Here is a 68,783-nt window from a genome sequence, read left to right as displayed (position 1 = left end):
TAGTCCTTAAGCTCATAATTTGAAAATTAACCATTTTAATCCTTCATACAAGATAGCTGAATTTCTTAGGGATAGCTGAATTTCTTAGGGACTCTTATAAACCCACTTAAATCATCATTTTTAATTTTACCATGAAATTTTACTATTTTGACAAATTAATCCCTAAATACAATTTCACCAAAAATCACTTAACAAAACATGTTTGTTTAACAACTAAAGTTAATAATCTATCAACTAACATCAAAACCTATTAAAAAGCAACCATGAAAAGTCCCTCAACCTTTAACACGTTTGCAAATTAACCCCCAGGCTAGCTAGACTAAGCTAAAACGAACTCAAAAACATAAAAATCATTAAAAACGAGACAATTTTAAATACCATGCATGAAGGAATTCAAAACTGAATCTCCCTCCACTTCAGTGGAAATTTTGATTCCAAAAATAAGAAAAGAAAGAAGATGATAGCTTGTTTAATATTTTGTTTACTTAATATTTTAACCTAATTATCAAATTACCAAATTAACCTTTTAAAACTATTAAAATTTCATTAAAACCTATCCATGCACATCCACTAGCATACAATTTGGTATATTTACCAACTACATCCTTCCATTTACCTTTCCATAGCCATTTAACCTTTTTAACTAATAGATACCAACTTTTACAACCTTTATGATTTAGTCCTTTTTACCTAATTAATCATTTAAACTTCAAAATTTCTTAACAAAATTTTAATACGACCTTAAAATAATCCCTTAGACATTAAATAAATATTAAAATAATAATTCACTCGTCGAAATTATGGTCCCGAAACCATAATTTCTGACACCACTGAAATTGAGTTGTTATAGGAGGTTGAAAGTAGTATTATTTTAAAGGAAAGTCATTGTAAGTCCATGCTCACCGCACCAATTGTTGATACAATGTACAACAAAAAAGGAGTGTGAGGAGAAGTAGGTGGTGATGCTAAGGAAGTCGGTTCAACTAAAAAGATGGAGAGTTGAAAAAGAACAAAAGGATAAGCTGATTGTTAGAAGAGAAGATAATTGCTCAAAGTAACTTTAAGGGCTCAAAGGGTCAATCTCTTCTTTTATCGTTAGAAGGGTATTTATAGGAGAGGTCCTCTTGTCCACTAGTGTGATGTGGAAAGTTGTTATGAAGGAGGTTATCGTCGTGCAATACGTGAAGGACGTGCATCATAACGCCCATTCTGTTATGCCTTTGATCATTATGAGGTTGTTATTTTCATGGGGCTAGATCTTTCGTCTCGCAATCCATGCGGCCTTAGGCGATCCGTTCGCTCCAAACTCGCCTAAGTCAGCCTTTACTCCCAAAAGTGAGGATTCCTTTAGGATTCCTCTAAGGCACCAATTTGTATAGCGGAAGCGATTGTCCCAAAAGAAGCTACAAAGAACAACAGAAAGCCAAAGAAAAAATGCACACAAAGTGTTTGAGTAAATGCTCAAAGAATTCTATTACTCTTAAGAATTCAACATACAATGGATGATTACAAATGAGGGGGAGGCTCTCTATTTATAGTTGAGCTCCCCCAAAACCAACGTTCAAGATACATTTACATCGACGGACGAGATTAACCATATCCCTTAATTTTAGGGATTTACAAGATATGTCATATCAAATCTAATCTAATCTTTACAAGATCTGATTCCTTCAATCTTCTAAGATTAGTTACCAAATTAGCCTAAGTTGCCATATCTTCATTATCGAGCCAACCAGGCTTCAATCTGATAAGCTTCTCCAACAGTTCTTTAAATCGAGCCAATTCTCATGGGCTAAATGTTCCCCATCTAATGGATAGACCTCCATCGGGCGTATCTTGTGCCATGGTCATGGGCTTTGCACTTTGGCCCGTGACATTATGCCCAAGTAGTTTCTTATTACCTTAAGGATGTGTTTACACTTGAGGAGCGTTCACACTCAAAAAGTGGATGCTTGTCTCATCTTAGAAGAACGGGAAGGTCCATCAAGCAGGTAGTCATGAACACAGAAGATTGGTACTTCTCTGGTCAAGACGGGTGGTCAAGTAGGGCGCTTTCTCAGGTGAAGTCAAAGAGAAGGTCAATGTCGTCTATCTTACTGACACGTGTATAGGTTGGAAAGAAGTATAACAATATTAAACGTGTGGTTCAAAACAACTATATTTAGCATAATTTATAACCTATATTGTTCAAAAAAAGGCCTTAAATAAGCTATTAAAAAACAATTCTTATATTTAGTACAATTCAATCATTTTTAACCAATAATTAGATATGTTAAACTGATTTTTAAATAATTTCATAACTACATCTGGTAAAAAATAATGCTTAATACTTGGACTGAGAGGGTGGGGTTACCGAAATTGAGACTAGATATTGGATAGAGAGGAACTGGAAAGTAGAAATAAGACAAGTACCAAGAACGACGAATATGATTGTTGATGCGATGACTAAATGGGTTAGACGTTGTGCGACTAGACTTCATGTTTTTGATAATCCGCCCCAAATGGGGCCATATGTTATGGCGCGTGACAAAGGGTAAAGAAATTGATTAATCTCTAAACCTCAACTTTCTATAATACAACTAAAATAAACATTGAAAAAATAATTACCAAAACTACATATATTAAAACAAATTTATGCATTACGAGAATTAAGAGAATAATGATGAATATACGAAAAAAATGGTATAATTTCTTTTCTAAAATAAATCATACACGTTGATTTATTTACAATAATATAAATTGATTAATTTTAGAAAAATTATTTTAAATTTTAAAAATTATTTATTTTTTAAAACAAATCACAATACAATTCCTTTTTAAAAGAAATAGCAAATCATATTTTCACAATAATATGTATGTTTTTATTTTTCATATTAAAATTGTAATAAGGTTCTAATTTCTAAATAATATTATATTATCCTCATGTCAATTTATCATTTTTAAAAATTATTTTGAACAATTTTATTATAGGTTCTAATTTAATTTTCTCTCGTCGAGGCGATACTTATAGCCCCTCTCGAACCCATAAATAGAATAATAATACGCTTCAGCGCACTCGAACCCACATATGCCAATCGAGCTAAGACTCAATCCAGTGGCAGAGCCAAGGGGGCTGGCAGTGTAACACCCCTTACCCGTATTCAAATCCAGAATAGGGTATGAGGCATTACTAGAACACTTACACATGTAAACGTATTAAACCGAGTTACAAAATTTCATTCAAATTTAAACTCTTCAAATTTTTAACATGCTTTTATAATTCTTTACAACATATCCTCAAAATATTATATTCATAACAAATAGGGCCTATGCGACCGATACTTACTCATGTAATTCAATGCTTCATTTCCATTTTATTCAATTCACAATCTTTCATGTTCACAATTAAATCAATTTCTCAATCCAATATATATATTTCAATACCACAATAATTCTTTTAATTCAAATCATATCACTAGAAACTTCCATTTAATTCATGTACGTTCAATATCGTTAAGTTCAATACTAATACGTATTCACCATTTAACTCATCGTTTATCGATTATACCATTCATTAACACATTTATAAAATTCATAGTATTACAATGAAAATATCACTTAAGCTTAAATAACAACATCAAATCAACTCATCATCCCTTTTTCGTCATTTTATTCTTCAAGTATGAACTTAGTATTTCATTTCCTTTCCACACCATTTCCTACGAATATCACACAAAACAATAACATATCATTCAACCATAGTCACAATCTAGTACATTTAAACATAATTCTTTTTGGAATTAACCACATGATAAACCATTTCAAGTAAGTTTACATAATTTAAACATTACCACCCTTTCCATGATCACAAGCATATTCTCATCTAGGCACTTACCATTTCAATGCATAACTTGTAAATTTAACGTGGCATAATTCAACCACCACTTGGCCAAAGCTTAAGCATGTACACTACACATGTTAGCCAAATAAACATATAGCGTAAGCATTATAAGTATGGTCGAGTTCAACATTTATTCATGTATCAAACTTACCAACATGAGTTAATCCATAAACCATTCATGGCCTTACTTCATACCAAATCATATACCAAATATACCACACTCACATACTATGAAACTTTATTTTCCCATATGAGCTTAAATCATGATCAATAATACGCAAATGTAAGCATCATTTCTATTTTAACGTTTATCGATTATAATCGAGCATATAACCAATTATACACAAATCATTCATATATATAATTAATTTTCCCCCTCCTCCTCTCCATTCCACATCCTTTATGTATAAAACATGCTTAAATAGCATTATACATAATTTCACTATTCACTTATATTTAAATTCAAAGCTGTCTATTTGAGTCAGAGTCACTAAATCATTTTTATCCAAAGCTACAGAGCTTCAAATTAAGATCCGTTAATTTTTCCAGAAACTAGACTCATATATCTTGTTACCATAAAATTTTCAGAATTTTTTACTTGGCCAATTAGTATATTTTATTCTTTAAAGTTTACCCTGTTACGCAGTCTGATAGTTCTGACCACTCTTCACTAAAAATGAATTATCTAATTGTACAGAATTCAAATGGTGTTATCGTTTGTTTCTCTTGCAAATAGACTCATTAATGATTCTAAGAATATAAATTATAACTCATAATTATTTTTTTATAATTTTTAACAATTTTCCAAATTTAAAATAGGGGATTCTGAAATCAATCCGCCCCTGTCTCACTAAAATTCAAATATCTCAAAATATATAACTCTTTTGCTTGCTCCGTTTCTTTTATGTAAAAATAGACTCACTAATATTTCATTTCATATCTTATTCACTCTCTAATTATATTTCCACCATTTTTTGTGATTTTTCAAATTCACATGATTGTTGTTGTCTAAAACTATTTTGTTGCTAATTCTACTTTTTCATAATTTCACTTTTTCACTTTCAATCACTATTCAATTCAAAATTCACTTTGCCATTTTCAAGTCAATATTCAATTCAATTCCACACATCCCTCATTCACATAGCACTATAACCATTTATTTTATAACACAATACAAGACTTCATCACTTCAGTCAATCTTTCGCAACTTATCACGTTCCAATCACATACTCATATCTCATTGAACATGTCTGTATAACAACAAATATTTGGGGTTTTTCACACAGTACTACCCATGTTACTTTTATCATTCGATACACGTAGTAGCCTTCACATAGTACTACACACGTGACCAAAGCTTTTCGATACACATAGTAGCCTTCACTTAGTACTACACATGTGACCATCATTTATCGATTCACGTAGTAGCCTTCACACAGTACTACACACGTGACCAAAGTACACATTGTAGCCTTCACTTAGTACTACACATGTGACCATCATTTATCGATTCACGTAGTAGCCTTCACACAGTACTACACACGTGACCAAAGCTTCTCGGTACACATTGTAGCCTTCACTTAGTACTACACATGTGACCATCATTTATCGATTCACGTAGTAGCCTTCACACAGTACTACACACGTGTTCATTGATACCTTATTCAAATCTTTACCATTCCAACAATTCCACAAAGATTCTTACTTTCCAATAATTTACAATTTCTCCATAGCACATTATAATATCAATCTTTCCACTCAACTCCATAACCAATTTAATAATTCGATTTAAATCACTTCAACCATTACTTGCAGTTGGTATATCCATAAACCAAGCTGATTTTAAACAAATCAACTATCAATTTCAAATTTCTAACTTTAATATAACTATTTCATATCCAACCCTTTCGCATATATTGTCACGAAATATAACAAAAATAATTATAAAAATGTATTAATTACATACAACTTACCTCGATACAAAATGTAAAGATTTTGGAATTTAATCCCCAATCTTCTCTTTTCCTCGATTAATGTTGACTTCTCGTCTTTCTTGATAATCGAGCTTGGAAGCTTGAAAACCCTAACCATGGCTTCTCCCATGCTAATGTCGGCCATGAGATTGAAGATGATGATTTTTGGCATATTTTGTCTTTTTAATACTTTTTAATTACCAAATTACCAAAATGCCCCTAACTTAAAAATTTCTTATTTCACTTATCTCATGTCCATTTTTGTCCACAATTTAACCAATGGTCTAATTACCATTTAAGGACCTCCAATTTAAAATTTCATAACAATTGGACACTTCTAACATGTAGAACTCAACTTTTGCACTTTTTACAATTTAGTCCTTTTGGCTAAATTGAGTGTCCAAACGTCGAAATTTTCGAACGAAATTTTCACAAAATTTTTCCGTGAAATTGTAGACCATAAAAATATAATAATTATATTTTTCCTCGTCGAATTTGTGGTCCCGAAACCACCGTTCCGACTAGGCCTAAAATCGGGCTGTTATAGGCAGGGCCCCGCCCCACCTTAAAATGGAAAATTTTACATTTATGCCCTTTATAATTTATAAATTTTTAAATTAGTAATGATAAAATTTCATTTTAGCCCCCAAAAATGATAAATTTTTGATTTAATCATTTAAAAATTATAAAGATATAGACTATTAAAATGGTGAAATTGCATTTTTACTATCGTACAATATACAATTTAATTCCGTCCCAAAAATTTTTTGACTCTATCACTGACTCAATCGATAATAATTTTAATTGTTAAATATAATAATCATGTGCATCACATGAATAAAAACACTAGTTTAATATAATTGAATGTAATATTATATGGTAAAGAAATAGGAAAATTTAGTAAGTATGAGCATGAGGAAAATGTTAAATTTATATAATATTGTTAACAAAAATTCTTTTACTTGTAAGCATTATATCAAAAGTTATTTAGAGTTTAAATTTATATAAAATATTAATAAAAATTTTATTTAATCAATATAAATAAAAGAAAAGTGTCTTTTTATATTATAGAATCTTAAACTCACGCATCCACATGTGCACTCATTTAAATTATCACATAAACAAGACCTAAAGATCAATATTACGACCTTAGGAATTTGATGAACACTCCCTTGACCAATAGATCAAATGTTGGATTCAAAGGAAGGTGTTATTTGACACATGTCCAAGGTTTTTTTTTTTTTCATTATAGGTATAAATGGTTAAATTTTAATTTTGATCTCTTTATTTTATTTATATTACTAAATAGTCAAAATTTAATTTTAGTCCCTATACTACGATCGAATTTAAGATTTAATCTTCGTACTTTATTTTTACATAATTTTGTACCTCAATGTTTATAATTTCATTAATTATTTATACAAAGAAAAGTCTCAAGCAATTTTGTCATCACACATGTCCTTTTCTTCTTTTTCTTTTCCCTATAAAATAAGGGTAAAATTTTAGTATTAATCTCTCTACTTTACTATACTATTTTTTTATTTTAATAAACATTTAATAAATAAATAAATTAAAAATTGAACCCACCGAAAGTGAGGAAAAAGTTCTAGTTATTATAATAATTAAGGATATAAAATATATAAATGATTTTAAATAAATTTTATTATTAATTTTATATTGAAAGTATTGAAATTTTTATTTATGAGTACTTTTTACAATAAAAAATATTAAGTTTCCACATTTAAAACTTTAACTATTTTATTTTTATTCATTGTTACAAACAAATGGTTGAACCTCAATAACTTTAATTATATGTGTAAGTTTTCCAACATTTAGAATATCATTTAGGTTTTTTACTTGATTTTTTTTTATTTATAAAACCACACTTCAATATCTTCTTAAGAATTATTTGTAATGATTGAGATTCTATTTTCCAACTTTATTTTCAGAATAAAAATTATGGGTTCATATATATTAATATTATATTTGCTGTTACATGTATTTTATTACTTGAATTTGATTTTCTCTGTATTTTAGATTTAAATATTAATTAACATATCCCCGGACTAAAACTAGTATATAATTAAATTACTAAAGACAGATCAATTGGATGAACCCCAACACCTTTTATTATTTTTCTTTTAAAGTACCTCTACCTCTATTTCTTATAAAAATAATTATTTAATTTAAAAAATTTATACTCTTGTTATAATAAAAGGATCTGCCTGCCTTGAGAAAAGAAAGTGAAAATACCTTATACATATTTTTATTATAGAGATCGAATCAAATTAATTTATTTATTATTAAATGAATCAATTTAATCCATATTCTATTAAAACTGATTTTCAACCTAATTAATATTTATTATTCCAAAATACCATTTACCATTTAACAAAATTATATTCTAAAACTTTTTATGATTTCGAAAATAAAATATTTTATTTAAAGTTGAATGTAAATAAAATAATAACTTTCATTTATTTTTAAATAATAAATGTTAATTTTCTTCTAATTTAATTATTTTAAATTACACATTTAATTTAATTCAATCTCTATAATAAAACACTTCACATATGTACATTTACCCAAAAACAAAAACCAGCTTATTGGTCCCTCTACATCTTTTATCTTTTTGGTACAATGTTTTAAGCATAAAAACTAGTACTCAATTTTTAGTAGATAGATATTTGCAAAATAATTAGGTAATAACACGAATACTTATTTAAAACTTCGCGGACATAATAATGATGATGATGATGATATACATATTTTAAACTTTGGGTATGTATGCACTTTGATTTAGAATAACAAAACTCGTTCCTATGTGGGACATTTTTTTGCATCCAACACTTAACATAGCAATAATAATTCCTTACCTACAACATGCAGCGAACAGCAACACATCAAACATATTATAACATATATTTTGTTCAAGTATCCCTTGTGCTGTTCCTCCTGCCCCACCACTTCTTTTTCACCCTGTCAAGTGCACCTTCTTCATTTCCAAGTTTATTTAACACCACTTTTGTTTCTCGTAGCCTTACTGCATAATCCTTCTTCCATGTTTCAAACATCTGCTTCAATCTTCTAAGTTCACGATCCGGATTCAGGCTTGCTTCGCCCTGCCCTGATTTCACTTCCACTAAGAACTTGGCATCATCACCGAAAACTTGACTCCTCTGCTCGAACTCCTCTGCCAGCCGACTTATAACACTCAAACCTGCACTCATTGGTCTCAACCCGTTGCTCTCCGGACCCTTATGGTTGCTTCCAGTATCCCAGCAATATTCTCTTTCATCACTTGTATTAACTGATGCATCTGAATTTCTCTCCGACTCGTCAACTGCTAGGCTTTTCTTTGCTATCGAGAGACTGGATTGTAGGGACCTCATTTGTTTCTGCCATACTTCTTCCATGGACTTCATTTTTACCTCATACTCAGACCAACGGCTTTCGTATTGTTGGAGCTGTTGATGGAGGATATCATTTTCCTCTTCCTTCTCCCTCAGAGCAGCCTCGGCTTTGAGAACTCGGCGCTGTACTTCAGAGAGAAATGATGACTTGACCAGCACCTCATCTGATTCATTTTCCTACATCAAAATCTATTATTACTTAAGGTGCCAAGTGCAAATACCACCAGTAAGAAGAATACTAAAAAATTAGTCTTTATAACAGTCAAAAGAAAGATTCAAAAACCAAAAAGCGATCACAGAACACACTGACCCCCAAACAGTTTCAGGAACAGTTTTTTATGTTCTTTTGCAATACAAACATATTTTCCAAGCAGTGTGACTATCGAACAAGTCTATATTGAACTAAGAAAAGTTGAGAAAAATGCAAGGAGACCAAAGAAGACAGGAGGATCTGCGAGAGTCAAGGCCAATTTTCAAAAGTGTTGGTGTTTAATATAATAATATCCCCAAGCTTCAGTAAATAAAATATGGAGAACCATCTTCAAAAAAAATATATGGATCAAAGATGCATTGTTACAAAAGAAAATTTAGCATCATTCCCCAGATAAAGTAAGGTATTTGATAAATCTTAGTAATAATGAATCACATGAAAACTCAAAACAAAGTAAAATTTGAGTTGAACACAATAAGTTGGTCAATGTACCTTAGAGCCCCCAGGTTTGACTAGTCCTATATCTTGAGAGCATCTTCTGACCAACCAGCCACGAATAACTACAGCATAGAGACGACATAATAGTGAAATTTTAAGTGACATGATTTTCAAACACGGACTTAATAGAAGAAAATGTCCAACTTAAACCTGCGTTGGCATATATCTTTCTAGTCTGGGCAGCCAAAACCTAATTTATCAAAATTCTCTTATGGAGGGCCATCAATTTCATACATATTAAATGCTTGCCAGCTATCCTTTTTAAATTTCCTGGAAATTACATAAGAAATGCACTTGGATGTATTTGAAAACCTTTAACATAAACTAATGGTTAAAACAGAGAAACATCTCTATCCTCAAACTGGCCATACCATGGCAGCCAGGAAACAAAAAGAGGCATTACATTGCTTTGCATGTTTGTACTTCAAATTCAAGGTGAGAAAATAACCTGATTGTATCACAATTGATGCATCGTTAATTTTCTTGAATGTTTTCTTCGCATTCCTGCCTGTAATCCACTTTTGTATAACAACAGCAGCTCTATGTCTCTGCAGTAAGACTGCAAATTCTTGCCTGGCTTTCTCTCCTCTGACAACTGTAGTGAGAGAAATAAAAAAATCACGTCTTGACAGTTTCTTATTTTGTATAATATAACTTAAAAGCAATAAAAATCAGAAAATGTGAATACATGACTGCAAGGTAGCAATCCCTCTTTGAAGCTCCTTGAAGTGGCGCCGAGCTTGATGCCCTCTGAAGCAGCTTTGAACACGTAAAATGCCATGAAGAGTATGATTCCTTGTATCCTCGAGAATCCCAATCTGCATCGATTATTAATCTTATATCAGTTCATCTTATCAAGAAAACACAATAAAACATACTGCGGGATATTTTACAATTGTGACAATCAAGAGATAGAACCTCAGTCTGCTCAGAATGTCCTTGTTTATATCAATCAAACTCAAGGTTATGAAGTAGATAGACATTCTTAAGCATTTCTATTTTGAGTTACAAGCATTGACATCAATGTTTTCAAAATTCACCTGGCTTTCAAATCTTCTGAGGCAAAGAGTTACAGCACCAAGGTATTGGGATTGAGTTTGACTCGAGTCAAATAACAATATCAGCATTATAAAGAGAATGTATTTATCTATTTAAGAAATCCATATTATTTTGTTCTATTTTTGTATAGACAATGCCAAAATGAAAGTATGCTTACAATAATCTTCTTTTACATAAATAGTTTCAACAAAGGACTCATGCCAAAGGGTAACTACTTAAACTTTTTAGTGCATAATCACAGTCAAGGACTATTTTCACCATATGCATTCTATTTAACCGGCTCAGCATTACTCAGCAGCCAAGGGAATCTAAAGCCACAAAGCCCACTCCCCCTTTTCCTAAAAAGAGCCCCATAAAAGAGGGGGAGCAAAAAGTGGGTAAACCACACAAGATGAACCAATCATGATCCTTTTACTGACCTGCCCAGTACGGAAAAACAATTTTGTGTAGCCAACTTGGTACATCTCTGGCAAAATGTTGAACTGATGAAGAATAGCAACTGAAACGCTAAGTGGATCTTGGGAGGCAACATTTTCCAATAGAAGAAAACCATACCTGAGGAAAGGTACAAAACAAACATTAACAGCTAAAAACCCAAAGAAAAAGTGAAAATGAATCAATCCTGAACAGTTATGGACAAACTCTTAAAAGTCAAAACGAGAAGAAAGAAAAGAGAAGGTAAATGCATCTCACTTCAACAAATATTAAATAATTTCCTCTTCGTTACCTTCTTGCAAACTTTTGGTGAGACATTCTGCTGGGAAAGCCAGACCGTGATATACGAACCACCTCTAGGACTCCACAACATCTCAGTTGCTGCAAAACAAGTCCTTGCTCATATGATCCAGGAGACTGTAAGTTATTGGGCTTTATACACCGTATGAAATGTGGAGTAGTGCTCTCTAGACGTTGCATTAGTTGGAAGAGTTGACTCTGCGTTATAGGGGGAAAAAAGTAACTATGATATCCAAAAGAGTACCATTCAAAAAGTAGCAGAGTTTATATTAACACTATGATTTCCATTCTAAGGACAGAAATCTAGTCTCTTTCATACTCCTTCAACCATATTCCATATTCACAAAAAGGCTGAACTACTTTTACAAGAAAGCCAAGCACATAAAAAAGTTGAATCAATAATTCAACGGAGACTATATTAAGTTCACAGAAAATAATATCAAAGGACACGGCATGAGAAATAGTGCTAACCTACTAGGATGGCAACCTCCACATGTATTGAATCTTAAGTACTTCACTAATCACTGGGATTGTCCATGGATGCACAATGGTTTCATGGCAAATCAAATCAAACCAAACCAAACCAAACCAACCACTATTGATGATTTTTAATAACATGCATAACTTTCTTCACTCTACACAGCAAGTGGACCTCATACAAATAATTAAACAGTCATCAAAAGCAAAAGAAGATCAGCCAATAAGCAATGAAAATAGTCTTTTCCATGAATCAGAAAAATAAGAGATTTATTTTAATTGAAAAGGTTGTAAATGCTGCACAGTAAAATGTGGTAACGATCTAAATATAGACCGGATCAACCAGATCCAGTTACATTGGAGATGGACCACCCATCCCAATTTGATCAGTAACAAATTCTGCTAAAAGCTAAAGAGTTTCATAAAATGCCAAGAAAAAGTGTTGAATTGATATGCAAATAAGAAAATAAAAAATATCTGTTTCCTTTATTAAATAGAAAGAATGAGAAGATACAAATTTTAACATGTACATACTTGTGCTTGTAATTCCATAGAAGCTTCTTTCACATATTCAAGCTTATTAATTATATGATAGATATACATTCTGAACCAAGGGTGCACTTGAAATTTGGAAAGGAATTAACCTTAAATTTTGTTGCAACACTTAGCTTCTGGGAATCTGCACCACCAGCTTTATGTAAAGGACCAACTACAGTCTTTTCAGATTGGTTAAGCATATTTGATGCAAATATCTGAGGAAGGTGGCACAAACAAAAGGACAGTAGTTGAATTGAATCCAGGTGTAGCAAGTCTCTGTTCTTCTCAAGAAATCCAGTTGTGTCATATGTAACCTGAGTTGGGGACCAGGAAGAAATGTCAAATGGTCACGTAGCAAGAATAAATAAAAACCGCAAGTGACACATCTTTCTTCCACCACCAATATTTATACAAAGAGGAAATGGAGAAGGAGAAACTAGATGCAAGCCCCTTTGAAACACAAAAGGAGGAACACTAGAATTAACAACCAATGAATTAGAAAGGTAAATACCTCTCCTGCAAAATGAGAGACAGTAAAAGCTTTTTCTCGCTCTCCCCTAAAACAAGGATTAGAATTCAGATGCTGCTTGAGCTTGTTGGCAAACGTGATGTCAGTGCCATTTGGAAAAGTGGATTCCTCATCTAACAGAGACAATAATCCCAAAGGTTTCTGCATATAACTTTTAAAAAAGATAAGATTTGAAGAAGCACAGTTCATAAATAGATGCTGCAAAGAATAAAAGATAAAAACAATAGAGGCAAGCATCAAAATTTCAGATCAACTATTGTTGTCATTCCCACAATTTCTACCTTCAACTCAATGAAAAAGATAGGGAAAGAAATATACATGCTTTTCATACTAGAAATGTAGAATGTACAATATGTTTATGTACATTCTTTGCTTTAGTACCATGTAATATGATAATTAGCATATCATGTGTACGACACAAGCAACTTTTGTTGAACCAAATAACAGGAGTGCAGGAAACATACCATGAAAGCTACTTTTTCATTTCAAAATTATAAGTTAACTTTTTCCCTTTTTATACAACCAAACTGAAGAGGTTATGAGACATGAAGAATAGCAAGATCAAAATGACACCAAAGCAGGCATGCTTTTGCGGGACCCTCAAGTAACAACATTTGCTTGAAAGTATGTTTCCTACACCAAGCACATACATGGAAAGCATACCGTTAAGCTGAAGCATTAAAAAAGAACTCCTTACCTTTTCAAAAAGATTAAGACAATCTTGGTTGTCATCAAAATCAACCTTTGCCCAGTCAATGCCATCTTGGATGTATTCCTAAAAGGGAGAAAAAGGATCAAAAATCATTGTAAAATTCACAGGTCTTCTTAGGATTAATTCAAATTACTTCTCAACCAACACTAACTGACCAAAGAAAAAGCAAATCAATGTATTATTATCTTTTATAAAAAGATTAATTCAAGAGTTAAAACTTTTCTTGAGCAAGGTTATCTTTCAGCATTCGTCATTAGTTCATGATGGAGAAAGTTTTTACATGCCCTCACTTCAACTGCATAACTTCAATCATCAATAATTATCTTGAATACTCAATGATTCATCACTACGCTAACTCTCCCAGCCAAAGAAAGTGAATAGATATTTTCCATTATAGATATCTATCAAGTTTCAGTCAGATTCTATAAATGCCATGACAATTCAAATCAATCAAACTCTTAATCCAATCATATGAAGCAGAAAGAAGGTACCTCCTGCTCCAACTTGAATAAATGACGATTAAAGTGCTGCTGCAATCTCTCATTTGCATAATTAATGCAGAACTGCTCAAAACTATTCCTCTGTATAAACATATGATGTTGAATGAATAACACAAGAAAATGTCAAATGTGAATTAGGGCCACACACACAGGGAGGGAGGGATAACAAAAAAAAATGTCAAATGTGAATTTGGACACACAGGGAGCCACACACACACAAGTGCGGCATAAGCGAAACATACACCAAACGATTCAAAGCCATAAATATCAAGAATGCTGATAGATCTGCCAGTTCGCCTCTTGCCAACAGCAAGTGATTTGTTAATTTGTTCTACCAGCCACTCAAACAAACATGCATAAATTGATTTTGCCAACGCATCTCTTGTGTCGATCGCCTGAAAAATGAAAAGAGTATATTTATTATGTCAGAAAGTCTTAAAATGAGAATATCAAGAAAAATGCTTCCAACAGTAACAGGTTAGACTATAGGAGTCGTCAGAGTAAGCAGTTTAGAGATTTAGTGAAGCTGAAGTGTCATGCATGAAACACACAGCAAAACGTAATAATAAGATAATTTAACTCATCCTGTTTGAACAAAAGAGAGTAAAACCTTGCAATTATAAATCCCATTTTCATTTAGATAAGCATAGACAACGCTGCAGCAGTCACATGAACCCAAAGATGTTGTATCATCAAATCTTCAGTCATGTGAACCCAAAATTGTTATATCATCAAATACTTTCATATTTAGTTCTCTAATTTGATTATTCAAAACGTGGCAGAGCAGTCATATACATATTTCCATAATCATGGAATCTTAAAGATTTCCTCCAGGTTAAGAGGAGAGATACGGATATCAGGTAGCATAAAACTAGAACAATGTTGAGATCAAAGCAACTCAAGCCTTCTTCCAACCAGCTTCAGTAAACGGGCAAACCTTCAAACATGACGTGGGAAAGCCATGAGGGAGAAAAATAAGTCCCAGGAATGTTAACCAAAGTTTCCACATAGAAAAAATTTTATCAAAAGAAACCATCTTTTACATGCTCTACCTTAAACCTAGATACCACACTTACACTTTTAAAGACCAACTAGACAGTACAATATTTGTGCAATGAAGGATTCTTACCTGTGATAGTGTTAGTTTTTGGATAATATTATCATGACCAACTCTCATTTTGCGAGTAGATAAAGCCAGATTCAGGTCCACAGTTTCACAGCCAATCAACTGAGCAACATTGATTAGACCTGAAGTAATAGTATAGTCTTCAGAGATCAGATAAGCTCAAGCAAAGCAGCAGAAGTAAAATAGTAAGAAGACCCTTTTCAAGCAAAACAAGTTACATATCATGCCAAGGAAGAAATTTAAGAAGGCATATCAGCAGCATTAAAAAGAAAGAAGAGTGCAACTGCCTAATACAAAGGAAAATAAATAAAAACTAAAAAACAAGAAGACCTAGTATAATGGAATCTTGGCTCTGGCACAAAGTATTCTCACCCATAAAAAATCTGCCAGTAAAATCACTAAAACAACAAACGGGTCTAACAAACAAACTAGCCTTTAATACCATTTTCTAGGCATCCAACCTAAAATTAATTGGCAATAAGTATAGATATATAACTTAAGTGTAAGGCCACAGAAAATTCTAAACTTAACCGATGGGGGAATGTTATGTGCACAATTGCAAAAGGTATGGGACTTGGAAGTATGGGATTCCTAGTGGAGTTTAATGGACTTAGGCTCTCCAACCTCTATAGCTGGCTTTTGGGGTGTGGTTCTCCAAGTCAATATCAGTTGGTATCAAAGCCAGTCATCATCTCTCTCTGTTGCAATCGTGCAACATGGGTGGTGATGTCAGTATTGCAGTGTTTGCCCAGGGCTAGATTAAGCTAACACAAACCCAGCCCGCATGGGCATTGGGACTGCAGAGCGTGGTGGACATTATGTGCACAATTGTAAGGTATGGGACGTGGACCTCACATAGAAAGTATGGGATTTCCTAGTGGGGTTTATATGGACCTAGGCTCTCCAACCTCAAAAGCTAGCTTTTGGGGTATGGTTCTCCAAAGATTCATATCAGGGTAGGACCACTTAATGGTGTTTAATTTGAATTTATCTTGAGCCTCCATTTCACTTTTTCCCTTTCCAAGAAGAGGAATTTGAAGGGGAAGGATACGGGAAAAGCTATATGGAAGAGTTTTCTAACATCTATGAAGGGTCACAAGGTATAAAACAACAATAATAGAACAGAAAAGCATGAGGGTAATCCTATTAGTAAGAATCTTTTCAAAGTGGTTTTTGGAAATTTCTCACTTTCATCTGCCACAGCTTCAACATGGTTTTCATTATCAATCATGTTGAATGAGATATTTCCCAGCCATAGTACTGCAGCAAGCATTGCAAAGACACTCTCTTGGTCTTCTTCACTAACATGGACAATATCCAAAGCTTCCTGAAATTAGACCATAAAACAGTATATACCATTTACTTTCTCATTTTAAATCATGTATTGTGGCAAATGACTATGAATGGAAGAGATATAATTAATGAGAAACAAGCAAGTACCTTAACAATGTGAAATTGTTCAGCATCATCCACCCAACTAATAGCATAGCAATTACTCTGATTTAAATATTTATACTCATTCACATCCTTCAAATTTAGCTTCTCTGTAGGCCCAAAATGAATGAACAAAGGCAAAAGGCATAATTGAATATTGCAAAAAGTTTAACACTATTCTTTAGAATAACATAATTAGGAGATTATTCCAAGAAATTAACAGCATAAAAGGGAAGGAAACAGAGTAAGCTATTCATCTCATGGATACTTTTCTACTACCATATTTGGGAGAGTCAAACTCAAAATATGTATTGAGGCATTCATTGTGGAAAACATTTGCTATTGATAGAAAAAATAATACTCTTAAGCTCAAAGATGAGAAGAATATGCAACCTAGCAAAAAAGACCACATTTGTATCCCTAGATGTTATTGAAACAAAGCATATTAGACCAAAGAGAAAATATACCTCGAAGAGTACGAGGAGCACCAGCACAAAGCTGATAAAAAATATGGTAAGACCTTTCTCCCTCCGCACATTGGACCACTCTAGACTGTTCATATAATAGATTAAATTATCAACTCATACATAGTAAAATAGAAGACCAAATGGCACAAAACAATGAAAAAAGGTGTTACAAGAACTACCTTCTCTAGTAAAACTGCCCATTTGGAGGAGAAAACATATTCAAACTTGATGTTAGTTACAAATTTTAAGAAGGAAAATTAAATATGCTCAAAGAAATGAATTTCAATACAGGACATCAGTAGCAAAAATGAGCTTACAAGTTTGAATCTTGGCCCCGGATATTTTTCCAGTTTCACTAAAATGGATTTCAATCAACTTTCCCTGAGAAATATACACCCAAATTATTCTTCTTAGAATGCCATCTCATCAAGGAAAAACTTTTTGAGAGGCAGGAGACTTACAAAGCGGCTTGAGTTGTCATTTCTTAATGTTTTTGCATTACCAAATGCTTCTAAGATAGGATTGGTCTTCAATATTTCATACTCTATTCCACTACCACCACCAAGAGCTGCCAAATATTGCATTGCTATCTTTGCTGTCTCAGTTTTCCCTGCTCCACTCTCACCACTAGAAAATGAAAATAGCAGAACAACCATTACACACATAGACACATGGGATGAAAACAAAACCAGCAGTTATAAATGCCCAAGATGCGCTTCATTGATTATAATCAGATATTTCATGATACAAATTATTACAAATGTAATATGAAGTGTTGAATTTTAAGACTACATTCCACACCACTTATTTTCCGAACTGCATCAAAGCAGCACCACCACAACTACTCAAAAGTCAACGTATGGATGCTAGTCAGAGAATAAAATATTACACATCCACAGAAAACCAATGATGTTCGAACCAGACCAGCCGGACGGACTGGGAACCAGCCAGGGTACCGGTCTAGAAAGGGGCTTTGAACCAGTTGACCCGGGAACCAGATTTTTATTTTTTATTTTTTGAATTTTTAATAATTTTTAATTGGACCGGTTGAACCGGTCAGACCCGTTGGACCAGCGAACCAGTGGTCTGACCGGTTCGACCACTGGTCCAGTTATAAAAAACATGCAGAGAAGTGTTTACTCAAAGATAAATAGGACTACTGAAAGTAGGAGAAATAAAGAGAATCTCTTAGAAAACTTACTAAAGAAGAAAAAGAGGAACCACCCAAAATTAAGATGGAATTGGTTAAATGAAACTGTAAAAAAAAATACTTTACTAATTTAGGAACAACCTTAGACATCCTACAAATAGGCACAAAGTTAGAGGTCATCCTTCAAAAACTCTACCCCCCTCCCCCCTTTTCATCTTCATTGTTGTGCATCCTAACTCAATAAAAGTAGAATCCATGTAAAATTACACTCAGAGAAGGAAAGTGAACAAATAGCAACCTTATGATGATAGACTGATTTACTTCATCTGCAGAAAAGAAAAAAAAGAAACATATTACAACCGCAAATTATTATAATATCAAAATTAATAAAAATAAAAACCAATATAACAACTTCAAGAAATTGAAAGTACCTTGTGTCATTTCTCGGATAGCTGTGTCTGCAATTGCATAGACATGTGGGCTCTCAATGGATTTATTCTTGTATGCTTCAATGTAGTTATTTCCATATAAAGGAACCTTTTTAAAAGGATTGATAGCAACCAAAACTGGTCCTGCCTTCGTCTAAAATGAATATGATTATAACAATAACAGCATTAGTGAACACCAAACTACAGTGCTGGTTCAAAATTAATAGAAATAAGTATAAGCTCTTACATATATCATATCTCGATTGTATCTATATTGGAGATCAAACAAGACTGATGGCTCGTTTAAATAACTAAGTTGCATGAGATCATCCACGCCATCAAGGATATCAGGATTTGCAGGTATCAAACTATCAGAATTTACCTTTAAAACCTACAATTGGAATGCAAGTAAATGAATCAAATGTCTACTTAATGCAAGAACTTATACTTCAAGATTTCTTATATTCCTTACTTTCCCATCAGGAAGAGAAATAACAGACTCTCTTCCTGCAGTTTTCACTATCCTTGCCAGCTCCCAATTCCCATTTGGAAGTTGAAACCAAGACAGAACCTTCTGAAATATCAAGATTACGTAATTCAGTAGTTGAACAAGAGGTTTACCATTAACATGACAAAGACTAGATCCTTCCAAAGCCTTAAACAGCTAACCTATTATCAAACCAAGAGCAACAAATTACCTTTTTTGTAGTGTAGGAAGTTATGTCACTCCACCTGTGCTCAATGTTAGATTTTGACACTGAAGGCAATGGTGCAGCTGCAGAGACCAAGTCCTCATCACCCACAGAAGGCCTGTCCTCAACGACCAAAGTGTTCCCACTATATGGTGAATCCTCATGTGCCTGATCAGCATCAGCAACACCATTTTCAACTCTCCCAACAACCTTTGCCCCCGAATCACCATTTTCAGGGGAGCTCAAGCTGGCTATGCCATTATTTCCAGAATTTACATCAGCAAATCTGATGGGATTGGGAGTCGGAGGACCCATGAACCTAAAATCAACCGGCAAAGATTTAGTAAACCGGTGGGAAGGAGGAACCCCAGTTTTCTTAGACATTTTCTCCTAAGTGTTTCACAATCATCAACCCTGAGATTTGAGCTTTAAGAGGATGTAATCATATAAAAGGGTGAGATCAAAAGGTACACTTTGTTTCAGATTTCACCAAAAGTTTCATCCAACTTTAACAAAAGACCCCACTTGAAGACTTATCCAGGCAATGCAAATGGCGGGGACCATTATTTAAGGTACAGACCCCAGTGCTCTTCAATCCTCGGTCGCCATTAACAAGCTCAAAGCATAAAGGTGGTTAACGGTTTACTATCACAGCTAGAATTTACTATACGTTACACGACAGCTTCCTATAAACCTTGAGCAATTTCAAATCACCAATCTAATATTAACTTAAGAATTTCTTTAAAATCTTAAATCAAACCTTCAAGCTTCATTTAATTTCATATTTTTTTCTTCATAAACGGACCTACCATTTGGCTACTTAAAAATAATAATGTGAATAATAAGGAAATAAATAATTAAAACTACTCATAGTAGCAGCAAAGAATTGTCATAAATTCGAAACTTTTCATCAATTTCTCAGTTTTCTCAGGAAACAGACAAGCATTGGCATGAGAATATATGTATAATATATATATGTATATATATGCCAAATCTAAGCCGAACCAAGCAAGCAATAAAATAGCAAATAAGAAAGAGAAAAAGAAAGTAGAAATATCAACATTCTTCACTTACCTCAAGAAAATTTTGTTAAAAAATTAACTACTTCGAAGCCTCAATGGATCTCAAAACCCTAGAAAAAGGTACGAGATTCCAAATAATTAAGTTACTAGGGAAGAAGCAGATGAAAATGCGGGCAAAAGCTAAGTATTCTCTTTTTAAGTTAAAGCCATAAAAGGAAGCTCAATGTATATACTCTTATCTATCAAAAGGGTAGAATGATGGTGTATCGTGTTTGGTTTCTAAGAAAGTACAGAGGGAAAGAGAAAATCAAATAGAAAAATCAAATGTGTCAGGAGAAGGATGCAGCTTTTTGCTTGTCTATCTCTTTTTTTCCCCTCTGATTTAAAGATTAAAATAAAATAATATCCTTTGGAATTATGGAATTTTTCTCTGTTTTCTTAAATTTAATTTACGTTTCCCTTAAAATTTTGAATTTTGGAGGTTTTTAATTCCACCGTATAAGTTATAAGCTGAAAAGACGATTTTGCCACTTTTATTTCCGAAATATTGGCGGCAGACAGTTTCAATTTCTCTGTTTTTTCCCCCTAATTGTTTCCATCTTCATGTCGACGACCATTGGCAAGACATGGTCCCAACTATTGAGAAGTTTTACGTGTTATCTATCATTAATTTTTTTAATTTATCCTAACTATTCGTTAATGATTCATAGGTCCCAAGGGAGCAAACAACAAGAGATACAATGGGATGTGCCAGGACGTTGGTCATAATAGGAGACAATTTGATCATACCCACCCAAATAACAATGTTGTAGAGAACAAACTCCTCCTTAAACAATCAAACCATGGGAATGAAGATAAAAGGGATTCAAGTCAAATCACTTTACTAAATGAAAGCTAACCTTTTTCTATTGAGAAGCAACATTAATAATGAATCACACCGACTTTTTTTACTAAAACAAAATGTTAGGTCTAAAAATACTAAAAAAGGGTAAATTTGTAATTTCAATATTTCTACAAACGGTTCCAAATGCTAAGAAAATGAAAGAAAAGCTTGGACACTTCAGTTTATAGTCGTTCAGTCCCAATTACCTACCTCTATTATATTAGCTTTCCACCACTAATGAATTCTCAATTCACTATCAAAATTAATATCTTTCAAGGAAAAGTATAACATTTACAACATCTTTTTCTTAAGGGTTAGATAAAACATTTCCCTATAGCTTTTATGGCTAAACTAGAACCTTTCTTAGTTTTTATGGCTCAATTAAACCCCTCCCAATTTAGAATTGATGATATGAAAGAGAGTAAACAAAGAAACCTCTAAAAGGTACGAGTTTACAAAAAATTAAGCTCTCGAAGAAATGAAATGAGAGCATAAAGGATATTTATAAGAGAAATGAAAGAATAAATATTTGAATACTTTTCTCTTGATCTTGATGCTTGGATCTCTCTCTCTCTCCTATTTTGAAGTCTTTTGAAGTGTATTTATATCAATGAATAAATTTGTGGACATTTATGATTGTTAAAGATGAATTCTAACCGTTGGAAACATTAATTTCGAGCTTAAAAATTGTCTTTGCAACATATGTCTTGAGACTTGGCAAGATGTCTTGAGATATGGCTGAAAAATAAACGTTATATAGTCATTGGTAGGCTATGTCTCGAGACATTTTGCCCAATATTTTATTTTGAGTTAAAACAGCATTTAAAAAATATTTGAATTTATTGAGACAAAATTTTGAAGTGACTGTGTGCTAATGGAAGTGGTCACTATGGTCGTCAGTCTTACTTGCCATATTTGAAAGTTTGTAATTTTTTAAACAAAATGTTTGAGTTAATAATTGTTGTTGATATTGTGGAAGTATTCAAATTCATCTATGAAAATCAATCCAGTTGGAAACCGCTCTTAAGGATCGAATCAAATGGGATCATTTATATTAAATCCCTTGAATTGTGGAGCATACGTCGAGATAGCCTTGAAGACATATCTTCAATAGTCCAATGTACATTGGTATTTATTAGTATATCATATCTTGCTATTTTAGTTGTTTAATAGGGTTGGGTTGTAATTGATATTTAGTATGTTAGTAAGTCTCGAAAACTCTTATATATTGATAGAACTTGTTAGGTTTTGTAACTAAGCCAAGAGAACACTTATTTGTTCATCAAGGAACGTTTTTGTGAGAGTACATTTGATAGAGTAAAACTAATTTGTTGTTTTGTTTTACAACTTAGAAGTGAGAGATCTAGTTTTTAGATAAAAAAATGAGGTTGACATATCTGATTGTGATAGAACTTAGATCACTTGTTGTATTGGGATTAAATATTGTGGATTATTATCACTAAGTTAGGCTTTGTGGACGTAAGAAAATCGAAATGCATAAACAATCTATTGTGTTGTTTTTCTTTATTTTATCGTAGTAGTAATTGAAGTGGCCACTACAGTCAAGCATTTCTATTCAAGTACTCTATTTTATAAGCGATTAAATAATTGTTCGATTTAACATATTGATGGTTCTTTAAATGAAAATGCTGACTAAAATATTAAAATTTTAAACATGGCAACTCGTATAGTGATCCATGTTAACAAGAAGTGGCATCTTTTATAATTTTAAAATTTTTATTTTCTAAATATTTTATAATTTGTAAATTATTTGTTGACGTGGCATATAAGATAAATAGTGATATGTCGGCATGAAATATACATTGACCGCCATTCGGGTTGGCATAAAAAATTAATGTGGTGGTCAACATTTTCATTAAAAATAACAAATTGACCCATTTTGAAAGGTTACTGATCAAATTTAGTTAAAAGAAAAATAAGAATCAAATTGACAAAAATATCGTTTTAGATATTGAAATTCTTAATCATTTGTTACTTTTATATTATTTTCTAATTAAATAAATATTGCTTAATACAAGTAATGTAAAATAAATTACATTGTTTTCAGACTCCAGAAAAAACATGCATTGTCAAATATTTTAATATTTGGAGAATATAAAATATTTATTTCTTAAAATAAAGTGAAATTTTAATGAAATCGATCGATGGATAACATGTGGAGTACCAAACATCATCATTTTCAATCTCATGGATGTATATGTTATTAAGGTTGCATAATAAATACATACACGTATGCACTTTTACTTTTATGACACATGCCAGTTAATTAAAATAACATAATTAAGATATTTATGCAACAGGTAATTCTTAAATAAATGAAGAAGATGTATACCGTATATAAAAGATTTGAGATTTATGACACCTACCCTTAATCCATTATTTTATTGAAGAAAATAAATATAAAGGAATGGGAGGAAATACAACTGAAGATAAAAATTAATCAAATTTTAATTTTAAAATATTTTTTATATATTTAGAGATTAGACATAAAAGATTACACAATAAATAATTTAACATCATGAATAATTAAATTTAAGACACATTTGATTTGTCATTAAAATTGTCTTGGAGGATCAATATTAGGTTATTTTGGATACTTCTAAATTATTGTTGATACAACGTATAACATAAGAGGAAAGTAAGGAAGAGTAAGTGGCGGTTTTGTGAGGTTGACTCAATTAACTAGGCGGTGAATCGAAAAAGAATAAGAGGACAAGTTGGTTATTGAAAGAGAGGACAATTGCTCAGAGTAACTTTAAGGGTTAGGAGATCAATCCCCTTTTCACTGTTGGGAAGGCATTTATAGGAGAGGTCCTTTTGTCCGTTAGCGTTGTTAAAGCAAATAGAAACTAACACAGAAAGAAATAAAAGATCAAGAAGAGAATTATTGTTTTTCATTGCTTTCAAAACTGATACGTGCATGCATTTATACAAGTGAAGTCTAACTGACGTAAGCAAAGTAACTGCTATTTAACTAGCACCAGCTTTTAACAAACTAGCTACTTTTTGCATGCAGTTACAACTGTATTACTCTTAACATTCCCCTAGTCAGTCGATTTCTGATTTTTAAGTTCATCAGGCGACAAGACCCTAAGAGCATATCGAAACGTAGAAAACATCTTAGGAGTAATTGGTTTAGTTAGAACATCTGCAATTTGTTGATCAGATGGCACAAAATTGACTTGTAAGTGACCTGCAAGGATTTTTTCCCTGACAAAATGGTGATCGATTTCAACATGCTTCATTCTAGCATGATGCGTGGGATTCTCAGCCACAGAGACTGCAGAGGAATTGTCGCACCACACAACTGGCACTTTGGATGGAAAAATGTCTATTTCAGCCAACAATTGTTGAAGCCATAAGAGCTCAGAAACGCAATTTGCGAGACTACGATATTCTGCTTCAGCAGAAGATCTTGACACAACTGGCTGCTTCTTTGAACACCAAGCAACAGGATTTGAGCCTAAGAACACAACATACCCGGAGGTTGATCGTCGATCCTCAATGGATGATGCCCAGTCTGCATCAGAGTAGCATACTAGTTCGAGTTGACTGGGTGTTAGAAACAAACCATGATCCATGGTACCAGCTAGGTATCTCAGAACCCGTTTTAGTGCTCTCCAATGAGCTTCTCTTGGAGCATTCATGAACTGGCTGAGTTTATTGACACTAAACGACAGATCCGGCCGTGTTATACACACATATTGTAGCATCCCTACAACACTTCTGTACAAGTGAACATCTGCCAATGGAGGACTATCAACTGAAGCGGCTAACTTTGGGTTGCTTACCATAGGTGTTGGTGTGGGGGTGGCCTCGACTAGCCCAGTTTTTTTAAGTAAGTCAACAATATACTTCTTCTGACTGAGTAGAATTCCCTGTTTAGTGTGCTGAATATCAATTCCCAGAAAGAAATTGAGCTCTCCCATATCCTTGAGAGCAAATTTGCTATGAAGGTGAAGTATGACATCTGCCATTTCTTGATCAGAACTACCTGTGAGAACAATGTCATCAACATAGACCATGAGCAGAAGTTTCTTTCCATCAGATTCACGAATAAACAAGGAGGAGTCAGCCTTGGATGCTTGAAAACCAAGCTGATCAACAATGTACTGTTTAAGAGTTTGGAACCATGCACGGGGTGCTTGTCGCAGACCATAGAGAGCTTTGTGCAACTTACAAACGAGCTTCGGACCCGAGGAATCACATACTTCAAAACCAGGGGGTTGCTCCATGTACAACTCTTTAGTCAGTTCTCCATTGAGAAAGGTATTATTAATGTCAACTTGCCTTAACGACCACCCATTTATAACAGCAAGAGCAAGAACCGTGCAAATAGTGGAGGCTCGAACCACCGGACTAAACGTGTCACGGAAATCAAATCCTGCATGTTGAGAGAAGCCTTTTGCTACCAGCCGAGCTTTGTATCTGTCCACTGATCCATCAGCCTTTTTCTTTATCTTAAACAGCCACTTGCATCCGACTGCCTTCCGATTACTTGGTAGTGAGCAGAGTGTTCAAGTGTTATTGCGAGTCAATGCTCAGAATTCATCACGAACAATTTGTTTGCCGGTCCGAGATGTCATTGCGAAGTGAATATCGAGGAACCTCTCTGAAGAGCATTGGACTGTACTCATAAAAACCTTTGGTTTGAAAGTTCCAACTTTGCTTCTGGTAACCATGGGATGTATGTTGAGGGAATTTGAATGAGAAGCTTGTAATGTTTGAGGTATAGGTGACATTGATGAGGTGGCTGACGTAGGGGTGATAGGTGTTAACGTATGAGGTGAAAGTGAATTCGGTGAAATAGTGGGGTTAGGTTGTTGTTGTACAGCTTGATGGTCAGACAAGGAAAGAGGTGATGTACGTGAGGGACTAGGTGGTGTAGGTTGATTATGAAAAGAAGTGGTGGTAGGTGGGGTAGCATGAGATATTTGTTTAAGAGGTAGGACCAGAAGTTTTGCACTAGACTGAGACACTGGGTTAGACGAGACAAGTGATGGAGAAAAAACTTTATATGGGAAAATGTGCTCATAAAATGTGACATGACGTGTTACATAGATTTTTCCAGTTGTGTCCTGGCATTTGTAGCCTTTATGCAATGATGAGTAACCTAGGAACACACAGGGTGAAGACCGAAACTGGAGTTTGACTTTGTTAAATGGTCTAAGATTTGGGAAGCACAGGCAACCAAAAATTCGAAGGAATGCATAGTCTGGCTTTGTTTTAAATAGCTTCTCATAAGGTGATATATTTCCCAAAGGCTGAGAGGGTAACCTGTTGATCGTGAAGATCATACGCAAAAAGCTTCATTCCAAAATTTTAAAGGCATGGTAGCATGAGCAAGCATGGATGCACTGTTTCAACCACCGTCGTGTTTGCGCTCAACAAGGCCATTCTGTGCAGAAGTGTATGGACAAGAGAGACGCTGGACAATCCCTTGCCGAGCTAGATAGGGCTTTAATGCCTGAAACTCTCCACCCCCATCCGTTTGTAAAACATGTAGCTTTGCTCCAAGAACTCGTTCAGCTTGACGATGGAACTGAGGAAAAACAGTAGCAACCTCTGACTTGCTCTTCAAGAAGTAAAGCCATGTATAACGAGAATAGGCATCAGTGAAGGCAACGTAGTAACGAAAACCATTAGAGACAATTGGAGCTGGCCCCCAAACATCAGCAACAATCAACTGTAAAGGAGAGCTGTATGTTGTAGTTGACTTGGAAAAAGGGAGTTTATGCTCTTTACCCAGATGACAAGCAACACACTCAACAAGCTTTTTATTATCAGTAAACTGAATATTACAATGTGAAAGAGCTTTTGTAAGAATAGCACGACAGGGGTGCCCTAGCCAAGAGTGCCAAACATTTAAAGGGAGCTTTTGCTAACTGTAAGACATTGAGCATGTTTTGAAGACAGTCCACTTTGAGGAAGTTTGTTGAGATGAAGTCTGTACAAGCCATGATGCACAGAACCCTTCAGGAGAACCTCTCTAGTCTGCAAATCACGGACCTGACACTGAGTGGGAAAAAACTCAAACATCACCCTGTTATCTTTAGCAAACTTTGACACAGATAAAAGATTTTTAGTAATACCAGGCACAAGCAACAAGGATCTCATATACAATGGTCGAGATCGAGTAATTAGTGATGACTGCCCTGTAGACAGAACATGAAGAGCAGAACCATTGCCAACAAATACTTTACCTGGTCCTTTGTGTGAGTCACTGTCACCAAGAGAAGTAATTGAATTTGTAAGATGATGTGTGGCACCTGAGTCTGGGTACCAGGAGTTATCAGCCACTGTTTCAGGAGTAGCTACATAAGCCTGAGATTGTGCTACGCCAGAGGAAGGCATGCTGACCTGTTGAGATGGGCTACCAACACACGGGTTAGGTCAGGTAGATGGAGAGGGAATTGGAAAACACCAACCTGGTGGAAACCACTGCATATTTTGTTGAGGAGGTGATGACCACGGTATTGTAGTGGGACTGGAGTTGACCATACAAACGTTTGCTTGAGGAGGAGGCCGATCATTACTACTTTTGTAAGTGGAGTCAAACCGATGGTAGCAGCGGTCGATTAGATGCCCAGGCTTTCCACATAGTTGACATTGAATCTTTGAGCCAGAGAAACGCCCTCGACCACGGCCCCGAGAACTAGTTGATGATTTGTAAGCAGGTACGGAACTATTGTCAACAATAGTTGTTTCTGAATTCTGATGAGACACCATGTTGGCTGAGCTAGAAACATCAGAGATCACAACCTGTTGCCGATTTTCAGTATCAAGAAGCATGGACGTGACTCCTTGAACTGTGTAAGGAACTTGACTTGCTGCAACAATAGAAATTACAGATTCATATTCAGCAGAAAGACCATTCAAGATTGCTGTAACATGCTCGCGCTCACTGATAACTTCACCATAACTAGCCAAAGCATCACAACAACTCTTAACCTTCATCAAGAACTCTTTCATACTCAAGTCACCTTTGCGTTGGGAGTGCAAAGATCTTCGATAGAACATTAATTTGGAGGTTGTTTGCGTACCATATAAAGCAATAATAGCATCCCAGATTTTAGCACTGGTGTCCATACCAATGAGATGAGGAAGAACAGTTGGATTAATCGAAGATAGCAACCACGATGCAAGCGCACTGTCTTGCTGTTCATACCGCTCAAATTCTGGATTTTCCCGAAGACCACCATTGTCATCTGCAATAAACTGGACAGGAGTTTGCTGTGAGTCCAAGAACCCTTGAAGCTTATGCGCTTTTAGTGCCAAGAGAACCTGTTGCCTCTACAGCAAATAGGTATTATCATCAAGAAGAATACTAATCTTCTTTGTAGAAAATAACCTATTGTCGACTACACCATCAGCCGCAGCACAATCCATGACAACAAAAACAAAAGAGTAGCACAGCGGATAGACAAGAAAGCTGACCCAGGAGAAGCCTTAATCTGATACCATGTTAAAGCAAATAGAAACTAACACAGAAAGAAATAAAAGATCAAGAAGAGAATTATTGTTTTTCATTGCTTTCAAAACTGATACGTGCATGCATTTATACAAGTGAAGTCTAACTGACGTAAGCAAAGTAACTGCTATTTAACTAACACCAGCTTTTAACAAACTAGCTACTTTTTGCATGCAGTTACAACTGTATTACTCTTAACAAGCGTGACGTTGTAGGATAGGTATCTAGCCCCACCAAGTGTGTAAATGATATTTATGAACGTGAAGGATATTCATGGTGGACCTATTTTGTTATTCTTTTGATTAGCACAAGGTGTTATGGTCAAGTAGACCCTTTATTGCCTTGAGAGCTATTTGCACTTGGGGAGTGTTCACACCTAAAAAACGGGTGTCTAAGAAGCGAGTGCTTATCTCATCATCGAAGAGTAAGAGGGCTTGTCAAGAATGCTTATCCGAAGGGTGGTTCACAGAAGGGTGTCATTCCACTGATCAGGACAGGTGGTCAATCAAGATATTGCCTCAAGTGGAGTCAAAGGAGAGGTCAACAATATTTATCTTGCTAACATGTGTCCAAGTGATTGAGAGGCACAACAATTATATTTGAATATTTTATTTTGTTTGATAAGATGAAGTTAGAAAATTAAATATTTGTATCGTGTTCTTATTTTATTTTTGATATGGTATACGAGGATGAGTATGTTGCTTAAAACAACATTATAGATAAATACATAAACAAAGTTTATATGAAAAATAAAATAAAGTAAAAAGAATTAAGAGTTTATATGAAAAATAGAAATTACAATCAAAAGAATTTCAATAAAGGATGATGGAGAATATTGACAACAATGCATCATTTAGTTGTGTAATTAGTTTTAAGGTAAATTATAAAAGTATTTATTAAATATGTTTTGGTTTTATTTTAGTGATTTAATTATTAATTTTTAATTTAGTCACTTAATTTTTCAAAATTAAATATTTTAGTCTCCCCTTTAGTATAGATATTAGACTAGTGATGGAAAGTGAGATGAGTTTTTTATCGACCTAATAATAAATTCAGTCCTCCAATACATTCTATTAATAAACCTAAAAATTTAACAAATTTAGTCCTCAATGTTTACAAAATTCGATATTTTAGTTCAAATTCTAAAAAATAAAATTAGCTCGCAACATTTACAAAATTTGTCAATTTAATTTTAATTCTAAAAATTAAAAAATTTATTTTTAAATATTCCTTAACATATCTCTAAACCACACTCAACAATAAAAACATTCAACACCTTTCATATCTGCGCTCATTTTAAACTATTACAAAACAATTAATTTGAGTTTTACTTTTTTATATCGAGATTTACAAAGACATAATTTTCAAGTAGAGAAAATAGTATATGTGAAATCTTTCATGAAAACCTAAAAAAAAGAAATTCACCTTTTTTTTTTCAATATGGACATGTCATCAATAACTACTAAATTTGAATATTCTAAATATGTTGATGAAACTACCATTGTCTCATAGAATCTATTCCAATAATTGAAGGAGATAACTTTGTAAATTCATGTTCCATGGAAATGTCGAATTTCATCCCCCTTTAATACCCAAAGGCTTTAGGTACAGTGTTATAGGGCCAAGGATGCCTGCCTCTGCCAATCCATGCACTCTCAAGCAAAAGGCAACATAAATACCCATGCATGTCCTCTTTGCATTTTACAATTACTCTATAAATCTCAGCTTAAACCTTTAATTCCATCATTTAACTTAAGTACCGTCCTAAAACATAAGTTTTGATGCCTCCCTTATAGGTTACTTTCCCCCTAGCAGATCACTTGAAGTTCAAACTCTGCATCCAGCCCAACTCTTTCCAAGGTTCAGGACTTAAGAGTACCAAGTGCCCGTACGGAATATGGTAAAGACTAAAGAGACTTGCCTTCCATTGAAATTCTGGTCACTTTGGAAATTTCGAAAGATGGCACCTAAAAGAAACTATATGGCCTACGAAATGTGGAGATTTGGACTAATGCCTATACATGTATCCATCTAGCTAGCTAAGCTAATTCATGTGGTATATGCCAAAAGGCAAAAAAGGAAATCCATGGGTCCCAACTGATTTGTGATCTTAAAAAAGTTGGTTTCGATTATATTAAAGGTTTCTAATAATGGGGGTTCAGGCCTAACTGTCATTACCCATTTGCCCTCCTTTATTGGCCAGGGGTCCTTTAAATCAAAGGGTTTCTATGAATAGCAAGTACTGGGACTCTGAGCTCCAACTGATTCAATTTTCCCACACTCTGACCGCACCCTGCTGACAAAATGGGAAATGCACGTTTTATCTTTTGGAAACAGAAACAACACGGCTTCATCAAAGCAATTGAGTTCTCATTTTCATACCTCTTCTTTTAATAAATGAATCAAACTGTTTCCTATTACTATAATGTGGCATACTGACATTAATAAATATTGGCGAATGACAATGTTGGGGGAACCATGAGTCATGATACAGATCACCCATGGGACATTTACGGGTCATTTCAGACCCTGGGAAATCAGAATTTTTAATATCATCATATAACATGAAAACCTTATCTAGTCCGCCTCAAAGTTATTCGGATTTGAATTTTCATTTCCATATTTGTGCTCACTTATGTAGTAGTGCCTGCTACTTTTTCTTAGAAAGAAGAAGTTCATCCCATATTATTATGCATAAAAGTTCACCTAATATCATCTCAATGTTCATCACATTCTCTGTCTCTGGTTTTGCAGTGCTGTGGGGCAGCATCTTGTGCAGATGTCGTGGTAATACTAATAGCTATAGGCAAAATCAATTATGGCTAGAGATGAACAGATCTTCTCTTTAATTACTTTGGCCAGGCTCTTACCAAAACGAGTAGAATGTGGAGTAATGGTGAGATTAGTCCGACTATATAGTTCCTTCAATGGCTAAGATGTGTTGCTTTCCTTCCATAATATTGCCAATGCCTTGGAAATTTCTCAATTATATTATATACATGGTTTGTAGGTACAATGGAATGTCAACTGAGGATCCAAGGATTAAAGATTCTTATATCACCTCCTCCCGATATATATTCCTCTCCCTTTGCTATCTCTGTCATGGCCTAGCTCTTAAACTCATTCAAGAGACAACCTAGACTGCTACTAGTAGCTTTGCAATATCAGCTTAGCTACTTGGTTAGTGGGGTATATTACTTCATCGATGATTTGATTTCCAAATCTTAGATCACACTATATATATGGGTTACAGCCAGCTGATTAAGTACTTGAAATTCGCAAATCAAGTAAATGAATTATTTATTTGATATAAACATATATGAGCATGCATTATTAATTATAACTAGTTTCAGTGCATGGTGGTGATTATTGGAATATTCAGAGTTGACTAATGAGTAGAGCATCTATATATATAGGAATAGAAAGGCATATCAGTTAGCCAAGTGACGTGAAAGGATGTTAGTTTGTGATGAACAAGTTTTCACAGAGAGTAGAGAAAGAAAGATGCTTGATGATTTAATTATATATATATATATATATATCCTAACTTACCAAAGCAAGCAGAGAACTTATTCTTTAATCTATCCCAGAATCTGATGGAGGCTGTATAAGGAAGTGGTGTATCTCCAGCTGGGCAAGCAACATATACATATAATTAAACAAGGCGTTTCACATTCACTCTCCCTCAAGGGCTTCTCCTTCAACATGGCATGGCATGCCATTCCATGCAGTGTGGTAGGTGAATGCCTTAGGGAGAGTGCATGAGACTTTTGTCTTGCATATCACACCGTTGCTCTCCATCTCCGTCCTACACGCTCCTTTGATTTTTTTACAATCTCAATATATTTCCAACTCTCTCCCCCCCAAATATAGATCACAGGTACTTGAAAGTCTCAAAATCAATTGGAAATTAACTTGAAACAAGATTAGATTTGCACTGGACATTGCTTTTTTCAAATTATAGATTTTTAAAAAAAAATTTATGTAACGAATGGAGTTATATGCCCATGGGTCATGCAACAAAAAAATTTATGAGATATTTATCTTGATTGATAAGTTAAGACGTTGAATGACTTAAAATTTTGAACATCCTCTCTCTGTGTCTATATATAAATTATCTTTCATGTTAATTAATTTTTCATAAATATTACTATTACTAATTTTCTCAGTAACTTCAACCAAAACTACTTGAAAACTTTGACATTTTCTTCTACCTGGCCTTATCTTCATCTATCTTCATCTCTAAATTCACAAACTTTCACCGGAACCATTCATCTTATATTCTCAAAAAGAAAATAGTAAGTGCCAATATATTTTCTTAAATTATGTAGTTGCCTTGTTGCACAGCATTGCATTCATCCACAGTTATCACTTGGGTCATCCCTTACTTTTCATATGAACCCTATATATAGACTGTTGGAACTAGTTTGATGAGTAGAATTGGAAATGGAGTGCATTGCATGGTTTGCATTAGAAAAATAGTTGTCAACCCATTATCTTACGTGTTGTTGTATGATGACTGAAATCCCATGCGGCATTATCTTGTTTTATAATTTCAGATGGACCAACAACTTAAGGCTTCCTAGGTGTTTAATATTGTTTTCCCAGTGCTAGCTTGTAACTAAGCAAGCATTTAGATTTGAGTGTTGGTAGAGTGTTCAAACCGTAAAAAGCTAAAGCTCAACTTGGAATCCAAGGCATTCAGTTCAAGCTCATTTGAATTGCACCTTGAAGCTTGAATTCGCTTGATTAAGCTCATTTTCTTAGTAAAGTTGAGCCAGATTCCTATGCTTGACTTCAAACTCGTAATTTTTGCTCGATAATTAAAAATAAAAAGTTCAATTAGTATTTAAGAACCAATTCACACCTAACTCTTGGATGCTTTTTCTACCATAACTTAATATTATCATCCTAACCAAGATAAAAATCTACAACAAAAGCTCACTTCAGTCAGTACTCAGTAGCACCTAATCTTTTCAATCATAAAAGTTAAACCAAATCCCTGCCCAAAAGACCTTCAGGAAGATAAAAAGCTAGCTAACTATGAAAATATAAATCCTCATTTTACAAATGGCACCCCTGAAGGTACTCGATGTGCATACTCCTCATACTCCGACCCAAAGAATCGCTTTAAGAAATACTCTTCATGAGGTATTCTTTCAGCAAAGAATTTCCAAACAACAATTGCAAAACCAACTGTGGATATGGGATTACAAAGCATTATTTGAGTGCCAACTGACCAAATGAAGAAACCAGAGTACCCGGGATGACGGACGAATCTATAGATGCCGTGAGTAATTAATAGATGATGCTCGTCGTGGTAAACCTTGATAAGATGCGTGAAGGCTCGACCAGCAGTTATTATAGCCAATTTTCGTGTAAACTCCCCTATTACCACCAATGCAAGACCTGTGTCACTTATCCACCAGTGTTCTTTCAACCCGGGAAATAGAACAATTTCAACGATGTACTCCAGCAAAGAAAAGATCATTGCAAGGAGATAATTTTTGCTGATTAGAAGTGACTTGAGAGTCACATTTGATCTCCCATGAATGGCAACTGCCAGTATGTATTCTGAACTATGAAAGAAGACAACGGCCAAGAACATCTGAGATAACTGTCTGCAAGCCGTATAACTTAAAATTTCTGTCATTTTGTTACCAAAAAAAAAAGAAGAAGTCAATTTGTGTCCCTGAGTCAGATCTCGGTGAAGAACTCTGATGAAGCAGTGTTCTAAAGTTTAGTTTAGACCTGCAAAAGATATAGAGCTAGGCATTTGCAGCACCGAAAGTGGAGTCACAACATATTCCCAGAGATGATTTATGAATGGCATATCTCCTGCTAAAGTAAAGGCAAAAGACAAAAATGTTCAAGCATTAGAGATTGCACTCATTAAATTTGAAGTCAGATATAAGATAGAACCAAAACAATACACATTAGAACAACAAAGAAATTGTAGCTTTGAATTGAAGAATGAACAATCTTATGATAATATCAACCACATGGAGAAAACGACAAATATTGTTTTTCATTTTGTGTATGATTAATCACGGTCAAATTCTATAGATGGTCCCTGTATGATACCTTTTTGACTGGTTTAATCCATTTACTATAATTTCATCAATTCTAATCTTCTACTTTTTGAAATGTGCAGAAGTAAACTTGTCATTAATTCCATGTTTAAAAGAATAAGCCACTGTCAAATTATTCGTCGAAATTAACTAAAAGAGTTGGCCTAAATAGAAGGACTAGAATTGATCAAATTACAATAGAATAACTAAATCTGCAAAAAAAAAAAAGAAAAAGAAAAAGAAAAAACAAGAAGCATAGTTCAGACCTTGTATATAATTTGACCATTAATCACCGGAAAAACGAAAAACGTAAAATCCATTCACTGCGACTATTTTTACCATCAACATTCTGTCAATTGAAAGGTTTTATTCATAGAAATAGCAAAAACTGGGCAATTGATATTACAAATAATGTTTCCCCTGCTCTCTTGAATTTCAATCTTAACTTATCCTAAAAATTACTTACTTTACAGAACAACAGAGATTCTTCAAAAGAGCAAAAGAGACAAACCAGATCGATGGAGCGTGGGAAGTGAAGGATTGTCAATGGATATGTGAGTGGAAGCTGTAAACTGCTGTCTGGGCTTGTCGAATCGGTTTTATTTTATGGAAGGCTTTCATTACACACATTCAATGTTTCACCTTTAGAACTTCTTGTTCGATTGATATTATAAAATAAAAGGGTTAATGTGACAATTAGCCCCTCAACTTTCATTTAATGTACAATATGGCACCTGTGTAAAGAAAATGTCTAATATGATATCTGTTCTACACATGGAGCCCAATAATAAATACATGAATGTAACGTGTTATTATATTGGTTTTGGATTTTAAATATATTTTTGTACTCATATTGGCGTGTATATTTTGTATTTTTAGTATTTTAATAATCTAATTGTAATATTTTATATTCGATTATGCAGTAAACTTTAACGTATATTTAAAATTTTTAACTATTTAGGTTAAAAATTTTAACTGTTTAGTAAATATTTATATAAACAGTGTTCTAAATTGATACAATAGATACATCTATACTTCTATTTAAGTTCTTGATTAAGTTGATCTCACAAGTCATCTCATGCACCAATTTGATTAGAGAAATTATAAAATGTAATTGTATTTATTTAATATTCTTAATATAATTTATTTATGAGTTTAAATATTGTTCTACTTATAATTTAATCTATTTTTTATTTTAATATCATCCCTATTTGATATATAATTTCAAATAATGTATTTTATTATTAATAGTGTATTATTTTAAAAAGAAATTCACTGTTTGGGCCGAGAAGCTGCAAATGTGATTGTTAAGTGGACTCTGGCTTGTCGGTTGGGCTAAATAAAAGCTCGATAAACCGCCGACATAAAAACAGAAAACAAAAAAAGAAGCGTCTTTTAAATAACAATTTGTTCTCAAACCAAAATAATATAAAATCGATTTCGTTGAATCCTCTGCTGTTCTTCTTCTTCTTCTTCGGAAGCCTTAGGCAAATCTCGACCTCGGAAGGAATTGGGAAGTAAAAGGGGGAAAGAGAAAAGAGGCCAAATTCGCTGGTTTTGGGAGGAAAGCAATGGGAGAGGCGTTGGGTTCATCAACCGCCATTGATTCCTCCAATATCGGCTTCCAGGTATTCAATCTCTCTCATCTCCTCCAACTCTTGGCTTTTTATTGCAACTTCTTTTTTCTTCTATAATCGTGTTTTAATGGTTATCGATTTGTGTTTTTGGCAGCTATTGAAGAAGCATGGATGGAAAGAAGGCAGTGGTCTTGGTGTTTCTGAGCAGGTTAGGTTCTTCTTTGAAGCCCTAATTCTAAGATGAAATTTCCTTTCAAATTTCCATGCCCTCTTTTAGAATATTGTTTTCATCTGAATTTTTTTAGATTGGTTTATTTTATGTTATTAGGGTAGATTAGAACCCGTACAGGCATATGTGAAGAACAATAAGAAAGGCCTTGGAGCAGAGAAGAAGAGAAAGACACCAAAGCCCAGTGATCCTCCTGATTCCAAGCCTAAAAATGATGAGGTAACCTTCATTCTTTTTACTACCACTATCTTTAAGCTATGTTGCTAGTAGAATTAATACAAGTATACGATCCACATGATTTTTTTAAAGTTCTTTTTTATATATTTAAATGATGATACTTTGCTTCTATGTCTTAATAGGAATAGGAAAAATGACTTGTTGGAAATATGCTCAGAATGTTTTGTGTAGTATTAACTAAATGATAAATGAACTCGAGCAGTAGGCCCATTGGCTGAAGTGAGTTCATCTATGCTTGAGACCAGGGTTCGGTTTGCAGGTTTGCCTGTGTGGTAGTGTAGTTGGGGGGTGGTTAGAACTTGTATTGTATAAAAAAATAGCTAAATGGTAAATTTGGAAATTTTGGCTATGATAAAAAAATGGAATACATCCATGCAATCAGTGCAATGAGCAGAATACACCATTTTGAAGTTTGAGTAACTCAATACGATTAATACACGTATTTTGCTTGTGCTTAAGATTTTTGGTACATTGCATTTATTAGTTTTAAAAAAGATTATCTAGTCCAGGATCAGGGCTAAATGGTATGAGATCACCCGCCAAATGGTAATCCTGGGGAGATGTGAACCTTAGCGCTTTTCCGGGCGCTAATGAGTGCTCTACTAACCGAATCAACCCACATTGGCTGATACATTTCGTAATTTGTCTTTATGTTTATTTCATATGCGTGCATGGGATTGTCAGCTTTACCAAATGGGATATGATACTAACTATTGAAAAGAAAAAGAAAGCATTATTTGCTATTAAGCAAGCAAAACCCCGTAATATTAGCCTTAACCGTGGATGTGAGATGTATTCATGTTTTGATGGGTCTGCAACTCTGTATGCTGCATTTTTTGATTGATAATTGCGATGAATTTCAGGAACAGAAAACAACAAAGAAGACCAAGGCACTTTCCAAAAGGATGCGGAAGATGCAAGAACGCGAAAAGCAAATGCAAGAGAAGGAATTTGAGCGTGCATTTTTTAGGGAGTTTTGGCCCGATAATGTTTGATTAACCAAGTTTGTCCTTAGAATATGTACAGGCTGTTTGAATCTTTGTATTATTATTATTATTATTTTTGGTCACTTGGAAGAGTTCATTTTGAAAATGTTCAAAACAGAACCATTACAACATCATCCCAGCCTAACTGGGTAGAAACAAACAGCAACATCACCAGGAGTCCTATTCATCCTTCTAAAAGTGAAATTGTGAGAGAGATCATCACCGTGTATAGAGGCTTTAGTTATTCATATAGAGAGTATAAATGCGTTACCTCAAGGATCTAATTCTACTTACTAATGGACCCTAAGAGCAAATGGTGAAGATGATAACATTAAGCACAAACAAAAGGGATGCATGGAAGGAGAGGCTCCACCAGACCAGCAACTAGACCACTCCACTGACGCCAAAAATCCACACGTTGCGAGAGAGGCTACAAGCTACTGTACTGGATGTTGGACCCTACCTGGCGAAAACCTTGCAACAAGGGAACGGAAAATAAGCTAGAACGGGCTTGGTAGAAACATATGCATATAGCGAGAGACGACTATGGATGATATCTTAATCAGAACCCTGAAGTTGCCACCACAAGGTTCGCTCGGCATAGTCACCACCACAAACACCATAGGAAGGGAAGGCTATTTTTCAGAGAGAAGGGAAAAACAAAAAGAGGGGGAAAGAAAAAAAGGAGGGATGACCAGCTCTGCCGGTTGACAAACGGATGGCCAGGTTAAGAAAAAAAGGGGAGAGGAGCGGGGTAAAAAAAGGAGAGGCTTTTAGGGTTGAAAACGAGTTTGGAAATTTTTGAATCTCTATATTTATGTATACTTGGAAGGTAGAAGTTGTACATTTTTTATAATCATTCACAAATGTAGACATGATATAAAATTCGATATTAAATGGAGTAAAATTTTAGAAAAAATGATGTTGGATAGGTATCATAAGATTAAGGAATTGAATTTAAATTAGTTTAAATATTTAAATTTACTGCAATGAATGTTTATGATTGTATCGAGAATAGTAATTATTAATTTTTGTTTTTTATTTACTTATTTACAATTTTGTGGATATTATAACATTGTAAAAAAAGGTATAAATAAAATGTGATGCATAAGAAGGGATGTAAAACGAGTTTACATATAATTTAAGCGATTTATTTATTTATTTAACGACAATTTTGTCAACTACAAACAACAGTATGGGTGAGGAAGCATTAAGCCATTAACACGCAACTGATCTGATCCCATCAGATTTTTTTTCTTTTTAATTTTTAAAAATATGATTTTCCTTTTTCATTATTTTATTGAAAATTTTGGTGTGAAATAGTGGTTAATAGATGGATTCATGAAACAAAGCACAGCTATATGTACCTCAGTTCGAAAATTAGCACATTATTCAATTGCAAACAAAGTCGACCTAACCCCCTCATCTACTTCTCCAAGTTTGCAAATTTGCGATAACCATGAGCATTGAGAAATTAAAGTTTTGACTTTGGGAATGTTTTATACCTACTTAATGTTGTGGTAATTTAAATATTTATATTGCTGAGGATCGATCCGAATAAACAACAAAAGAGAGAACCAGAAAACATTGAATACACACGGGTAAATGAGGTATCGACTTTTCACTGAATGAGTAAACAAAACCAGAGTATAATATGGAAAAAATAAATCTAAATGCATTAAACGTACATTGTCCAAAACCCTGAATACAAAACCCTAACTCTCATAAAGCAAACCCAAATACAAAACCCTAATTCTCATAGAGTTCTCTCCATAATTACTACAAAAACTCTCATGGGTTGGTTAAGAAGAAATTTCGATGGGCTTGATGAGGATTCGACAGAAGTCCAATCAGAACAACATGCTTGGGCATACATCCTTCAGATCATCGAAGGTATCTTAATGCTGATAAGTCATGAAATCTCGTCCATCTAAGGTGACTGCTGAAACTCGTCAACTTTAGCAAAGCAGGTGAACTCAGTTGGGGGTCTGCCGTGTTGGCGACCTTGTATCGGGAGATGCGTCAGGCGACACAACCACGAAAAATTAAAATTAGTGGTTGCATGCTACTACTGTAATCATGGATGCGGTACCGACTGCCATTTTTACGTCCTTGAGTGAACTACCCTTATACATTCCTACTCATAACAAAGTAGAATTCATTAGATAATATATTTACCATAATAAAATTAATTAAACTTTAAATTATTCTACTAACAAATTATTTCAATAGGTGAAACCATGAGTCGAGTTACGCGGGACTACCGAATGAGCTTCGAGATATATGACTTTTGTTGGACCAACGATCAAAAGTGGAGGTATGTATTTAAAAAAAAATTGAATTATATGATATTAGCGTAGTTGATTTGAGATTTAGTAGTATATATATAACTAAATTTTTTATTATTTTAATACAATTTGAATAGATTGTATACGAGAATCCGACAATTCAAGAATGCATCCCGTTGAAATTTTTAGTGAATCCCAACATCTGGCACGTTAAGGTGCCATTGGTAGTGTACGCTACTGTAAAGATGCACAAGTTGGATAGAGTGTTGCAACAATTTGGGTTCAAGCAATCGATTTCAGTGGCATTTCAAGACCTCGATGATCTGTATCCTATTGACTTGCGGGGAAGGACGGATGAGAATTTGGTCGGTATTCCACGCCCAATATATCTACATGTCGAACAATATGTACGAGTTTTTACCTACTCGCTATTCCATTGTCGCTCTAGAGTTAGCCTGCGATCCGGAGTACATGCAATAGTTTAGGGTTTATAGCAAGCCATACTTGTTAGAGGAAGAGGCGAGGAGTTGGCAATCGCATACGAGAAGGCCACGACGGGCGCCTATACATCCAAGGTCTAGTGAGATGGGTCCATCGTCAGCCCCTATGCAAGAACCGACATCGATGGCCACACTACCCCTCGGTCAATATGTCTCATCTTATTCTGGTGTGTATACTAACCTTGTCATTTTCACACAAGCACAATATATTCCACCACATTTTTTTGCTTCTACCTCAATGTCAGGTTTTTTTTTGGACCTTCGTCCCTGGCGTATTACACGCCGATGCCATTGACATTTTTGACGATACTGACGAAGGCGTATTTGTCATCTATAATTTGAGCATCAACTAAGAGTCCACTCGTTATGTCATATGTGTATGGGATTCAATATAGTTATACCCCTACGTTGATGGTATCGCAAACACCTTCAGGATCAATGTTCTACCAAGGTGGATCATCTTCTGAACCACCTATTCCTAAACTAAAGGATGCACAATGGCAATCGAGAAGCAGCCAATCGCAATCAACCATGGACAGATGTAAAGAATATGATAGGCCAAGACCACAACTTGTATCGGAGATTGAACCAAGAAGGAATCTGGCTCGCAATTGTTGACCGTCTCGATGTGTCACATATTCTAACTGGGGATTGGATTGATTTACTTTATTATTGTACTTCTCATGTTAACATTTCAGTAAATATCAAACGCTTTTATTTTATCGATGTTGTACATCTTATGGTTTTAAATAAATATAATTTTTTCACTAAAGTTGGACTTTGTTATCATTTCATAATATTAAATCAAGATTGTAAGTGAAAAATAGAAGAAATTTGTATAATTTATTGATTTGTATTGTATGGAAAAAACGTTCGTTTATAGATTACAATAAAATTTATGTTAATGATGTGTTGTACTTGTATCATCCCTTCGATGTAGAGATGACGATATTGTATGGACCATGTTCCTACACCACCCGTATAACCTCAATTGGTTTGACTTCTCCCTAATAACTATATTGTTGCGTATCCAAGTCTACGTCGGTTAACCTTTTGGTTTGCGACACAATGATCTATCGGGTAAAAACTTAAATTGAGTGCTGGATATAGGTGGCCAGCTACGTTCATTTGGGACCGGTGAGTATATGTTTCTCCACATGTCGTATATGTTTTCTAGTTTGCAAACTTCGTCCACAAAGCTCATGGGATCAAAGCGTTGATACCTACATGCTGTAATTGCATGAGCGCATGGAAAACGAAGTGCGTCAAATCTCCCACAGTCGTAAGTCATTTGTCTCAGGTGTACAAATTATGCTCCCCCGGTAATACCTTAGTCTGGCCTATCAAACTCTGTTACCCAAAACCATAAGTCTTCGTGTGAGTGACACACTGGATGAGTATAGTTCGCTTGTGCTATAGCCTTCCTAATTTTTTTAGTACGTCCTCACTCCAAACGTGGCTGCCCTACATCTACCCAACATAATTCATCGCTCGCTTTGGAAAAATTTTAGGCAAATGAAAATGTCTCTTTGACAACCGAGATTATCGATAAATGACGCATTCCCTTCAAAATGGAATTGATGCATTCCACCAGGTTTGTCTTCATGTGCCCATATCATAGACCTCTGTCATAGGATTGTGTCCACAGATCGAAGGGTATGTTAGAGAGGTAGCCCGCCCCGTCATCGTTAATTGCTTGTAAGTTTTCCAACATTTCATGGAAACAATTTTTCACAAGCTCGTACCCTGTTGAGAGAAGTGAATAGTTTATCCATAATGCCTAACATATGCTGATCGGCTAAATATCAAAGAATATTGAATAGTGGCAATTACATACCCATGTTGATCACATATGCTCGTTGAGCAGAAAAGGCGTATTAGCTATACTAGTTCGACGCAACATGCCTTAGATAATACCTATGGTGTGTGTGGTCCCACAGGCTTCTCTGTTGTTCAATTGCGGTTAGTATTCCAGGTCCTTGATTGGAGATGATGTATATATCAGATTGGGGGCAAACATGCCTCCTCAACCTAAACATGAAGAAATTCCAATCATTTATTGACTCATTCGACATTATTGTAAAGACAATCGACAAGATTTTTCGATTGTCGTCCTGTGCCATAGCCAAAAATAATCGATGGGTATATCTCTCATACATAAATGTATCGTCGATTTGTACCAATGGTTTGTAGTATTGCAATGCCTCTCGACATTGCTTGAAAGTTCAAAACAAATGTTGGAAATGGACCAACTGGTCATTGTAGTACGCATGCCTCATTTCTGGATTGGTTATGCAACCTAGGACGTACCTCTCCAGCACCTGACACCACTGTCATTCCTTGTTGTATGACACGTCCCACCCATTGTGCATATTCTCAAATACCTTTTGCTTTACGATCCACACCTTGCAATACGAAGACGTGTAATCGAACTGGCTATGAAATATTTGCAAATAAAACTGGCACAATAATCCCGGGACTCACTTTGACCATAGGTAGTATTATGTCCGTGATCATCTCCGAATCTAATTTAGGATGATCCTGTGAAATACTTGCAACAACATGAGTACGTTAAAATTATCAACTCAATTGTGTCGTAATATATACTGATATTGATACAGTACCTATGATAACACACGTATGTAGAGCAGTAAACTTTTTTATCATCCACAATCCCGTCTTTTTCTTAATAGAAGCCATGATTTTCCATGCACATCTGTTGTCTCGCATTGAGCACTTCACGTCGAACTTGTCAAATTGAGATTTAACCGCATGGAAGTTTACCCTTGTCTTGATGTTGTATCGCTTCATAGTAGCAAAAAAATCATCTTTAGTGGAAAAATCCTTCCTTACTTCCAAACCAGAATACAATGAAGAACTCGTATGCCCCGGCCTCCTGTGTGGTAGTTCTGCAAACTCCAACTCATCTTCTATCGATAGTTCTGCAAACTCTAACCTAGAGGCGCTCATGGGCTGGGCCGGGCCCATAAAAAAATTTCGACCCGAGTCCTAGGCCCGGGCCCGGGCCGGCCCGAAATATGGGCCTGAAATTTTGCCTCATAAGCCCGGGCCCGGCCCATTTTTTTAATAAATACCAAAAATTTATTTTAAAAATTAAAAAAAGTATTTTAAAAATATTTTAAGATTAAAAAAAATTTAAAAAGTATTTTAAAAATATTTTAAAATTAAAAAGTAATAAAAAAAGTATTTTAAAAATATTTTAAAATTTAAAAAAATTTTAAAAAATATATTTATTATATCGGATCAAGGTAAGCCCGCCAAAAAGTGGTGCTGAGTCCCGCCCGCTTTTCTAAACGGCCTTATTTTTTTGCCCAAGCCCATATTTCGGCCTATATTTTTACCCAAACCCTCCCATATTTCGGGCGGGCCGTCGGGCCGGGCCGGGCCGCCCGACCCATGAGCACCTCTACTTTAACCCATTATGAACTGTGAATCTTCTTTAGAACCTTCACCATTTGAACCTCCATTTTCTGGTTCAGTTGGAATCAATTCTGGTTCCCAGATTGGATTGGATTGGCATTGAATTCAGTGCCCTCTTCATTATCAGACCCACCAACATCTATTATGTTGGATGTCCCCTTGTCGATAGGCGTCGTAGGGAGTACATCATCCATTCTCATGTAGTTGTCGAAACGTCCAAAATCACCTGTTGATTCCCAACTGCTGGAAGTTGATATAATTCCCTTGTAAGTGTTTCCAGCGTTGGACATTGGTTGAATGAATTTGAAATCAAAGCCACTAACCGAGTGTCGTGTAGGGGTAATGTATTCTATCCTACCACCAAAACTTGATTGTTTGTTGTTCTATCTGTCGTGACTGAAATCTAAGATCAAGATAAATAAGTTTCTTCCCATTGATGATTCTGGTATATCATAATGGGAACTTTCTAACAAAATGGTGAACCCACCACACAACTGTTTCATTGGACTATTGGCATGTTCTTCCATTTTGGCCTCTCGAACATAAACATATGTTGACATACGAGGGCCTTCATCTGTCCTTGAAAACTTTACGTATAACTCGAGAAATGGTGATCCACTATCAATATGCGTCTGCACCATCACCTTCAACCCCCTCGTATCTCTAATATCGAAAGAAGTCATATCTGGTAGGGTTGACCAAAGTACAAAATCGACATTTAAGGGATGATACTCTCATTTGGTTGGATTCGATGATTTTTAGCCTAATTCTTGTTTGAAGTTTTGGAAATTGTATGTTCTGGTTAAAAGCCAACCACATTGTGTTCTTTGATAAAAAAACCATAATGTTCTTGGTGTCACGCACTTCACTATCGTAATAAATAATAACATTAATTTGTCCACACATTTTCAACCAAATAACATGTTCCACATGTTCGAAACAAAAATATTACCCAGTAAAATAATGTTGTAACTAAATATGAGCAACAAAAATCAATGCTTACTTTATGCAAATAGGGTGGTTGCTGCAACTTATGCCTTGTATATGACTTACTATTGGGAAATGTGTCCATATTGTAGTAAACATGTAATTATTTTCTATGTATTTGAACGATGAATAAATAAATTTTACTGTAATGGCCCAAATTCAAAGTTATCAAAATAGTGGTTTCGTAACCACAAATCTGATTTAAAGACAAATTTATTTTAATATTTTGCATGAATATTGGTATGATAGGAAAATCGTATGAAAATATCGATAGAAAAATTTTACCGACTTAGTGGTTAGTTAGAAAAAGAAATTATAGAACAAATTGGGTAAAAACAAGGTATCGAGACTTCGATCTCGTAAAACCGAGTCAAAAATATTTTTATAAATATTTATGAAGTGTTAGTAATATGGTATTAAAATTTCTAGGGTTCCCCTGTTCTGATTTTGGAAAATCATTAAAAATTGTATAAAAATTATTATGAGTTATAATTTATATGGTTAGAATCCTTAATGAGTCTATTTTCATAAGAAACAAATGGAAACATCATCCAAATTCTGTACTATGAGATAATTAATTTTTAGTGAAGAGAGGTCGGAACTGTCGAACAGGGAAACAGGGGAAACTTTAAAGAACAAACTGTACTTATTGGCTAAACCAAAAATTCTGAAAATTTTATGGTAAGAAGATATGCGAGTCTAGTTTTAGGGAAAATTAACGGATCTTGATTTGGAGTTCCGTAGCTCAAGATATAAATAATTTAGTGACTGTGACTCAGTGAGACAGCTTTGAATGCACTACAAATAATAATGGAATTATAGAGAATGTTACATATGAACATGAAAAGTATTAGATTAATGATTAAATTTATTTATTTAGATCCGGAAAATTCAAATACGAAGCAAGATTGAGGGAAAGAAAAAGTTTGGAATTAGTAGATTTTTGGTTACGAACAAGTATCGAGGTAAGTTCATGTAACTTGAGTTATATTCTTAAATGCTTGAAATATATTTTTCTTGATGTGAATATGATTTGGATGTTTATTGTATGATAATTGATAAAGTATTGATATTCTTGATGAAAACAGGAAATAAATCCCGGTTGAATGAAAGGAAAAATTCGATGGATCTCTGAAAAGGAATTGACGGTAAAAAGGATCTAGCCCGGACGGGTGATCCTATCCTGATATAGCCCTCCCAAAGAATATGTGGAAAATGAATTTAGCCTGGACGGGTAATCCGAATTGGGGTCTGAATTTAGCCTGGACTGGTAATTCAGATCCAAGCTCATTAGAGTAATTGTCGTTGCAGGGGATTTAGCCCGGACTGGTAATCCCGACAATACTCTATGAGTTTGTATTACAGAGGATTTAGCCTGGACTGGTAATCCCGCTGTAAGGATGAGGTTCGCGGGAGTGTACTCTCTGAAATGGAAATGTGCACACATGAATATCAATTGACGGACCCGAAATTGTACACTAAAGTGTACCTCTGAAAATCTATCGAAACTCCAAGTAGTTCAACTGGATAAATATGGAAAAATAACAAGGAAATGGAAATCATGGAATTGATGAGCTCATCAATCATGGTATAAATTATTGATACATGGAAATTATTGGACTAATTTGAATGTTGAGTTTGTGCATGATAGGGGAATAATGTATGGAATGGGTGTATGAATGTTTATTACATTGTATGAAAAATATTAGGTAAGTATAATTCTTGTTACATGAGCTTACTAAGCACAAAGTGCTTATCCTGTTTCTTTTTCCCCTGTTTTGTAGTGTTAAGAGCTCGGAGGTCAGATTTGGTCCGAGAAGCATCACACTATCAACGTCAAGATCTTGATACATAAAGAAACTTATTTTGGAAATCAATGGCATGTATAAGCTAGTAAAGTAGATGTTAATGTGGAATGAATGTATGGTTAGCCATTGGTATGGCTAACAAATTTTGGTTTTGGCATGTGATGAGATTATCTTATGAATACAATAAATCTATCTTGAAAATATGTTGAAATGGATTGGTTGTGTTGGCTTGGTCTCGGTTTAAAATTTGCAGGGAGGATTAGATATTTATAAAGGGGTTATATTGAGTTAAAAAAATTATTCAGTAAAATCTGGTAATACCTCGTATCCTATTCCGGCGACGGATACAGGTAGGGGGTGTTACATTTGTTGGTATCAGAGCTACGATTTAGCCGGTTCTCGGGCCGACGTAGCAAATATGAGATTAGCTATAAATGCCATTTAAATTATCATTGATAGTGTGATATCTCCTGACCATTTGAAATGTGATTTTCTTATAGTAAATGTCTACCGACCGAGCTCAACCCGAGGAAGCCGGGAGTCATGCTCCGGCTTCAGAACATAGAGAAGTTGAAGCTACTAGTAGTAGAAGGTCCGAGACAAGGGACCAAGGTGAAGAGGCTAAAATGGCCTTCTATCAAATGATGAATGAATGGTTTGCTCAGTATATAAGAACTAACCCTGTAGTGCAGCAAGCTCAAGCTCCTCCTCCCCCTCCTCCACCGCTTCCCGAGATTCCACAGGATACAGGTACTGAATCTATCAGAAAAGGGAAAGCTCCGGTTGATAAAATTAGAAAATATGGGGCAGAGGAATTCAGAGCTACGGTTAATGATGATCCCGAATCAGCAGGAAAGTCGTAACCCTGTATTCTCAGCGGACACTTACGACATATTAAGTTAACTATCACACTCTAGCTTAGTGGATTTGTAACTCGAACATCAAACTCAGTTGACTCAACAAGTAAATTCTTATCCGTTAATAATGTAGTGCAAATATACAAGTGAGTTGACCCAATGTCAATCAGTGCTACATAGTAACATCAAATATATAGAATGTACCAGTAATAACATCAGGTACGGTAGCTTCCTCCTTGAATCAGATGGCATATGGTTGAGCAGGAGCTCTAGCTTCAGATCAAACAGTTGTGCCTTTGGTCCCACTACGATTAGTTCCAGTATTACTGCTCTGACCAATATGTCTACCTTTCTGAGGTGTAGACAACTGTTTATCACTCCGATTGTCATTGTCCCCTGCTTTTCTCGGGAAATTTGTAAGAAGTGATCTGTAGAACCACATCTAAAATGTAACACCCCTAACCCGTATCTGTTGTCGGGACAGGGTTATAGAGCATTAGCAGGGTTTACGGATCAATTAGATAGAAATTTCAAACGTTTCGTTACATATCAATTCGCATAATAAAACTAATAAAAATCATATATATCATCCCTTAAACGAGCCCTCAAGACCCGAAATACATATTAGAAACAAGTTGGGACTAAAGCAGAAACTCAAAGAACTTTTCAAAAATATTTAAAATTTTCTATGCTACAGAGGTCACACGGCCCACACGGCCATGTGGGTATTCAAGATAGGGACACATGGCCGTGTCCAGCCCGTGTCTGTACTCGTGTAACTCTCTGACTTGGGTCACACGGCCAAACCACATGCCTATTTGCTAGGCCGTGTGAGCATACTGACTTGAGTAATTTAAAAGATACAGGGACCGTGTGTCACACACGACTAAGACACATGCTCGTGTCTCTGCCCATGTGGACGAATATATACCATTTTCTAAGCAACATTTCTCACCCAAATTGATACCAACCTAGCCTCCACAACTTACACATCAACAAGCCATAACAAGGCATTCTAAACAAGCTAAAATCAAGTTTTAAACATGTATTATGACTACATACAACCAATATACTCTTAGGTATCTCAAATGACAACTTAAAACATGACAACCAAATATCCAAACTTACCTAATTAATTTACCTAACCAAGTTACCAAAGTTCACTATAATTCAAATACATACATACATACATACATACATACATACATACATACATACATACATACATACATACATACATACATCACTCATATTAACATCACAATTATACCTTAATCTTAAACCAATATGTAAGTTGGTTATATAAACAAAAATATTATTTATAATATCTACATAAGTTAAAGTTTAACCAAGACCGTACAAAAGCCTATACATGCCATATAAACCGTATTGAACGTTTCAAAAACTATCTAGACAAGCTGGATAATGTGACTTGAGTGCTGATCCGATCGTCCAATCTTCTACAAATCTACAAAGACATTAAACAACACATATAAGCTTAATGAAGCTTAGTAATTTCGACAAGTTAAACAAAATCTTATCGAACCTACTATAACAAGTCAAATAAATAAAATCATTCATGTCAATTCATTGTAATTCACCGTCAATTTCTTGTCATTCACAACTTCTATTGATAAATACATCTGTATTCAATCCAATATAAAAATAAATAATATGTCTTTCAAATTCATTTAATAAATCACCTTACCGAAAGTTTTCCATTCAAAGAACGACTTACGGATAAGAGTACATCGTTAACAAAAGCTCATAAGAGTTGATCCTCCTAAATACACCAACAGAAGCTCGAAATCTGAATAGAAGCTTGTAAGAGCTGAATAGAAGCTTATAAGAGCTGAACAGAAGCTCGTAAGAGCTGATTCAACCAAATACGCCAAAAAGAAAGTAAAACACGAGAGTTCGCAACAAATGCTGAACCCTGGTTTACTTGTGAAAAATGTCGTTGTCTCCTTCCAATACCATCATACACCCATTTGAGATAATTATCAGGTGAATAGGCCATTTCATCGAAAACTTACTCAATATTCTCAAGCTAGTACACAGCCATTGCTAAGTTGTTATCCGTCTTTCTTCTAAACTCTTTGGCACCACACTTTTTGATTTTATCTATAAGAAGTCATCAACTCAATTTAGTCATTTGAGGACGCTCGTAGGAGGCACAACAAGGGGTGGGGGTTACTGAGCCTTAGGATTGGCTCGCATGAATTTCGAGAACCACTCACCGATTAGGTCGAAAAAGATATTTCTGACTTCACTATCGGATATTACAAAATTGGTAGGCTATGACTTACTTTCTGTTCGAAAGTTAGGACATTACTATTTACTTCATTGGTGTCTGCATGATCAGATTCTGCCGACATTCTTTAAATCTATAAGAAAAATAAGGTTTAGGATGAAATTAAATACATCACACTATCACAGGTTTATGTGGCATGTAATTTCTAAACTCCAAAAACGTTATGTTCAATTCGAGAACCGACTAAATCGTAGCTCTAATATCACTAAATGTAACACTCCCGCTCATCTCCGTCATCAAATTAGGGTTACGGGATACTACAATAAATAACAGGAAAAGCATTTGCCACTTTAATTCAAAATACAATTAAAAACAATTATTAGTGGACAATTATTCATTAAATATTGAATTCATACCCAAAAACGGGCTTAAATCGAGCTTTAAGATATAAAGGGTTGGACTCGAGCATGAAAAATGACCAAATTTTAAACTTTTCAAATCTTGAACAAAGTATTGATATCTTTGTAATAAGTATCAATATTTTTGTATTCAGCATTGATACCAAATAAAATATTGATACCATTTTGACATTCAGCCAAATCTAAAAATTTTGGTTCAAAAGATTTTATCGATACCTTTTTGGAGGTATTGGTATTTTTGAAAGATTTATCGATACTTATAAAAAATACCGATACCAAATTGGCATTCTGTCAAATTTTAAAATTGTTCATTTAGTCTGATATCGATACCTTGATTCATTTGTATCGATACTTTTCTTAAAATGGTCAAAAATCAAAGGTTTAAAGGTTCAAAACATGTTCAAGGCATACATCACTCCTAAAGATACAAATATACACATATTTCACCTTTAACACAAATTATAAACCTCAAATTTTCTTATGCAACAAGAATATCATTAATTTTTCCATGAACTTATTCAAACACATCAAAACATTTCATTACCTAGTTCTAACCAGTATGCCATATGACACCATCACAAACAATAGTCAAATTCAACATTCAAGGTAACTTCTATCCAATTTAAACTTACCTAACCATGTAATACAAATTGACAAGTTATTACCATTTCATTCCACATCATCCATTGAAAACATCACTAGTTATTCATTCTATCACAAATCGTATATAGGCACATTTCATATCATTATTCCTCATACCATTCATAATTCCCATACAAGCTTTCATGCATTAGTTAATAGCAACTTTGGCACTTATCCATTCAACTCATATACATAACTTAAATTAGCATAAACATATATGCTTTCACAAACATATATGTACATATCTCAAACACACCTATTATATGCCGCAAAAAACAAAATATAACAGTTTCAAAGTCTACCAAAATAAAGTTGGATAATGTGATCTTCAATTTGATTCGATCGCCTGATTCCAAAAAATGAAATCTACAAAAAAATAGGAAAACAACATGAGTAAGCTTTTACGAGCTTAGTAAGTTTAAAGGTTAAAACGTTATAACTTACCGTATATCTACAGTTTTATAAATAACAAAATCAATTGCTAAAATGAACTCTATCAGCCACAACCATTCAACTGGTGAGTTTCGTGATTATGAGTCATTTAATCACCTCATATACACAGTATCAACCATTATCAAGTCACGATATAATATCAAAAACCATGAACACATGTACAAGTTTTTCACATGGAATCATAACCAAACATCAATTACATATCATCATTAAGTCATTTAACCATTAAAATTCAGCCCGATGAACGGTATAAACAGATACGAATAGGTGGTTTTCCACCCAAGACACGTTAGAATGCTCAACCGAGCCAGTCCAACCAAGGCTTGGGCACCAAGTGCCTAGCCCGTAGGCTAACACCCCTCCAGTAACATGCTTGGGCACCAAGTTCCAAGCTCATAGGCTTTACATCCACCCCCAGAAACACTCTAGAATCACTGTAAATATAACTCGATAATCTGCAACAAATGCTGGACTCCGATATATTTAATGTATAATAACAAGTCAAGAATCATCATCTCATCACAAGTCAAGCTCGTAAAGTGCTCAAAATAACCTATTGACATGCCAATTGTATCCTATCCTATGTTTATTCGGGCTCGATACAGGCGATCGCATAATACTTTTCAATTCAGTCCACTTTCTCACCTTGTACCAATTTGTAACAATTCAAATATACATATATTAAAACATATCACAACCCAGAAACCAATATAACATTACAAATTATACCAAACTAAACCATATGAACTTATTAAGGCTAAATTGCAAAAATAGCAATATTAGGGACTAGTCATCAATTTTGTCTTTTCCACGATTTTCTATCGGTTCTTGATCTATATGATAATTTATTTTAATTATCAGTCTCAAGGACATTATAAAATTCCATTTGATGCATATGACTTCTTTATTGACATTTTTTCATAAATGCCCTAAACTTTTTCATTTAATTTCATTTAGTCCCTAAAATCGAAACAAGCTTATTTTTCATAATTAAGCCCAACACCATCATCCTAAAACAACCTTCAAGTCACAAAATTTATAAGAAATTCATGTCATTTTAGAAAATTTAACAATTTAGTCCCTAAACTCAAAACTAACCAAAATTACTTTATAAATTAGTTCAAATCTATCATCAAACTTCAAACCAAAGAATGAACATCAAGAAAACTTAAAGAGCATCAATGTCAAGTTTTCAAATCTTTGACAGATTCACAAAATAGTCCTTGGGTTAGTTAAATTAATCTACAATAATCTTAAAAATATAAAATTTATGAAAAATGGGTGAAAATGAACTTACATGCAAGGAAATAAGCAAGGCCGAAACTTCCTTAAGTTGTAACAATGGTGGTCGATTGAAAAAAAATAGAAAACGAAGAAGATGAAGTTTGGTTTACTTTGTTTTATTATTATAATTAATTTAATAATTAAATTAAAACATATAAAATATAATATAAGTCAATGCTCAACCGTACATCAACTTTATTATGGTTAAATTACCATATAAATCCATTTAAGTTTGCTTTTGCACTCAATTAGTCTCTTTAAACTAATAGATATTGACTTCGACAGCTTTTACAATTTGATCGTTTTCTTTAATTAACTAGCCAAAAGACAAAATTTCTAGATCAAATTTTAATGTTACACAAATGACATTGTAAATATTAAATATTAAATAATTAATATTTATGGATTCATACGTTAGAATTGTGGTCCCGAAATACTATTTCCGTCACTACTGAAAAACAGACTATTACAGTTCTAACAATGCAACATTAAGATAGAAGTCATACCCACATACAAAAGACCATTTACCCACAGAATATTTTGCCACCTTATATATGGGGCATGAACTTTATACAATTTGTTTAATAGGGTTGGATTCCAAATAGCATGTCTTGAAGAAGACGACCTGATCATCGCCATCCAACTCCATACAATTTTACGGCATGAAGATTACTAGAATAGTAATGTATTGATAGCATTGTCTCGATGCATTTATTTTCAATGAGCTCCATGTACGATGAGTTGAGGAAAATGAAAATCTATAGAATATTTTCGATAATATCCAATTACAATGTTGAGTGATTTTTGAACCGTTCTTCCTTTTTATTTCCCAAGTGTAGCGCTCGTACTAAACCTCATGCCTAGTTGATTCCTTGATTAAAAAACACAACCATAGCTTGTCTAGTGAATGTGCCCATTGTAATATATGTAAATAGTGATTTGATTACTCTTCTCAAGTAAAATTAAATAGACTAGATTGATTAAATTGATTTCAATTCAAAAGTTTTTATCTTATTCATAATTTCAATCATGGAACACTAATGGATGAATATTTGATGTCAAAAAGGACAAAAAATAAATTTTAAATAATATATTACACATATTGTTGGGGATCAACCCGATTAAGCAACGAACAAGTAAAAATAGCAGAAGAAACTGAGAAATTAAACACACAAATTTAACGTGGAAAAACCCTTTAAAGAGGATAAAAAAACCACGGGCAAAGATAATTTTACTATAATGGCAAAAGAACGAAGAGTACAAAAGATGGAGATAAAAACTAAACCCCGAAAACTCGAAAACCCGAAAACAAAGAACCCTCAAAACGTAAACACAAAATTCTCTAAATGTGTTATGAGTTCTAATCTCTAATGTGTGTATTTTCTAAGGTTGTAAAAAAGCCTATTTATAGGCTAAATTCATAGGTAAAATAATAATAAAATAATCTAGACTAATCAAAGTTTGATTGAAACAAATAAACAGAGTTTAACTAGAAGATTATTTATCAAATTTGACTGAAATAGGATTCATACTTAACAAATGTCCACATCGACTCATATTTCCATAACGCCATCTTTGCCAAACTTGCCACGGGTCTATCTTGAACTATGCGGGGAATTAACTGAGTCAAATCTGTGCTTGAACTATGCGGGGAATTAACGACTTCTAGCCTTCGACTTGTACGCTGCCAAATCAAAACTAACTCGAGTCTGGTTTTCACGAACACAGTGCCCTAACTTTTTAAAATCTGCATCCAAAAGAGAATCTCTCTTCAACAAAATGGTCATACCTTTTTTCCTCCTATGACCAAGTTGCATCTGCTTCAAACAAGTTGACTTCGACTCCGTAATGGATGAGGGACATCTGATTTCACCGGTCATTGTAGAACCTTCCAGAATATAAAGACTCTCTGTTCTTTTACCTTTTAACAAAATGATAGCTCTATGAGATACTTTAATGTCGCCCGACTCGATGTTGATTCTGCATCCTTTCAAGTCTAAAATACTCAAGAAGATGAGATTTTTTCGTAGATTAAGTACATACCTAACATCTGAGAGTGTCCTAATGGTCCCATCGTGCATCCTAATTTTAACAGTACCAATACCAATTACCTTATTGGATGAATCATTTCTCATGCACACAACTTTACCTTCAATCGAACTGTATGTGGAGAACCATTCTTTATTAGGACACATGTGGAAAAAACATCCTAAATCTAGGATCCAATCAGACGTAAGCTTGGAGTTATCGCTCGTTGACACTAAAAATAAATCATCGCCGTTTTTATCGGCCAAATTAGCACCAGCTACATTTTCCTCGTTACTCTTAGCATCTCTTTTATTTTGTAGTTTATAACAATCTGTTTTGACGTGACCTAATTTTTTCAATAGCGACATCTTTTGTCTCGTTTCTTTGATGCTACCAAAATGGAAGCTTGTCTATCTTCCTTGCTATCCAAACCAAACTCATTGTCGAGTTTGTCTCTACTCAACACATGACCCTTCAAATCTTTGAACGAGAGTTTGTCTCTACCATAAATCAGGGTCTCCCTGAAAGACTTGTATGAAAGGGGTAAATAGCACAATAATAGCATAGCCTGATCTTCATCGTCAATCTGAACCTCAACATTCTTTAAATTATTTAAAAGAGTAATGAATTGATTGATGTGATCTCTAAGAAGCTCACCTTCGTAATGCGAAACGTAAATAGACGTTATTTCAACACTAAATGGTTAGCTAGAGACTTAGTCGCATAAAGAGTTTCTAGCCTTTTCCACAAGACAGTTGAGGTCTTCTTCATCAATACCTCCTGCAATACCGTATTCGCGAGGCATAACTGGATTACAGACAATGCCTTTTCATCAAGCTCTTCCCATTCTGTTTGATTTAGATTCTATGGCTTTTTCCCGGTAACATTCTTTTTCAAGCTGAATTGAACTAGAATTGTCATCATCTGAACTTGCCACAGGTTGAAAATTTTCTTACCATTGAACTTCTCAATTTTAAACCTTATGGCTGCCATCTCTAAACGGGCTGATTTAAGAAAATTAAACTAGCTCTGATACCACAATTTGGGGATCGACCCGATTAAGCAACGAACAAGTAAAAATAGTAGAAGAAATTGAGAAATTTAACACACAAAGTTGACGTGGAAAAACCCCTTCAAAGAGGATAAAAAACCACGGGCAAAGATAATTTTACTATAGTGGTAAAAGAACGAAGAGTACAAAAGATGGAGATAAAAACTAAACCTTGGAAACCCGAAAACAAAGAACCCTTAAAATGTAAACACAAAATTCTCTAAATGTGTTATGAGTTCTAATCTCTAATGGGTGTATTTTCTACGGTTGTAAAAGAGCCTATTTATAGGCTAAATTCATAGGTCAAATAATCATAAAATAATCTAGACTAATTAGAGTTTGATTGAAACAAATAAACAGAGTTTAACTAGAAGATTATTTCTCAAAATTGACTGAAATATGAGTCCTACTTAACATATATTTTATAGTGTGTAAACTAAAACCTAAAATGTTCAATCAATTATTATAATGTTATCTTTCATATTTGTTTGCGGATTATGTTTGGGATTTTAATGAATAAATTATGAGAACACATGTATGTTAAATACTTTACAAACAAACATAAAGGTATTCTTTTAACATTTATTTCATTGTACATAAAACACAAACCAACATTTCTAAACCATATGTTACATATTAAAATAATACAAAAAAAAACACTAAGCTTCTACAATATCCTGCTTGATCTCCTTCACTAGGATTGGTATCATTTTTATAAAATCATTTGAAAAACCGTCAATAACTAAATTTTTCGACAATGGAATTCTCAGAATTTTTCTTATACTTTAACGGATGCGATTACCCATGAAAGGTTGCGCAATTCTCTTTACACCATCTCTTTCTATACTCTTAACAAAATATTTAATTTTCAATCCTCATCCTTGTGACTCCTAGTTACTCATAGCCGTAACTTATCAAGCCTAACTTGATGTTCCACAAAAATAAATGTTTCCCTTAAAAATTTATGTTTTTAATCATCTTGTATAAAATCAAAATAGCACATAAGAAAACGCATAAAATATTACTAAAAAATAATAAATAATATATTTTTAAATAGATTTTTTTTGGATTTTGTAAGTGGTAAATGGTTTAGGTTTTGGAAAATTTTGAAATATTTTGAGAGTTTGGATATTTCCATGATTTGTGGGGATTTTTGGTGATGTATTTCTGCTTATTGGTGAGGTTTATATTGTAGGGAGGAGTGTTGGGTGGAAAAGGGGCAGGCATGGATTATGACAGGGTTAGGGGACAGAGGTTGTCTACTAAATTGTTACAGTTGGTGATAAATTGGGGTACAGAGGTGGCGGAGATCTTTACCCCTAACCCAACATGACTGTGCCTAATTAATTAATAAACAAAATGGTAGACTACAAAAATAGTTAATTTTTTTGCCTCAAGTTACATTTTAGTTACTTATGTTTGAAATGTTACATCTTAGTCACTTATGTTATTATTTTGTTACAAAGTGGTCACTCTGCCATTAAGTTTCGTTATCTCCCTAACGGTAATCCTACGTGGCAATCCAACTAGATTTTAAGTGCCAACTTGGATTTCCAAATTGGATGAGAATAGATTTTAATTAAATAAAATTAATTAATTAAAAATTTAAACCCAAAATCTTAGTTGAAAAAACCGTTCATCTGCTCTATGTTTTTAGTTTTTTTTTCATTTGACTAAAAAAGCTATTATCATCAAAAATTTTTATTCACATACAAAAACAAATGAGGATTCAATAGAGGGTCCAAGTATGTCTTCATTACTGGCAAATTTATGTTCTAAGACTTAAAATCAAGTGGTTGTCGACAAATGAGAAGTTGGTAATTGTTTTTTTTCCTAATCATTATTTTTTCCTATTCTTAACGATTCTTGAAGAATTGGTTTCTCAATCCGATTTTTTTATCTGAATCGACTTATTTGTTCAAAATCCCTTTGTGGGTATTCCATATTTTTCTTTCTTACTGCTAATTTACCTTGTAATCTTTTTTTTAAAACAGATTAAAATAATATAAAAAAGTTACATTTTGAATCATCTGTTCTACTGCATTTGTGTTGGCTTTCTTTGATTAATTTCATTTTAGATGGAATTATTCTACTTATTTTGCTTTTCTTGTATGTGTGAAATCTTGTATGGAAACTCGTAATCTATCACTCTATTGTGTGTACTATTGTTGTTGTTGATATAGAATGGATTCAAGTTTTGTACTTTACTTAAAATATGAAAATCTTTCTTATTAATGAGTACGAGTACTATAGAGAGTTGCCAATATGGAAGATTTCATAAGTAGTTTACCAGATGAACTACTTTTCTACATAATTTCTTTACTTCCCTTTGAATCTGCTATCCAAACCATTTTCTTATCAACCCGATGGAAATTTCTATAGAACCTGGCATTGGTTTACCGTGGCACCAAAGAAGATGTTCCCACTGCAGTTTTTGGGTTCATTGCAAACTTTGATGAGCACAATCCAACAAGGAATATCGGAAGATTTCAATTCCCTTGTAGTGAATACGACATCTTATCAGCCATAATTGCACCTAACAATAAGATTCACCTTTATTTCTCAGCTGAAAACATGCAAAATCCAACACATTTTGGTTGGAAAATAGAGTTGAATAACCCCAAAAACCTTAAGTCATCATCAACCAACTCTCTATACTTTTTTTGTTAAGACCCTTAATTTGATATCAATAAACCACCTTAGCAATGAAACAACTTCGTGTATGGTCTCGAAATTTGGGTTTCTTGAGAACCTGAAAATCATTAGATGTCATGGATTGGAATCCATGAGCATTGCTTTTGATGCAAAGCTTTTGAGCTTCACCATATTTGATCGTCCACACTTAAAATCTCTCCATATTATCTATGGTTTCTTCTTGAGTTTCATTTCTGCTTGTTCTTGTAAATTTGCATATCTTTCTTATGTTCGTATAAATGCACGAATATAAGTACATAAATTTTTATAGATTTAAATTTAAATTTAATATGTGTGTGTCTGTTTACATTGTTGACATGGGTCATATTATGTTATTTGCAACACAATACTAGTTCAGGCTAAGATTAAGAAACATAAAAATACATGGTTTACTTAATTACATGTTACTACTGGTGAAAATGGCCTTCCTTTTATTTTTATAATGATCATCTTATTTTTAATATAATTTGTATAGCTTGAACTTAATCATTTATAGATATTGTGGCAGCTTGATTCCTTCAATAAATTATAAATGTAGGTTTCATTACTTAATTACATGTTATAACCAACTCAACATTTGACTTTAGACCTTTAAGTCGACAGTTAAGTTTTTGAAATCTACAACCTTCTTAGGCTTACAGATTGATATTAAGAATTGTGATTGCTCGTAAATGCTCCCTTAATCATGTTGATGATCAAGCTGCTGCAGTCCCACCTGTAAATGCTCTTTTGCTTATGCATTATCGATCCACTCCTACTAAGAGCTGGTTAGAAGAAGCTAACAGGGTCGAAGAGGATGAGGAAGATCAGAGATAAAAACAAGAGTGCAAGAGGAAAGATGAGGAAAAAAGAAAAAATTTGAGGTGTTTAATGGAAGAAAAAAACATGAAGGTGAAAAAGAGCTTAGTAGTGATGAAATACGACTCTGATTTCTATGAAATTTCATCTGATATAGCCCAAGAGACATGGCTTGTTGGTGGAATGAAGGATCATTTATCCTGAAGTTGAAGTTGGAAGAGATGATTATATTATATTATTATCCTTGGTGACTACTCTATTTTCTTCATAGTTTCACTTTATAAATACTTCTTTGTACTTTATTTTTGAACCCTTTCATCTGAGAACTAGAAATTCTAAGCCTAATCACCATTTTATAGTTTTACTTTTGGAATTTTTATATGTTTCCATTGTTGTGTATGATTTGAGAGTTATATGTATTTAATTTGTGCCACATAATTTGTACAACTTTCTTTTCTTTTTCATTTGGAAAAAGATTTTGCTGCTATTCTATGCTATGCCATGTAAATTCCTGAGTTTGTGTTATTTTCATTTGCATGTCTGCATGTAATGAATTTATCTGATCAAACCTTTGATTGATGCTTGCCTGTTTGGTTGCATTGGAAAAAATCTGGAATGTGTAGATGTTTTCACCATGAAACTAAAGCTGATTAGAGTGAATTAACCAGCAAAGTTGGCAGAAGTACGGTTGAATTCATAATAATAAAAAACTTCAAAATAGGGGTTAGACATGTTGACGGAATCATGGGAGTTAATAAAGTATGAAACAGACATGTAAATTTGAAATTAATTACCAAATAATATAAACAATTTCATGCTAGAAAAATCGGAATCTTTTGTCTCGTAGTTAACTATTTATTTCAGTCAATTGGCATTGTAAAAAGGAGAAAAAGAAATAAACAAGCATTGCACCACTTTGATCCTATATTTATACATTTTTTTACTTCAATTGGTTGCTGATTTGGTTTGCAAAATGAAAGTAATCAATTGAAATTTCATACGCGGTTGTCTTTACCATGAATACCTCACGCATAATTTATGAAAATTTTACTCTATAAGTTTGCTCCACAAGACATATATTTTAGTTTATCGAAATATAGTAGTGTGAGGATGAAAATAAACTTATGAGATATACAAATGAGATCCTTAAAAGAGTTGAACATAATGCATAGTGAGGCAAAAATGATAGATAGATGATATCCTTAAAAGATGTAAGAAGAGTTGAACTATTTTACTCCAATTTGAGAGAATATGTATAATCTAACGTTTCTTAAGTAATTGTTCAATAGTTTAACATTTCAAAAAAAAATTGTTTCAAACCCTCAATTAAGACAAAATGTATAATCTAACTCTTGTTAACATGATTCAACAACCCTTCCAAAAACATATATTCTTTGTCCACACAACAAATTTCCCTCAACAAAATATTCTCCTAATTGTGCAACAAAATGAAATCTAATTTAGTTAAAGTAATTGATCCATCCTTGGGCGTTTTTTAGATTGTGATAGTTGTGTTGGAGTGGAGTCATTGATTTGTTGAGTTGGCATCCATCTGACTATTGTTCATTGACTAAGTGGATCATTCCTTTTGAAAGGTAATTTGGCCTTAAAATTTGCTGTCAGGTTTGAGCTTTGTTGGGTTAAGGGTGGTTGGCTTGATGTGTTATCCATTGAAGTGGCTTGGTTCGAAATTTATAGGCTCAATGATTGGCTTGCCATTTGGTTACCCCCAACAATGCCTTTGCAAGTCATTGTATTATGGCCTGGTTTGCCACATTTGGTGCAATTAGCTTGCTGTCTTGTTGTGCTTAATTTTGGTCCGCTTTTTCTTGCTTCATCTACTTTCTTCCTCCTTATTTGTTTGGGTCTTCCTAGGGACTTTCTAATCATGAGAGGAAGAATGGGTTCCATGTCCCTCACATGTTCCCATTGCATAGAACCTATACACAAAAATTTAAAGATGTCAAACACATTTTGTAAATAAGTAATATTTCATAAAGGTTTAGGATTTTAGGGCTATCACCTTTTACAGGGTTAATCAAGTGGCTGTAAATATTCAACTGGGTAGTGACAGTATAACATGTATTGACATAATTTTCAGAGCTCACAACAGGTAATTATATGCAAGAAACAACATACTTACACGAGATTCTTGACAAGTCCTATTTTTTGCATGAACATGAGGAGTTGAGGAGGTCAACAACATGCTTGTTTCCTAATCCAAAGTCTAGTTCATACTTCTCGTTTCCAACATATACCGACCATATACTACAAAAAAGTAACATTTTAAAGTAAAAAACTTTTCGATCCAAGTAACAAAATTCAAGCTAAGTAAAAAAGAGTTAGCAAAACTTACTTATTGGACTGACTAACAATTTCAAACAACTTCTTCTGTATCATTGGACATAAAGGTCTAGGATACTTCTTAGCAGCCTCTCTCATAGAAACCAACCTAGTTATGAATTTTCTTCTAATTATTTCCAACATCGTCAGGATGACTATATCTCTAGCTTCTAAAATTATCTGCAAGGAGAGCAAGTCCTTAAATAACTCCAACAATAATTATACAACATGAAGTGATAAACAGTCAGATTAAAAAAATAAATTTTAACCTTGTTGAAACATTCACTGTTGTTGTTTAGTAGTAGATCAGATTTGTATCTGGTTGAGAAGTGGGATCTTGACCAAGTCTTTTGATCCTTGTCACGTAGCCAAGCCTTAGAAAATTGCTTCTTCAAATTGTCTTGAAAAAGTTACTTTAGCAGCTTTCCAGTAAGTGAGACGCATAACTTGATCTCTAAATCCTTTCATGTTTTTAAAATTGTTATAAAGACGTCTGGCACAATTTCTTACTTCATAATTAGGGAACAACAAAGAAATCACTTCTATTAAACCCTGTAAAATAATTAAAACAGCATCATAAACAATCATTTTTATATAAACAATTCAGGGTATAGTATGATTTTATAGTACCTTTTGTTTGTCAAACATGAAGCATATATTGTAGGAGTCGTCGATCTGCAAATCCCTCTGCAATAGCTTGAGGAACCAAAACCATAATTGTTTGTTTTCACTGTCAACTACAGTAAAAGCCACTGAATATATATAATCATTGGCATCAACCCTAACAACAACAAGCAAATGTCCACCATAATATCCCTTCAGCCAACAGCCAATAGCCATCTAACCTTATAATTCTCCTACAACCAGTTAACCAACCTAATTTGCATGCTTCAAGGCATATATAAAGCCTCTGAAATAGCCTACAGTCTAATTTACAGATGGTGTTGTACCAGGGTTGCTTCTCCTTAACTCAAGTAAATAATCGTATATATTGGCATATTGGGCTTTGTGGTTCCCTTGAACTAGTTCCAGAGCCCTAATCTTAGCCCTCATACATTTAGTCCGAGACACTATTGTTCCAAAATCCACCTTAATATCATTTTGTAAAGATGTTAATGAATAATTGGGATCAACTTAAAATTTGTGTAAATAATGTCTAGCCATACACATTGAAGTAATATTCTTATTTTTCATTACCTTGCCACACTTATGGTGGTTGACTAAGGTCTTAATTTGTCAACTCCTATCTATTGGATCCTTGGGATTTAATTTGGATGCCCACAACGTCCATGGACAACTAGGTACACAGACTGCTTTCACCCTAAGCTTGTCATTCCTAGTTAGTTTGGTTACTACCATATTTATCCTCTCATACTGTTTAATTGCATTTTTTAAAATGTTTCTACTAGGGAAAATCAAACCCTTTATCAATATAGGGTTCCTCATATCAATTTGAGGATTGAATAGAGGGTACTTTTTATTCCCATATTTATCATAATCCATGTCATTATTCAAATCCTCATCACTGTTACTATCAAAATCATCTTCTAAACCCCAAAAACCAGAATCCAGTAAATGGTCTAACTCCTATATCATTTCACCTACTAGTTCAACCTTTGGTTCATCTACCCTATCACCATCAGACTCAAAAGAATCAGAATAAGAAATATTTTACTCATAATATGAACTATCATCTGAGTCAGACGCTTCTCCTCCAAAATCTCCCCATAAAGTATTTTGTTCAACATCAAAACCTAAACCAAAAAAGGAAAATAAAACATTATATTAGTATCAATAAATTGCACAACAATTCAAACCTAAAAAAAAAATATTATATCAAATCCAGTTCAATTTCAAACAACACCACTAATGAATTCATGAACATTTTGGAACTTTCGGACATCAATCGATATTCACATTTGGACAACATTAAAATACATGATCTAGAACATGAAAACAGTAGTCATTATTCACATTTTAACAACATAAATATGTGCATTAAGAGACATTATGACAGCAGCAGTAAATTAAAAGTGCAAATTGTTAACACATTGTGGCAAAATTGGGAAACTTTAATCCTTACTTGGACAATTAGAGTGAATTTAACATTATATACATCTTTAAATCAATTATTTGTTATACATTTGCATCAAACTACACCCGAGTTAAAATGAAAAGCTGAACATAGACACAAGCATAAATGATTGACAAAGAATAAGGTTTGTTTTACTAGGACAGCGACAAAAATTGAGCAATCACAATTCTTAATATCAATCTGCAAGCCTGAGAAGATTGCAGATTTCAAAAACTTAACTGTCGGCTTAAAGGTGTAAAGTCAAATGCTGAGTTGGTTATAACATGTAATTAAGTAATGAAACCTACATTTATAATTTATTGAATGAATCAAGCTGCCATAATATCTATAGATGATTAAGTTTAAGCTATACAAATTATATTAAAAATAAGATGATTATTAAAAAATAAAAAATAAGGCCCTTTTCACCAGTAATAACATGTAATTAAGTAAACCATGTATTTTTCTGTTTCTTAATCTTAGCCTGAACTAGTATTACATTGCAAATAACATATGACCCATGTCAACAATGTAAACAGACACACACATATTAAATTAAATTTAAATTTAAATTCATAAAAGTTTATGTACTCATATTCATGCATTTATACGAACACAAGAAAGATATGCAAATTTACAAGAACAAGCACAAATGAAACTCAAGAAGAAGCCATGGATAATATGGAGAGATTTTAAGTGTGGACGATCAAAGATGGTGAAGCTCAAAAGCTTTGCATCAAAAGAAATTCTCATGGATTCCAATCCATGGAATCCAATGATTTTCAGGTTCTCAAGAAGCCCAAATTTCGAGACCATACACGAAGTTGCTTCATTGCTAAGGTCGTTTACTGATATCAAATTAATGGTCTTAACGAAAAAAGTAGAGGGAGTTGGCTGATGATGACTTAAGATTTTTGGGGTTATTCAACTCTATTTGCCAACCAAAATGTGTTGGATTTTGCATGTTTTTAGCTGAGAAATGAAGGTGAAGCTTGTTGTTAGGTGCAATTATGGCTGACAAGAGGCCGTATTTGCTGCAAAAGAACCAAAATCTTCCAGTATTCCTTGTTGGATTGTGCTAATCAAAGTTTGCAATGAACACAAAAACTGCAGTGGGAACATCTTCTTTGGTGCCATGGTGAACCAATGCCAAGTTCCATAGAAATTTCCATCGCGTTGATAAGAAAATGGTTTGGATAGCAGATTCAAAGGGAAGTAAAGAAATTATGTAGAAAGGTAGTTCATCTGGTAAACTACTTATGAAATCTTCCATATTGGCAACTCTCTATAGTACTTGTATTCATTAATAAGAAAGATTTTCATTTTCTGAATAAAGTATACAACCTGAATCCATTCTATATCAACAACAACAATAGTACACTCGATAGAGTGATAGATTACGAGATTTCATACAAGATTCCACACATACAAGAAAAGCAAAATAAGTGAAATAATTCCATCTAAAATGAAATTAATCAAAGAAAGCCAAAACAGATGCAGAACAAATGATTGAGACTGTAAATTTTTTTTATATTAGTTCCATCTATTTAAAAAAAAAGATTGCAAGGTAAATAAGCAATAAGAAAGAAAACTATGGAATACCACAAAGGGATTTTGAACAAATAAGTCGATTCAGATAAAAAAAATCAGATTGAGAAACTAATTATTCAAGAACCGTGAAGAATTGGAAAAAATAATGATTAGGAACAAAAACAATTACCATCTTCTTATTTGTCTACAACCACTTGATTTTAAGTCTTAGAACATAATTTGTCGGTAAAGAAGATATACCTGGACCTTCCATTGAATCCTCTTTTGTTTTTGTATGTGAAGAAATTTTTTTGATGATAATAGCTTTTTCAGTCAAATGAAAAAGAAAACTAAAAAAAATAATAGAGGAGATGAATGATTTTTTGAACTATCCCATTTGAAAATCCAAGTTGGCACTTAAAATCTATTTGGACTGCCATGTAGGATTACCATTAGGGAGATAACGGAACTTAATGGTAGAGTGATCACTTCGTAATTAAGTAATAACATAAGTGACTAAAACGTAACATTTCAAACATAAGTGACTAAAATGAAACCTGAGGCAAACAAAAGTAACTATTTTTATAGTTTACCTTAAACAAAATTTAAGAAATCAACCAAATTACCATAGTTGGTGGCGACTTCTTGCACAAACTAATCTATATGTTAGCCTAAATCACCAGTATTGGTGGCAATTTGGTGTCAATCTAGTGCCTCCGTCAAACTATTGTTCATTTCTGGTAAATAATTTTAAACCCATATTATTTAATTAATAAATTATTTTTATATTATTTAGGTAAAAATACTCATTGGCCCATAACTCACAACACAATATTCGTTGTGGTAGAGAACCCCTTCCACCATAAAAAGAAGTGGAGAGATCGTGGGAATCAGTAAATTAAGAGTAACATATGCATCACTTTAATATGTATGCCAATCGAGTACATATCCGTCTATGCCCATGCAAAAATGATATCTCGACACGTAAATATGGCAAACCCTATCTCCTCACACCATTTGTCAGTCATTCACGACATCAAAAGAACACCTACTTGTCGATACCACGCCACGTGTTAAAAACGTGTAACCTTCCCTCAATGCGTCATCACCCCATTAGCGTCGTCCCAATTGTTGTTAGTAAAATACAATGTAAATAGCCTCCTAATTGTTTAGTTTTACTCCGTTTGAACTACAGTGACCTTTTGATCTTGTGCCACGTGGCAAATCATAAAATTAAAACCGTATATCTTTCATGGAGAACGATGCCTTGAGATAGAGAAATCGCTATAAAAGGGGAAGTTGTTAAAATGCTTTGGTTTGTCCCTTTCGTTATATAGGAAGAAGCTCGATTCTATCTCTCATCTCTATATAGCAAATGATGTTGATTTTCTAAGTGGTGATCTCGAAAGTGGTGAAAACATTGGTCGATGCAGATTTCAAGCAGCTAACAAAGGCTGAAAGCACAATCGGATCCCAAACAAGCAAATGCTGTAAGTGTAAGCATCTCTTGATAATTTTTGCATGTAAAATTAATTTGTTTAATTTTGAACGTAGAACCCAAAAACATTCAAAAGAAACTCAAGTGTCTAGATTTTGTTCAAGTGGCATCAATCTATGCAGTTGTGTGTGTATCAAGCATCTACAAAACAGTCTAGATCATCATTGATCCCATATTTACTACAACTTCCATGATATACCGTTTGAGCTCCTCAAATTTGTTGATGGCAAGGTAAGCATTAATGAGGTTCTTTACTATATCTTAGCTTAAATTGCAAGTTAATGAGGTTCTTTGTGTGCATGTGATCTATAGGTGGATGAGTCACTAAGTCGGTTGGAGTGCAACGTGTCATTTGTCATGAAGCAAGCTTAGAGGCAAGCTCGAACCGTAGCTTCGGAGGTCCAATGAGTCGAGGTTGCAGACGCAAATAAGTCAATCGCGAGGGACATTTACACCAAGTATGACCCGATAGCTAAGGAGATGTACAAGTATGAGCCCGTGGCGGAACACTACGTTGTTTTCGCTTAGCGGTCTCTTAACCACCTCTTGCTTTTCCCTCAAGTGGCTCAGGTAGAGGTCCCCACGATTGCTTACTGGTCAGAGAAGAACAATTAGGTTGTTCAACATTCCGAGGAGAAAGGGTACGCGATGGCGCCGTACCTATCGTTGATTTTGGCTGATGGAATCGCAAAAGTTTTCGCGGATGACAGAAGAGCATCGACCATTTCGAGCAATGTGCAATGAGTTTAAAGGCAATGAAATCAATGAGGAGGTTTTGTTAGGGTTTTAGGAATTAGGCAATTTAGCTTCCTTACCTAAAAATGGTCTCGAGGAAATGGAGACACGGACTCCATTGCCAATCTTCTTTGTTTTTTTTTTTTTTTTGCTTATTTTTGGAAATTCAATGTTGAAATATGTTTTTTTTCCCAAAAATAAAATATCCAAAGTTTTATTATTTATAAATACATGTAATCTACAAGTTCAATGCAAAATCAAATTAATATAAAAAACATCTGATGAAGAAACGAAAACCCGAACAAATTTTACACATGATATGCTCAAATGGTTGACTAATGGCCAGCACATCATAATTTATCATAGTGAGACTTAAGTAATCGAGAACATAAAGTTTTCACTTTAATTAATAAAGTCACACTTTAATTACAATATATTCAATTTTAAAGTTTTTGGTTTACTTTAATTTTGATTAAATCAAATTTACAGTTTACATATTAATCAATTAATATGGGATACAATTATACTGCATATATTTGTTTTAAGATATAACATAAATTTAGGTTTAAATTTTGAATATAACGTTATTTAATGAGGTAATCACGAAAATTAATATTATATATATTTAATGACGTTATTAAAAGAGATATTCACGAAAACTAGTATCATATATATTTAAATGTTAGTAACAAATTAGTAATACTAAACCATCGCTATAAAATGGGGAGTTGTTACAACGCTCCGGTTCGTCCCCTCCGTTATATTCGAAGAAGCTCTATTC

General features: G+C 34.0%; 3 protein-coding genes and 1 pseudogene across 7 annotated transcripts; 2 read left to right on the top strand and 2 right to left on the bottom strand.

Moving 5' to 3' along the window:
* Positions 1 to 8,551: 8,551 nt before the first annotated feature.
* LOC105764132 (myosin-1) lies at positions 8,552 to 21,223 on the bottom strand. Of its 3 annotated transcripts, XM_012582619.2 has the most exons (24): positions 20,896 to 21,223; positions 19,828 to 20,140; positions 19,602 to 19,703; positions 19,377 to 19,520; positions 19,133 to 19,283; positions 19,000 to 19,027; positions 18,013 to 18,178; positions 17,869 to 17,932; positions 17,731 to 17,744; positions 17,552 to 17,636; positions 17,091 to 17,194; positions 16,839 to 16,977; positions 15,654 to 15,772; positions 14,767 to 14,919; positions 14,516 to 14,605; positions 14,010 to 14,087; positions 13,295 to 13,453; positions 12,891 to 13,097; positions 11,762 to 11,967; positions 11,454 to 11,589; positions 10,664 to 10,793; positions 10,424 to 10,570; positions 9,970 to 10,037; positions 8,552 to 9,443 (listed from the first exon to the last, which is right to left on the bottom strand). In XM_012582619.2, exons 2-24 carry the CDS (start codon positions 20,134 to 20,136, stop codon positions 8,784 to 8,786), a joined length of 3,459 nt encoding a protein of 1,152 aa, XP_012438073.1. In that variant the 5' UTR covers positions 20,137 to 20,140; positions 20,896 to 21,223; the 3' UTR covers positions 8,552 to 8,783. The 3 variants fall into 3 exon arrangements, with proteins under 3 accessions (XP_012438073.1, XP_012438072.1, XP_052481307.1); XM_012582618.2 differs by lacking the exon at positions 20,896 to 21,223 and having other exon boundaries at positions 19,828 to 20,299; XM_052625347.1 differs by lacking the exons at positions 9,970 to 10,037; positions 20,896 to 21,223 and having other exon boundaries at positions 9,300 to 9,443; positions 19,828 to 20,322.
* Positions 21,224 to 34,041: 12,818 nt separating this feature from the next.
* Positions 34,042 to 35,946, bottom strand: LOC105764129 (protein-S-isoprenylcysteine O-methyltransferase B). Of its 3 annotated transcripts, none has more exons than XM_012582609.2 (3): positions 35,801 to 35,946; positions 34,970 to 35,056; positions 34,042 to 34,864 (listed from the first exon to the last, which is right to left on the bottom strand). In XM_012582609.2, exons 2-3 carry the CDS (start codon positions 35,049 to 35,051, stop codon positions 34,278 to 34,280), a joined length of 669 nt encoding a protein of 222 aa, XP_012438063.1. In that variant the 5' UTR covers positions 35,052 to 35,056; positions 35,801 to 35,946; the 3' UTR covers positions 34,042 to 34,277. The 3 variants fall into 3 exon arrangements, with proteins under 3 accessions (XP_012438063.1, XP_012438064.1, XP_012438061.1); XM_012582610.2 differs by having other exon boundaries at positions 34,970 to 35,059; positions 35,801 to 35,923; XM_012582607.2 differs by having other exon boundaries at positions 34,970 to 35,059; positions 35,756 to 35,910.
* A 743-nt stretch (positions 35,947 to 36,689) lies between these two features.
* Positions 36,690 to 38,401, top strand: LOC105764131 (uncharacterized). Its single transcript, XM_012582617.2, has 4 exons — positions 36,690 to 36,917; positions 37,021 to 37,074; positions 37,195 to 37,314; positions 38,196 to 38,401. The coding sequence occupies exons 1-4, from the start codon at positions 36,861 to 36,863 to the stop codon at positions 38,325 to 38,327; spliced, it is 363 nt and encodes a 120-aa protein (XP_012438071.1). The 5' UTR covers positions 36,690 to 36,860; the 3' UTR covers positions 38,328 to 38,401.
* A 28,891-nt stretch (positions 38,402 to 67,292) lies between these two features.
* Positions 67,293 to 68,241, top strand: LOC128035293 (stress-related protein-like; annotated as a pseudogene).
* Positions 68,242 to 68,783: the final 542 nt, after the last annotated feature.

This window comes from Gossypium raimondii, chromosome 12 (genome assembly GCF_025698545.1).
Source record: "Gossypium raimondii isolate GPD5lz chromosome 12, ASM2569854v1, whole genome shotgun sequence".
In the NCBI taxonomy this organism is placed as follows: Eukaryota; Viridiplantae; Streptophyta; class Magnoliopsida; order Malvales; family Malvaceae; genus Gossypium; species Gossypium raimondii.
This window is presented reverse-complemented; position numbering and strand designations above follow the sequence as displayed.

What these genes read in the sequence shown, in the direction of transcription:
- LOC105764132 (XM_012582618.2), bottom strand. Translation starts at nt 20,205, where the DNA reads ATGTCTAAGAAAACTGGGGTTCCTCCTTCCCACCGGTTTACTAAATCT. An exon ending in ACAATCGAGATATGATATAT is followed by an intron (nt 19,284 to 19,376) that starts GTAAGAGCTTAT and finishes TATTCATTTTAG; the next exon opens with ACGAAGGCAGGACCAGTTTT. An exon ending in TCTCTCATTTTGCAGGAGAG is followed by an intron (nt 13,098 to 13,294) that starts GTATTTACCTTT and finishes TCCCCAACTCAG; the next exon opens with GTTACATATGACACAACTGG.
- LOC105764129 (XM_012582609.2), bottom strand. Translation starts at nt 35,051, where the DNA reads ATGCCATTCATAAATCATCTCTGGGAATATGTTGTGACTCCACTTTCG. An exon ending in TAGCTCTATATCTTTTGCAG is followed by an intron (nt 34,865 to 34,969) that starts GTCTAAACTAAA and finishes ACAAAATGACAG; the next exon opens with AAATTTTAAGTTATACGGCT.
- LOC105764131 (XM_012582617.2), top strand. Translation starts at nt 36,861, where the DNA reads ATGGGAGAGGCGTTGGGTTCATCAACCGCCATTGATTCCTCCAATATC. An exon ending in CCTCCAATATCGGCTTCCAG is followed by an intron (nt 36,918 to 37,020) that starts GTATTCAATCTC and finishes TGTTTTTGGCAG; the next exon opens with CTATTGAAGAAGCATGGATG. An exon ending in GTCTTGGTGTTTCTGAGCAG is followed by an intron (nt 37,075 to 37,194) that starts GTTAGGTTCTTC and finishes TTATGTTATTAG; the next exon opens with GGTAGATTAGAACCCGTACA.